General features: G+C 42.7%; 1 protein-coding gene across 1 annotated transcript; it reads right to left on the bottom strand.

The window, feature by feature from the left end:
• Window positions 1–24,390: 24,390 nt before the first annotated feature.
• SH3BGRL2 (SH3 domain binding glutamate rich protein like 2) lies at window positions 24,391–69,294 on the bottom strand. The gene is made up of 4 exons (XM_035559454.2): window positions 69,029–69,294; window positions 48,108–48,293; window positions 29,784–29,864; window positions 24,391–28,655 (listed from the first exon to the last, which is right to left on the bottom strand). Exons 1-4 carry the CDS (start codon window positions 69,071–69,073, stop codon window positions 28,647–28,649), a joined length of 321 nt encoding a protein of 106 aa, XP_035415347.1. The 5' UTR covers window positions 69,074–69,294; the 3' UTR covers window positions 24,391–28,646.
• Window positions 69,295–72,089: the final 2,795 nt, after the last annotated feature.

Below are 72,089 nucleotides of genomic sequence, written 5' to 3'. Positions count from 1 at the left end.
CATGGATTTCAGCAAAGTGCTGCATTTCTACTTATATGGCAAGGATTTGTTACAAAGAAGTACTTGCAACCTCCAACAGCCTTGCCAAAAATCTCTGTCAGAGCCTATCTGTATGCACAGCTATTTTATTAATAAGGACATATGGGACAGGAGTGTTTAGGGACACCGGATTTGTGAGAGTTGCTGTACACATTGGACAAAAGATCCTTGCCCTTAGGATAAACTATGGACACTGGGGAGCTGAAGGTGGCTGCGAGACAGTTTAAAGTGACAAAAAAAGGAGAAGCCATATTTTATGGCTGCAAACGGTGTAAACTCTGGATTTAGAGACATCCTGATACTGTAGTTGTGACCCTGAAATCAAGCTGAGGATTTGGAAGAGAATAACATGTTCGGAGAATGAGAGGATTTTGCAGGGTATGTTTTATTTATTTGAAGTTTCATTGCTCAGAGCTTATCCCCAAAGCAATCTAACATGCCATGGAGTAACAGTCCAAGAATGCTGATCTTTAATTCCATTGAAAACCACAATGTAGAGAACAGAGGTAACATCTTAAAGGGTATTTTGTTACTTTTATTCTAATGGATCCCCCAAAACAACATGAAAGATCTTCAAGAAGTTGCAACTATGATTCTCCAAGTTTACTTCAGCAGCTGTACAAGCCAGGTTAGTGATATCACCTCAAAAGCCAACCAGCTTGACTCAGTGTTAAAATAGTGGCAATATATGTTCAGAAAAGAAGAAAAAAGAAAGAAAGGAAAAAAAGAAAACAAACACTAAAACATTTTCAAGATATTGATTATGCAATGCAAGTTGTTTGTATATAAACTATGTTAAGGGAGAAAATTTGAAACACCTGGAAGGGACAAAGATGTAATTATTGTTGGTGGCAGCTACTGCATATCCTGAGAGAAGACAAGAAGACAAAAAAAATGTGAAATGAGATGCTGTGCTGTTCTATTGCTCTTTCTCCCAGCATAACAAACCCATATATATAAATAAGCAGCTGGTGACCCCCCCTCATATCCCTTCCCCCCAAAAAACAAGTAAACAGATTTTTCCAACTAACAGGAAGATGATGTGAAATAATTATAATGTCTGTAATCTAGGAATGAGCAAAAACACCAATTACCATAGCAAGACACTTCATATGCCATCTTTTGGGAAATACTGCATTTCTAAATAATGCCATCTAATTAGAATCTGACTGTAACTGAGCATCTATACTCATAAAACTAAATATTTTAAAGAAATACAGTGGCTGGAGTCCAAATGTGCAAGGATCCATAAAATGAGGATGTGGGCACAATTCTGGTAAGTGGATCTTTACAGGGCACTGCAGTTTTGCTGATTTCAGGGTTGCTGCTGTCCATTTGCACTGTCCTTCCAGCTGTACCTCATGTGTACTCTGCTGACAGAGCGGTGGAGATCGTCTCTGATGGCTAATAAAACAAGATGCATCTTCTTTAGGATGACGCAGATGTCGTCTCCTGCCACCAGCAATCTAATTCACTGCTCTGATGTTTGTGATGGTTGCGGGTGAGTGCTGCAGGAGCTACGAGGAGGATGGAGATGTCTCCATGGGTTTCGTTACGGTGCTGAGCCCCATGGTACCAAAACCAGTGCTCCCAGTCCAGACTGGAGAACAGCCACCTAGAGCATCTTCCCCAGACTTGCATTAACACAGGATCTTGCCAAAAGAGGTGATCCATAGCCTACATTTGCCTGAGCGAAGTTCACCAGAGCTTCCTCTTCGCTCCTCCTCCTCCCTGCCCTGTGACCGTGCCCAGGGCTGGCCGCTGGTGGGTGCCTGTTTGCCTTGGTCACGCTGGGCCCCAGGAGGGCCAGAAATGAGGGCAGTAGCACCTCTACGCTGCTGCAGGCATGTCGTGGAGATAATTAGTGATTGTGCTGCAGACACATTATGAGATAACGACAGCCATGGGAGAAAAAAAGTATTAGGAAATTAGTATTTTGGCAGAGTGTTTGGTTAGCATGAAGTAAATAAAGCCTGGGGCAACACATTTGATGAGGACGAGGTGCTGGAGGAGTACAGCAAGGTCCAACACTGGGATTTTCTGCATTACCCCGTCACACCAGGGCCATGATACAGTCTATGGAAATGAGAGGGGGAAATTTCAGACCTCTTCCTTTACCTATCGTTTGCTGAACAGGTCGAGGGTAGAAAGTCAGTGTAGAAATTTCAGCGTAGAAATGTATTTCTGTGACAAAGAGAGCTTGTGGTGAGCTACCAGCACACAAACACCTTCACCACCACCTCCAGCTGGACTTAAATGCAACAGATCAATGTGCACAAGGAGTGCTGAGAGTAATAACACAATCCCATCAGTATCCATGCAGCCAGCTCGTGCTATCCATGAAAGAAAATAAATAGCACCTGGGTATAAAAATCACCTCCTTGGCAGAATGGAGGTAAAATTTCCATTTATCACATTTCAAAACAGCCTAATCACACAATATGTACATGATATCCATAAAGGAAAGGCTTTCTTAACATAAAGATGATTAATAATAGGCAGGAATGTGTTAAGTATTTTCCCACTGATGGGAAACAACTATTTAGGTCCAAACATAAATACAGCGGTTGTATAATGAAGTGTTTGCATTAATCTACCAAACAATTTCTTTTTATTCCAGCAGGGATTGGTGCCATTAAGAGCACGTAAAGGAAACACGATTCTGCCTTATCCACCTGATGAATGGAAGAGAGGGGAGGAGCAGTACCTGCAGTGCAGGTGTTAATTCTGTCAGTGTCCATGGCCCGGAGACTACAGGTCGCAGGGAGCCCTGAGCACCCCAAGGCTCTGCCCCAGGGGAGGGGGAAGCCCTCACTCACCCCTGCTTCCCCCTTCCCCAGTCTTGAGGGAGCCTGGCACCGCTAAGCTGCTCAGGGCTTTATCTCCTGACTCATCCGCCGGAGGATTTTCAAACCCGGCATCTCCTGCCTGCCATGCCAGCAAGGTCCAACTGACCCAAGAGTTTTTTTCAGAGCCTGTCTGCTGAGCCAAGCAGAAGGCCCAGATGCTCACCCTAAGTACACAGATATTTTTTTAAAACCCATGTCAATCTGTAAATCTTGTCCTTGAAAAATACCCGGTCCCCTGGGTCACTCACTGGGGTGCAGATCCCCATGCAGGGGTGCTCTGCCATGCACGAGTGACCATGGACACAAGAGGTGTCTGACGGGGGGCCAGCTCCGTGCCCCTGGCACCGTCATTCAGACTATCCCATGAGAGATAAATTCTGTGGTGTACGTCCTCGCAAGTAAGGCAGCTTATGTACTTACCTTATCTCATCCCTCTCACTTATTACTTACGTTCTGCTTTGCAAGCAGCTGTGTTCTGGGACGCTCTTGGGGCTGTTTCCCCCCAAGGAGTCTGTGCACATGATGGGTGCAGCATGCCCCTGAAAGGCAGGGTGCTGGGGGGTGCGTGCCCCAGCTCCAGCACCTCCCCGTGGGCTTAGCCCTTACCCCTGGGAGCTGCCACTGGTCCTGGTCCCGAGGAGGTACCTGGCAGAGGTGGTCCATTGGGTAGTTTGGAGGATAATTTGAAGGTGTCGTTTACATTTTCATATGCACATTTCTGGACAGAAATATTACCCCAAAGTAGGCAGCAGATGACAGGGTCTAAGTGGGACTTTGAAGCTGTAGGTGGGAAAATAAAGTCAGCTAAGTCAGAGGCTCTTTTTTCCCCCATGTTAACTAATGATTCTCATAAGCAGGGGTCAGGGGATGGCAGAGACTGTGAGTATCACACAAGCTCAGATTGCTCACACAAACCACTGGGTATTATTTAAATAATGCTCAGGAACAGTACACCGTTGTTCCAAAATTCATGTCAGAAGTAAACAGCCTTTAATGTTGCTGTGCTGCCCTGGCAGCTGGCTGTGGGAAGCGGCACCATCGACACCATTCGACAGTGAAGCTTAGGGGCGCTGGCTCATAAGAACTGCTGTGACTTGCAATTCTGCCTTTTGCATCACCAAGCCTCCTGCTAATTCAAAGGGCTCAGCAGGACAAACAAGGCAGGTTGGTAAGGATACAAGTAAAAATAGCAGCAAGCGTTGCCTACTCTTATTTCCAGCACTCCCTGTTCTCCTGTTTGGCTCTCAGAAGAGGAAAGACACTGTGACGAAAAACAGCTGCTACCAGGCACCACACCTGCAGCTAAAATATGTAGCACCTCACATTACAACGACAGGGTTGTGTTGAGCCCCAAACCCAGTGCTGCCCTCCAGGAAGATCAAGGATGCACCTCGCTCTGCCACCACAGCCCTGAAGAGAGGATGGGACCATGGAGGCCACTGAGCCTCCCTCTGCTGCATCAGCCCCCACATTGGTGTAGGAACACCAGGGGGCCCTGGAAGGGACAGGACTGTCCTCTAATTCCCAACCCCCCAAATTTTAAAAGTTACCTTATAATGTGGTTCACCGTTATGGAAACAAAAATAGTTCCAGGCCTATTGCTTCTTTCACGCAACCATGTCATCCAACACTTCTAATTTTCCATAAGCAGAAGGATGGATGGGGTTAGTCCTGGTTATTAATTTTACGTTATATTTGTTCTACAAAAAACACACTTAAAGAAGAGCTTCTATAAAATGTCTATATGCAAAGAGCTCCATTTAACCATGTCTGAAAAAACTGCTGAAAGAAAGCAATAAAAATACATTACAGTCTTTCAAGAGGTCAGCACTGTGACTGCCAGTGTTTTTCAGGAGTATAAGGATGTATAGCCAAAGCCTTACTTTTCAAAACCTCTCTGTGATCCAGAAACAGATTGTTCCCTCTAGCCTATTGGGTAGAAAGTGTTGACTATTTTGTTGACGTGACTTGTGGAAGCACTAGAAGGATTGCCCTCCCATGGCCAGGGATTCCTTCAGCATTTTATAGGCGCCTGTGCCTGTGACAGCTACTGTAGATGAGGGGGCTGGAAAAAGAAGATTTTGAGTATCAGAAGGTTCAGGTAAGAATGTTCCTGGATAGGTTTTATTATCAGTATAGTCTGTCAGAATAAACTTCACAAACGAAGGAGAGAAAGGGGTGTGAAGACAGCCCAAGACCCCTATTCGCCATGTCCCTGAAAGCACAGACATACGGGATATGATTTTCAACTCATCATGAATCAGTTTGGTACAAAAAAATACCTTTTGATTTGGCACATAAACTTGTTCCTAACAAGGGCTCACATAAGCATTGCCTAACTACAAGTAGATGGAGCTTATTTATAGATATTGGCCCTTCAGACGATGAGCACACCTCTACCACCTGCTTTTGGGACACACTGATTTCTGTAGCATCATCTTTGCTAATAACACCTAGCACCACTTCGGGTGTTCACCACTTTGATAAAGGGAGAAAATGTTCACTATTTCACCCACCAGGCCTGTCCCAGAGGCATTTCACAACACACCAGATGCTCTGAGCCCCTGAAAAAAACCACTGTAGGAGTGCCCAGTGTCCTGTAGGAAACCACCCCTCCTGAACTCAGTTCCCATTGCTGTCCAAAGAGGACTTGAACCCACAGGGGTGCATTGGCTCCTCGGCAGATGCTCAGACCTGGAGGTTATTCCAAACTGGACTGCCAAAAACTATCATCCTAGCTGAATATTGCACACAAGGTCATAGCTTCCAGTGCTACCTCCAGAAGTATCTCCAACAGTAATTTAAGTGAGATGTGAAGCACGGATCCGCAGTACCTCAGCCACTCAGCTAAGGTATCATGCCTTATGTCTCCTCCTTAGCTAGAACAGATTTGCTAGTCTTCAAGGAAGAAGCAAACAGCTAATGTTTATCATGCAAACAAAATTGCACATGCTATTACACTGCTTTCCAAATCTGCTCTTATATGTATTTTGATTAATTCTGCTTCCCTGTAATTTGAAAATTAGAGCTGATATATGGAACTTATCCAAAAGAAAGAAAAAAATATGGGCTATGCACAGAGGATGTAGTGTTATTACAACTGAAGTGGAAAGAATCTTCACCAATTCATTCACCAATGACAGGACGTGCAGAAATGGCACAAAGCTGCACCAGGGCAGATTCATACTGGGCATTAGGAAAAAAATCTTTACTATGAGGGTAGTCAAACACTGAAAAAAGGCTTCCTACAGAGGTGGGTGATGCCCCATGCCTGTCAGTGTTCGAGAGATGTTCGAATAATGCCCTCACTAATATGTTCTAACTTTTGGTTAGCCCTGAAGTGGTCAGGCAGTTGGACTTGGTGATCTTTGTAGGTCCCTGCCAACTGAGCTATTCTAATTCTAAATTCGTTGGTAAATGCAGCAAGGTTTGGGTGCATGTCTTCCAGGCTAAAGAAGGCTAACTGTTCTCTACAATTCTCTGATCTTAATTTTACTTGCCTGACTAGAAAAGAAAACAGGAGAATTCAAAAGTGCATCTAAAATCATGGTGAAATGTGATACAGATTTCCTTTAGGGTCGATCAGGGGAAATAGCAGAAATAAAAGCATTTGGAATGGGAATGAAGATTGGTGTTGGAATAAGCACTGCAGAGTAAACTTTTTTTTTTTGTACCTGCCTCAGACCTAAGACACTTTACTTGAAATAACATACTTTTACGTTGTCTTTCAAGGAAAAGCAGGATCCAGCGTTGCCATTTCTTTGTGACTGCACTAAGAATCCCTCACAGGAGCAAATCACCCAGAGAAGCAAGGTAACTGTTTTCCAGCAGAGATAACAAGTGCTAATAGAGCAGAGCTTTCAGTGAAACGCTGAGCACAGGTTGTATCCTCTGGTTTTATGAAAGATACCTTTCAATCACGCAGCTTACTTTCATGCTGCTTTGTCTGTGGCAGTCAACTAAAAATCATGCAAAACGGATTAGAAGAATGGCACAGGTTCCATCCGAGAAGTTACTTTTTGAGTTACTTGCCAAGAAATGGAAGATTGAAGAAACTGTAAACGATGATTGGATTTAAGATTTGTAAGCTGCAATTATAAAAGATGAATGCCCTTAGGAAAGTGGGTCACCAGGGGAGTAGGAGGGGTCTGTGCCACAGGCAGGTCTGTAGGTTACTGAGACAAGGGTAGATTAGGCATGCTGGAGGGTGGGTTAAATGGTCTTCCAAGAGCAAATTTTTGTAGCTGTATACTCATAACCTTCCTCAATTACAATAAATCTTAATATGTCACTGGAAATAAAAAGTAACAAAATATAATTTAATTTAGTCACCTAGGATCTGGTACCTGATCATTTAGGTATCTTTGGTACTCAGTTTTGAGAGACGGGACTGAGCCAAAACGTTTTTGCTTTGCAAGAGACTCACAGTAGCAGAAGCAGAGGTCCTGGAGATCAGCCTGTGCTAGGACGTGGCCGTATTCTACCTCCACACAGAGTGTAGGCCAGTCATTTCACCTCTGTGCTTCTCGGATGTAAGGTGGTTAAATATAAATTGTGAATAATATTGAAACGTAATTCTTAAACACAGCTTTCCTGCTACATGCTATGTTAAACATGAAGTATCTTTCCCATGCTGTTAAGGGGCAGAACTCACAATTCTCTTTCCCATCCAGCCATTATCACCTGAAGGAAGGAATTACATGCCTAAACTCCCTCCACAGTATGGTTTTTTGTTTGTTTGTTTGTTTGTTTTAGGTGATATGAAGCAAGATATAAAGATGTCTTGCTTATAGGATAGATATAAGATATAAAGCACAGTATCATTTTTTTAGGTGATATAACAATGGTTATGGAGAACACATGACAGAGAGGAGACAGAGGATTAGAAGAAACGCAAGGGTAGACGTAATAATACGAGCTCTCATTAGATAATATTTCTGTTCTTGTGTGCCCACTGATTTAAATTTCTGCTGCAACTTTCTAAAATACATAATTTGGGCATCTGACTTCATGCATCTCCTACTGCAGTGCATGTTCTTGGCCAATCCCCTCTGGTAAACCATTTCACGATCAACTTTCATCTACCATTCAGCTTTGAGTGACATTTTTATTCAGAAAATGAGATCTTAGGATGTAAAACGTTTTATGGTATTTTCACTATTTTACATTTTGTATTAAATTGCTGTATTTTCTTAGCTAATTGAATAAATTGGGCAAGGCTAAATAAATTTCAACATTCTTTAAAGATGTCCAGATTGATTATCCTGTATCTACTTTGGAGTAATTAGTCTTCCACACTGTGCTATTCGCAGTTAATTCTTATCTTGATACAGAAAATCGATCCAACTCTAAAGTAAAGTTTGTTTAATTTAGAACTTGAAGTGAACAATTGTTTTTTAGAATATATATATAGTACAGAAACTCCTTTATGTTTTGAGAAAAGGTGTCAGACAGACCTGCTTTTCTACAGCATTCTCCATTTTGAAATGCAATCAGTGGGACCCACTTTTGGGATACTTTTGGCTTTAATAAACAATAAAAACAAACAAAACAAAACAAACAAAAAAACATGTTGAATGTCATTTCTTCCTGATGCCAGGGAAGTGAAGTACAAGTATCTGAATCATAGAACCACAGAATGTTTTGGGTTGGAAGCAACCTTAGAGCCCACTTAGTTCCAACCCCCACTGCCATGGGCAGGAACACCTCCCACCAGAGCAGGTTGCCCAAAGCCCCAAGGCCCATGGTCTTGAACACCTCCATGGATGGGGCATCCATAGCTTCTCTAAGCAACCTGTTCCACCACCCTCATAATGGAGAATTTATTCCTAGAATTTGATCTAAACCTATCTTTTGAAGTTTAATACTGTTGCCTCTTATTCTGTCACTACACTCCCTGACAAAGAGTCCCTCCTCAGCTTTCCTGTAAGCCCCCTGTAGGTACTGGAAGGCCGCTGTAAGGTCTCCCTGGAGCCTTCTCTTCTCCAGGCTGAACAACCCCAACCCCCTCAGCCTCTTTCCACAGGAGAGATGCTCCAGCCCTCTGGTCATCTTTTAACAGGCCCCTGTCCCTCTTGTGCTGGTGGCCCTAGAGCTGAACACAGCACTCCATGTGGGGTCTCATGAGAGCAGAGTAGAGGAGGAGAATCACCTCCCTCACCCTGCTGGCCACACTTCTTTTGATGCAGCCCAGGATACAGTTGGCCTTCTGGGCTGCAAGAGCACATTGCCAGCTCACGTCCAATTTTTCATCTACCAATATCCCCAAGTACTTCTCCACATGGCTGTTCTCCATGTATTTATCCCTCAGACTGTATTGACATTTTGGATTGCCCTGACTGAGGTACAGCACTTTGTACTTGGCCTTGTTTAACTTCATGAGGTTTACATGGGCGAAGATTAGTGAAATCAAGCCGGAAATATAAATTTGATAAACAGTCTCATGAATTCTAGAAAAGAAGTGAAAATACAAACATTATTGGAGAAATTATATTAAAAAATAAACATCTATTTACAGCTTTTTGGAGCAAAAAAATATTGAAATGAAGCTGTTAGCAGAATTCAAATGAACCAGACTCATAGACAGACAATGCATTCTTCTCAGTGGATATTTAGGAAGAACATTACTAAACAAGCCAAAACTGTGGGCTGTCTGCAAGCTAAGGCATATTTATCGCATCAGGACTTAGAAACCAGCATACCAGAATACTGGAACCTCTAGAGACAAAAATAAATGACTAAAAAGAACTAATCCATATGCTTCTGTTCAAGTGTGAATCTTAAACTAACTCTGGGTCAGTATACAGCTGGTAAAATCAGAGATTCCCATCATGCTGGGGAAAAGAAAATCTGTGACAAGTCTTAATGAGGACCCTCTGGGGACTGCATGGAGTACATACTTGTGATGCTTGGTCCATCACAGGCCCCTCACCAGAGAAGTACCAAAGGACTATGTGCCATCTCTCAGTGCCCAAAGAATAGTGATGGCACGATTCGTTTGCCCACATGGTAGTGCCTCGTATCACTCAAGATGTTGTAGGCTCTCTGAGATTCTGTGGGGTGCTGTTGGCAGTGGCCCAGGACATAGGCAGGTGGGTGCCTGGGGCATCCTATCACACCAGACACCTCTGTGTGAGCAACCAAGCCAAGGCCAAGCTGTCCCATCAAGCCAGAATACCACAAACTTGAGGAGAAAAATAAAAATCTGTATTTTCAGAGAAGTGAGGATTCCTTAGGAGAAAACCTGGTAGGTGATTTTAAAAAGGGGGTGTCTCAAAGGGCAGCAAGGCAGTCTTCTCTACTTTGCTTCTCAAAAGGTTTCTGTGTTTCTCTTGAGAAGCCACTGAAAGAATAGAGCCCAATGAAAGGAACGCAATTTTGGAATGGCCAGAGGTCTGTTTAAACATCACAAATCATAGCAGATAGCTGTTCCCGTGTACTGAGATGTATTGAACCTCTCTGATGGATGCATGTGTAGTTTTTCCCTGGGGAGATCTGTAAGGAGCCATGCTCTGTGTCAATGTCTGGACAAGTCATCAGAGAGGGAACAGATGAAGTTTGCTACTGGCATAAATAATTCAATCAATTTCCAAAGGTGAATGGATAAGACGCAGGAATGTTTTTAAATTGGGAATGGAGTGTAATTCTTGAAAAACAGTGAATAAATCTTGCCCAAATCTTTACCAAATCCAGCTTAAAAACAAACAGAAATTCAGGCATTCCTGGGTCCCAATATATGGAACTCTATCCTCGTTTTCCACTTCCCACGCATGCTGATTTCTTATTTCTGTGTGAGATGAGAAATGGAGTATGATTTCATTTCACAGGAGCATTATTATTTTTTTTTTAAGATAAACCGAGAGATTTGGTAGGGTAAAGACTTCACAACAATCCTTCAAAATATAGGTTTTGTGGCTACTTCATCACCCTCTGAAGAAGTAGCTGACCTCCAAAGTCATAATTGCATAATAGACTGTCTTTATACAAAGCTGGATTAAGTCATTCTTGCCCAAACCTAAAACCACTTGTCTGTGCCAATATTCCCCTTTTCCAATTCATGTTCTGTCCCCAGTTCTTCCGTTATTCACTGAGGTCCAAATTGTAAATGTGAGATGAGGGAGAGCTAAAAATAAGCCTTATAGCAACACTGCTGAAGTGGCAACAAACTGTAGTGCCTGGGGGCTGGATGATTAAACCAAGAAGGTGAACAAATGGCCTCAGGCAAAGGCATTAGGGTGGGAATTTCTCAAGCTAGCATCACAGCAAAAATAAATGCATCTTGTACAAAACTCTGTGAGACAGCAAAAAACTCTAAAACTCCCTTCAAGAGCTGCAGCAATGTGGAGGTCATCATCACACGGTCAGGGCAACACAGGGACGCAAACATATCTGAGGGTTTTATTCTACTGATCTCCCTCAAGTGTGAAGTTCATGTCTCTGTAACAATGTGTGTCCACATAGAAAATGTATAACAAAGATAACTGCAAGAATATATTTATATTTACATTTTCACAGGGAAAACAAAGCAAACAAACAAAAAGCAACAAAACAAAACATCACTTCAAATCAAAAAAAAAAAAAAAAAGAGTTCAAGTAGGCAAATATTTCTGCTGAGTACTTCCAATCCATTTTGAGCAACTTCACAGAAAAATGAAGGTACACATGAAGGAAGAAATTCCAGTTTTTCTCATCTTCTCTTTCTTTTCCCCTAGGGAGAAAAAAAAAGAAAAAAAAAGTATTAGGCATAAATGATGATAACATGAACTTGGAGCCTTTAAGCTTGCAACAGCTTGCTTCGTCTGCAAGATCTTCTAAATGAGTGAGGAATCATCCCAAACAGTCTCGTACAAGTATCTGCCAACAGTACGGTGCTGACTTAAAATGTAATGTAGAGGATGTCAGTAACAGAAAAATGATTATAGAGAATGATGCAGAACTACTGAAAACAAGTAAAAGATTTTGATACCATTAAACGCAGGTGGTCTCTGTGGGAATACAATCCAGATGGAAAGGGAAGTGGTCAGCTGAACCCTTCCAGATCTGAATCTGGTGAGGGACATAACAAAAGCCATAAATGGCTTTTTAAAGTGTATCAACAGCAAAAGCAATGCTAGGGTAAATGCAGGCCTTCTGATGAGTGGGACAAGAGAGTTGGTGACAAAAGGCATGGAAAAAGCTGAGGTCAATGCCTTCTTTCCGTGGTCTTTATGGGTAAAACCAGCTTTTAGCAGTCCCATGTCCTTGAGACCAGAGGGAAAGTCTGGAGCAGACCTCTGTGGAGGAGAGTCAGGCTAGAGACTGGGCATGCACAGCTCCGTGGGACCTGATGGGATGTACCCACCAGTGTTGAGGACATTGGCCAATGTCATGGCAATGCCACTCTTGATTATCTTTGGAAGGTTATGGCAATCGGAGAGTTTCCTGAGGACTGGAAGAGAACAAATATCACTCCTGTCTTTAAAAATGGCAAGAAAGAGGGTCCAGGGAACTACAGGTCAGTCAGCCTCACCGTGATCCCTGAGAGGGTGATCAAAAAAGACGGGCCACTCAATGTCTTCTCTTCCCTGAATTTTTCTGATAAAACTGGCCTTCAGGAATCCCTGGGATTGAATGTGGCTACCTCCTGGAAAAGGAAGTATGAAAGACCAGGTAAATTGTCCCTATAGCATACATATCTGAGGTATAAATAAATATTTCAAATAAGGAAATGAAAGATTGAATAGTGTCAGATTTCAGTGATAACTTGAACAAGTATACAATAATATCGTATTGCACTCCATTTTCAAGAGACATAAGCCTATACCCCCCACAAGCCAGCCAGTCCCCTTGAATCAGATCATACTCACATTGATATATATTTTTAAAGTCTAAATATAATATAAAGTGCATTTGTGCTTCAACACATTACGGGCTATGAAGATGGTGAAGGGCCTAGAGGGGAAGACATACAAGGAGCGGCTGAGGTCCCTTGGCCTGTTCAGCCTGGAAAAGAGGAGGCTGAGGGGAGACCTCATCATGGTCTACAGCTTCCTCATGAGGGGGAGTGGAGGGGCAGGTGCTGACCTATTCTCTTTAGTGACCAGCAATAGGACCTGAGGGAATGGTGTCAAGCTGCGACAGGGGAGGTTCAGGCTGGACATCAGGAAGAGGTTCTTCACTGAGAGGGTTGTCACGCACTGGAACAGGCTCTCCAGGGACGTAGTCACAGCATCAAGCCTGTTGGAGTTCAAGAAGCATTTGGACTGTGCACTTAGTCATATGGTCTGAATATTTGGGTAGACCCATGTGGTGCCAGGAGTTGGACTCGATGATCCTTGTGGGTCCCTTCCAACTTGGACATTGTATGAGTCTATGATTAAATGAGAACCACGGAAAAGAAACTGAATTCAGTGTTATTAGTACTGCTGGAAAATGCACCTTTTTCCTGAAACAATGATTTGCCTTTAGCTGATTTTGTCAACCTCTTCAAGTTAACAGCAGATTACTATCATCTACTCAGATTTCCTCTCAGCTCTTACACAGGCAAAAGAACACCCGTATCTGGCTAATGCACCAGTAGCAGCTCTGAGCAGGGTCAGCATGCCTCCTTTGCATGGCATGAGACCCTCCAAAAGTTGTGTGAACTGAAATGACCCCTGTGGCAAGGTCAGAAAGAACTCGTCTGCCTGATTCCAGACCAGCTTAACCGGTAAGCAGATTACAGGCATGCTTGGAGAGTTTCTGATTGCTTAACCCAATGAGAGCCTTGCAGTATTTTGGGGTTGATGCACAAGACTGCAGAGACCTTTGCATTGCTGATAAGATGGTGTGGAGTGCCGAATCACTGTCTGCCAGAGCAGAAGGTAAATGGGAAACCATGCAGTGTTATTAGTTTACCAGCCAGCTCATAAATGACGAATGCTACATTGTGACATTGTGAGTTTCTAAAAGCATCCATGTTTCATCATCATTCATCGTAAAGGGGAAAACCCAAGTTAACTATGTACCTCTTGACAAGTATTTCACCTTAACTGAACATGCATTAAGAAGTGCCTGTTGAATGAGAAGATGGCTTTTCAGCAACAAAAAGGACATTCAAAAACCCCATGTATTTTTTTTATTTTTATTTTTAGAATAGGTGATGTTATATTTTTCTAGGATATTTACTTTTTAGACTGGATGATAGCATTATGATTTTCCAGTGACTGACTGCAGTTTTATTTGTCTATTTAGGAGACTGAAAGGTCTAATGTTATCTGGCAGATAACACAGTGGTCATTTCCATTCCAGCTTGCCCAAACACTTGAGACTCTCCTGTTTCCCCTCAGCAGCTCTGGTCTCCCTGTTCTCAGCTTTCTTTCAACTCTATGTCCCAGCCTCGTCTAATAGAAACTGCCTGCCTCTGTCCTGTTGATGCCAAATGGCTCCTGCCCTGAAATAAAGAACTAAATAGCGTGGCTGTACTGCTGATCAGTTTGGTTTTTGTGGGGATGCTTTAACACTGGGCTGTGTGGCCTACCGCTGCCTCAAGGGCCAACTCTCCCCATTAGGTAACTGGCTTGATTAACCATCACCATACTAATAAACCAATTACCTGACCAATAAACTAATTAAATAAGAGCACAGCACTGTTGACAATTTATGGTTCTATCATTCTTCACACTGGTACATATGATTTCCGAGCTAGAGTTTATCCCCTTCATATTTGTTCTCTAAACACAACCACAATTGGATCCCAGCTCTGCCACCCCTCCCTGTGCCCTCCCATGCCATGGGTTCTGCCGTTCAGTCCCGCCTCTCTACCCTCCCACACAAGTCTTTTGGACATAGACCCGATGGAGAGTCCAGCAGACTATCCAAGGGGTTTCCTCCATTGTCCCAATAGGCTTGGGATATGCCCATCAGCTTCAGTGCTACCTGTAGGTGTCCACGATCCTATCATGAAATGTCCAACTATTTGTTGTTCAATGGCTGATTTCATGTCTTTTTCTCCATTTTTTTTCATTCCTTGTCTCTTTTTCACCTTTACTTTCCTTTCTCCACCCAGTCTCCTTCCCAAATATCAACACAGTTACCCCTATTTTGCTGTATCCATTTCTAAGTTCAGTATTTCTGATGTTATTACCCATGCAATCTCAATATTACATGGCATTAATGATCTGGTTTCCTAGTCACAGGTGCTCTTGCAAGGCTCCGCTCCCCAAGAGAACCTTCAAATTCCCCTTGACTTTTCTGGTTTCACACCAATTACCTCGCATGCTTTCTGAGACACAGCGCCCTACTTTAGCCTTGGTGCCTCTGCTTGGCTCCAGTCAAGTTCAAGCACTGTCTTTTCTCATATGCAAACCAGCTGTGTGACAAAGCTCACCCTGCAGCATGTTTTTCTCACTCTTGTGCTCACAGTGCATCCTGCTGTCCTGTAGCTGCTTCATCAAAAACTATTGCCATGGACATATTCTTGAGACACCACCCCGCTTCCTGCAGATGCGCCATCTAGACATGGTCCCCATCCATGGACATCGGCACAGGTGCTGCAGCACAGGTAGGGCAACGGGGTAGGCAGAACCTCCTGTTGATCGGAAACTACACAAAATGTCTCTGGGCCCTAGATCGGTCTGGAGGTAAGGCTGCTGGAGGGCTTTAACCTGCTTGGAGGTTTTCTGTTGTGTGGATGTTGCTTCATTTCAGGGAGCAAATGCAATTTGTGGAGGGTACACCTCTGAGAAGAACTGGCCAAATCTGGGGTTGGCTAAAGGGAGGAGTAAAAGACAAAACATTTTGCCACATTACTTGCCATCTGATGGGGGCAATGCAATTTTGCTTTGTAAGGATCTGAGAAAAGTACTTGCTATTTGCAGTTATTTTCCTCAAAGGTTGTAAATTATTCATTTTAGCAATTTCAGTAGGAGTACAAGCTTTGGGTGCCCTCCCTCGTCCCTGCAGATGAACAGTGGCCTTCTGAGAGGGGTGATGCCACTGACTGTGAATTTGAGACAAGCAGTTACATGAAGATGAAAACAGCATGTTATTGCCAGGATAGCCAATGGAAGAGCAGAGGAAAACGTAGAAGAAACCTGGGCTTCCTTGGAAATAAAAGTGTACTGAGAAAAACAAAAACAAAAACAAAACAAAACAAAACAACAACAAAAAATCAGTGATATTGCATTTCCCGAATGTGGGCAGGCAAAATTTTGTTTGTCAGGTCTTGTGCTTAGGGAGAAGCTTTATTTCCATGATTCCAAAATTGTTTATAAAACATTTTACAAAGGGAGTTGGCCAGTGGGAAAAGAGTCACTTGATCCTTTTACTTGATCTTCCTTCCCAACAGTAAAACCAAGTGAAATGGCAGCTCAATAGTACAGTTTGAGTGAGTAATGAAAGTTTTTTTATTATTATTCATTTATTTATTTATAATTTGGTATCAATAAAGACTTCATTATTTTCTTGCCTGATCTCCATTTCCATATAGGAAAGATTTTTAAAGGTTATCATTGCCAGTATTGATGTTATTTCTGCTTGCCTCTCCTGTTCTTTCCTTCCTGCTGCTGGTCCTGATGAAGAAGCAGCACCATCCCCAGTAATCTCATCAAAAAGAAGCTCATTCTGTATTGTTCCTAGTTCAGTAATTCACTGTGGTAACAAGACATGGACAATGGCAGTATTTGTAGAGATAGTTAGAAAAAGGAGATTAATTAAAGGTCATTTGAAAAGAAGATGGTCCCATTGCTTTGAAAATAAAATAAAGACCATGCAGCTGTAACCGCTCTGGAAGGTTTGCTTCCACTTTTAAAGCAGATGTCTCTGATGTCATTTAATTATGAGTAAACTGGAATAGCTGGATGCTATGGGAAATCTGCTGTAAAGGCAGATGTCAGCCAAATTGTTTCAGTTCATACAAAGCACTTGTAAACTCCAGAGGGTTATGGCCTCTTTTAGTTAAACCACACAGAGTCTGTAACATACACTGCTTGCTGTTCATTAAATGCTCTTTGTTAAAAGCAGCTTCTCAAGGAATGCTGACATCCGTCTGTTCCCTGGCTCTCTTGTCTTTCCCTAGAGAACATTTCAAGGATGTCCTGCTCTTTTTTGGTAGGCGAATTCAGGCGCAACCACATTAGTACTTTATTAGAAACAAGTAGATGTTCAGTCAAATAGAAATTCAGCTGTGCAGAGGGATGCATTCATTATGTATTTTTTTGGTGCTGCATTAGGACTCAAAAGCTGGGAACTTTGCTGCTCACCACTGATGCCACAGCTCCTGTCTTGCTCATGCTCATGCGTCATTTGTTCTGCTGTAAAGATGGTGAAAGTCAAAGTCATTCCCTGCATTATGGGGAAATATTTCTGCATCTGGCAACGGTGGATTTTGCTGCCCAATATGTTTCCTTCAGCCACCTATGTGTTTTACAGATATTTATTTGAAGAAGATGATGCACGGGGCCTATTTATGAATTACCTTTGAGATATAGTTACATCAGTAAAAATAAGTATAAAGTTAAATATTTTCTGAACGTTTTTTAATTTTGAACTTATTTATTTTTATTGATCAATTTTAGTTTGATTACTGTAATGTAAACCTACAGGTTCAGGGAGAATGTTCTGGAGCATACTTGGGACTTTCAGAGTTCCTCTAAGACAAAATTAGGCTTTAGCCTTTTATTTTATGATGAAGTAAGTTCTTTTCTCTAAAATATAACCACTGCTAAACAACCTAAAGCAGACTTTTTCCCATTTACCTCAGTCCTCCAAGATATCCCCTTCACAGTGACTGTATTAAAGTTTGGGTCAACTACAGCAGGATAAGAAGAAAGAAAATACTTCCCTGGAGGTCTGGGAACTGTGATAGCTGGTACATCAGAGATGGACATGGGATAATGTACAGTAATTAGCTATTTTTCCCGTGCAAGACAGGAATTGGGTCCAGGTTTAGGTACCTAGATTCAGGCAGCTGAACTGAGCCTTCCCTAGGACTCTGCTGGCTGTGATGGAACTTTGGTACCTTGCTCACACGTAAGAACATGCATTTAGTTATCTTAATGTGGAGCTAAATTACATTGCTGTCTATCTGTTTTTAAACTGAATTGAGAACATAAATAAATAAATAAATAAATAAATAAAAACAACAACAAACCAAGCCAAAACAAACAAACAAAAAAACACAATAAAGCCAAAGGATGCATTCAGTATATGGACTGTAACTAATATCAATAGAGTGGTGGTGTATTTATTCAGTGAGAAAGCCAACTGAGGAGGTAGAGGGGTTGAGAAGATATTTACAGAATTGCTATGATCTTGATGACACTTAATTTTGAAGGGATGTAACTAATATTTAGATATTTAAATAATTGAAAATGGTGCTGTGGCTATGGTTTGCTTTAAAAGAACTTGTATTTTATGTGGCTTAGGTTGTAAGAAAGCACATTCTTGTGTTTCAGATATGTCCACTAGTTGGCCACTTTGTCCGGCCAAGCAAGTGTGCAAGGATACCACTGCAAGCAAGCTTACGCTGTCTGTGAGTTCTTTGAATCCCTCAATAAGGAGGGATAACCTTACCCTTCACATTCTGGTGAACTCATGTCACCCTGTATAATTTCAGTCTGACTGCTCAGAAACTCATCTAACAGAGGCAACACCTTTTAACGGGCACCTGTCTAATCTCAACCTAATTTGGTGTCTGACAACAGCTACAATGAAATTCTCCAAGGGGTTTTTCCCATTTCTGTGTGCCTGTGCAAGGAGAGGCAGCTCGTGCCTGCTCTTCCTCTTGTCAGGCGAATAAATAGCTGCTTCCCTGGAGAAACCTCTCCTAGGTACGCAGACACCTCTGTGAAGCATTGTCTCTTGTAAAACCTCCAAAAAACTACATTTTTTATTAAAAAAAAAAAAAGTGTGGTAAATATTTTGCTCTGAATATCATTGCTAATCTGCATTTTAGCCTTTCTTTAATCTATTTCTAGGCAAAGTAGGGATGAGAGTAAGGCTTTATATAACCCTCATGAAAGCATCTGTCAAGAAATGGGAAAGAAATAAGTACGAGAGACTTGTTAATAAAACAGTAAAAATATCCAGAGACAGAGCATTACAAGGAGGGAGCCTGGCGTTCTAATTAAACCATCTGCTTTTCAAATTGATTTCCTTTAGCAACCCGCTTAAGCAACAGGGCGTCCTTGCGAGGCACTGAGCTCAGCTTCCCGGACTCGTGTTGCTCAACCTCCTCCTAAGCATGCAGCCTCCTGTCCGCCAGACCTGATCGACCCGATGGTGCAAAACAGCCCCAAAACGGTGGCTCACCCTTCCCTGGGATCTCTCTGGAGAAGTGGCTCCTGTTCCAGCGAGCGTTGTCCCCCTGAGGCGGTGGCGCTCCTGCCTTGTCCCCACGTCCCCCTCAACAGGGCTCGTGAAGCCATACCCAGAAGCCACAAGTCTGGGGGAGTAAGAAGCAGGGCTGAAGCAACCTTCCTCTTTCCATCCACTTCCAACATATCCCTTGGTCTAAGGATAGCACCTGCTCGCTCTTTCGTACAGCAAAGCCACTTAAGATTTGGAGATTTTTGTCCCAGGGCACAAAGGGAAGAATTTTGCAAACTCAAAACCTTACGAGAAAGCGACTCCCTGTGCCATCCAGCTCTACAAAAACATCGTCATGTGTCCACTCCCCAGTTTATTTTCTGCATGTAACAAGCTTTCATTGTAGACAGTTTTATCACTTCTCCACTTGGGCTTGCCTGCAGTTCCCATCACGGTGTGCAGGGTAGGGGGACTGCCGTCATGCACAACACCACAGGTGTGGGGACGGTGCTCACTGCTCCCACGTCTCCATCAATCCAACAAAATGCAATAAGCCCCTGGGCATGTCAGCCATTTGGGGCCTCACTTACAGGTCTTCGGAGGTGCTGCTTGCACAAGCAAGTCTCCAGGAGCCTCCCAGCTGCCAAGGGGGCAGCAGCGGAGGCGGCTGACGGGAGTGTTGTGCAGCCAGCGGCACCCAGCGTGTTACCTGCCCTTGCTGACCTCAGCCCCATAAATCCAGAGGGCACAGCTGAAGGCATGGGAAACGCTAATTAAATGCAGAGTTCAATTACAATCCCTCTAAAAATTTTTATTAGCTCTGTGCGAAACGGGTTACTCATCCTTTTACTATTCTGCTCATGTTCTCCTTATGAGGACACCCTTTTCACGAGTGCTGGAACACAAACGCATGGGATAATCCACTGATCCCAACAAATCACCCCATTAGGTGCCAGTCTGGCATGACCTGAAGAGGGTGATGAGCTGCTGCACTCATATTCACACACACTGAATGAAGAGCAGCTCCTTGGCTTGGCGTGACTTCTGATTTGTGTCCTGGTGCAAAGCAACCCTCCCAGCCCAAAGAACTGCAAATAGTCAAAAACGAGCCACCAAAGCTTTCTGGAAATTTCATGAAGTGCTGTTTCAGCCTCTTCGGTTGTTTCCTAATTCTGCAAAAGCTTGGTGCCGGCATAAAGGCACGGAGAGGTAGTCTGTCTGTAATAACTTTCATCTTCATCTTAGCTGTGCCAGGAAGAGAAACCTACTGTGAAAATATGTCTCTAAAATTAAAATTAATTTCCCAGGAGCCTCCCTACTTATTTTCTGTAATTTAAAAAGCTGATTTGCCTTCCATTAGCGGAGGCTTCAGCAATGTGTTCTCTTAACTGTTACAGACATTGTATAGACAGGCGTAAAACACCCCGATACAAATAGGTGATGGCAGGACCTCGTAACACCCCCAGCCACTGCTTGAACCAGAGGGACCTCTCCAGCCCCAGAGCCACCTGGTGGCACCATGCGCAACATGTGGTGCAAAGCTTTTTACCTGGATGGTCTTGGTGATGAAACTCACCCTTTGTGGCAGCATGGAAGCAGACAGTCCTTAAAATCAAGCTGAGGTGCAAATCTCCGAATTCATTTTTTGGGGAGACTGGTCGCTGATTCTCCTGTGGTTGATCAGTCATTTGTGACCAGTTTCTTGCTATGTGCTGGTACATCAGGTCATTCAAGCTAACAAGGAGTTGCTTTCCCAAAGCTCACTCCTACTCGGAGGTGCTTTCTGCAGCCCCCTACTCAAGATGCCTCTGCTCTGTGGGGTATTGGCTAACGCTTAGTAAGAGGTGTTTTCTCATAGGTGGTGCTTTGAAAGGGCAATTGATTATCCCAGGAAGAAGATAATCAATGTGTTCCTTACATTTCCATCCACCAAATATCCCCAAACTTCTCACCTACCTTTATTACCTCTCATCTGGTGACACCAGGTGGATGTGAAGGGAGGTAAACAGGGTAGACCACCAGCACAGGGGTTGTATCTGAAGACATGACCAAGTGTGAAGCAAGGGGAGGCTGGAAAATCCACTAATAAATGTGCTGGAAGTTCACTTAGGGGATTCAGCCGTGACAAGGGAGGTCAGAACAAGCAGAACCAGAGCAATTTTGCAGCTAGCACAGTGACTTTGGCCTGACATGTGGGAAGACAGGACCGCACCAGAAGCTGGGTGAGAGGCAGCAGTGAGAGCTGGCAAAGGAGTGGGGAGGGGGAGAGCCTGAGCCCCATGCAGCAAGAGCAGACGGGGTTTGGCTGCTGAAGGAAAGGAGACAGATTTTGAGGAAAGAGAAATAACTTTTAAAAAGATTGCTGGCTGCTTAAGATCTTTCCAAGAGCTTTATTTTACTCGTGCAGCTGGTGTAAGTTCAAGGAGCGCGTCCCCGTCTATCGATTTTTCTGACACCTTGAATTAATCAAAGGTTAAAGTGTGTCAAGAGAATGTTTAATTCATGTATTTAGCAAGTGCGGTTCTTTCATCTGCCCACACAATATGCCCAGGAAATATGCTAAATGGAAGCATTAGCTCAGTCAGAGCTAAAATAAGAAACCGTTAAATGACAAGGCTTCTGCCAAGATGCTGAAAGCAAATATCAACATCGTCTCTGTTTTTGTTTTATCTCTAATTTACGAATTCTGCTAGCTGAAGCAATTAAAGCGCTCATTCCGGAGTAGCTTCATGGTGCTACTATTGTATGAAGAAGAAATCCTCATCCCAGTGCTTTCCCCTGGACATCAGTGGTGCCCGCAGCCCTCCTGCAGGGCCTGATGCTGCCCATTTCCAAATGCCCCAGCACCACTCAGCCTCCTCCACTTCCAGGCGATTTCCCACATGCAGGATTCCTATGGGACCACCGATGAGTTTGGGCTGTGCTCATGTGTTTTCTGGCATTGGTGCCAGGGTGCAGGACGTCTGGACCGAGCTGCCCACCAGAGGCAGTGACGGTGGCTTGTCCCCTTCTAAACAAAAGAAGTGAATAGGAGGCAAGTGGGGTGAGCAGGAGGCGCACAGCTCCTTCCTCCTGCGAACAGCAGAACTACCTGCAGGGAACCATACGTACCCATGGCAGGTAACCCCATGGGTACTTGTGCCTGGTAAGGCACGGTACTGGGGTATCAGCTCCCTGCGGGGCAAGCCAGCAGGGGAAGCCGTCCCCAGCCCCCTCACGCAGCCTCGCCGCACCATCTGGGTGCCAAAAATAATCCCAAAGTCTTCTCCCACTGCCACCACCGATATTTAAAACCCTTCGCGAAAAGTGCCCGCCTGCAGATTGCTTTCTGCCAGCTCTGTTTCACGTCTCGGGCTGTGCCAGCCTGGGCATCCCCTCCTGCAGGGGGGTAAAGCCCCAGGGGGGCCTCAAGAGCCAGCGGCGAGGCTCTGCCCTGGCAGCAGGCGATGCCAAAGGGCTCTGCCAAGCCAGCAGGGAGAGCCCGGCAGCGGTTGCACGAGGACAGTTTGGGTACGTTGGCAGAGGTAGCTGAGGTAGAAAGAGCTGGACGCCTCTCCAGGTATAGCTTTAATTAGGGAGTTTATAATTAAATGATGAAAAATGTATACGTGGACACATCAGTATGCTGCTCGTGCCAGGCTTAAAAGTAATTGAGCTTTCTTAGTCCTCACATCTGAAAAGCTGACCGGTGCGTCATCCATCTCTGCCTCTTCACACCTACATTCCTCCCCCCCCCCCGTGAAGCACATAAAAATTACGATTGAGAGAAGCTAAAAGGAAAAGACTCAGACCGTTTTCTCTCTTCAAGGTCCGACCAGATGATCTCAGAGGTCTTTTCCAACCTAAACGATGGTTCTCCAGACACTGTGGCACAGCAGAGCTGTGAGCACCTGGCTGCAGGCCTGGGGTTGTGCAGGGACGGATGCTGCACATGGAGGGACAGGGGCTGGTGTTTGGGTGCTGTGCCATGCAAGTGTGTGGGAAGTGACAGGGCACTGTGCTCCTTGTGGATAAGAAAGTGGCACATGTGTTTACAGGGAGGAAGGAAAATTGGCTGCCCCTGAAGTTATCTTGGAAGCACACACAAAAGCCATCAGCCCTGATAATTACCCTTCTCCCACCAGAAGGGTGTAAGCATGTAATTGAGGGAAGAGGAGATGGCTGGCAGCTGCTAGAGGAGCAGGATGGACCAGAAAAGAGCTTCTACCTCCAGCAGACCCCATCTGCTCCTGCCCCTTGTCCACAGCCTGTTTTTATTCTCCTGCACCTGATCCCCCTCTGTGGGTTTCTCTTCCACCAGCATCACTCTGCACCTTACTCCAGTCAGACAAATGTTGGGTTGGACAGGTGATGGTTGGACCAAATGATCTCGAAGGTCTTTTCCAACCTTAATGACTCCATGAAAGCTTCAGGTAGGCCCAGGCAAATGAGGCCAAACCTGAGCTTCCATCCATTTCTTCTTTTGGTTCCCAGGAGACCAACTTGGCCAAGTTTATTTACTGGAGGTCCAGTAATGTGGAGACATCTGGGCTCAGTCCTTGCTTCAGATTAGTTTTACACATCTCAACGTTCATCGATTGTGGTGGATGTGCAAAGAAAGAGTGAGTGCCATTTGGTGAGCATTTTATCTCTCACCACACTTGCTTGCATTCGTTTTGCATCTGAGTTCCTCTAGAGGGACGAGGAACTATTTCTAAATATAATAAACTAAACTAAACTAACTGCATTATTTCTAAAACACGACTCCTTTTGAATATTGCACAGGGATTTAATGAATCATGACCGGGAGTTCATGGTTTCCCTGGGAGGTAAGTGGCCTCTCTCAGACACGGATGTGTGCAGCTAGAACTGGAGGGGACGACTGGAAAACACTGCCCAAACCACCCCACAGGATCCATCCTTTATTTCCACAGCATTTATCAACTCACCCAAGTACAAACACAGAAGACAGGAAGTCACACTTTTTTTTCTTCTCCCTTCCTGCTGATTCCCTGGGGAGGACCTAGACCATAACTCCGCAGGTGTCCTGCAGGCCACAGCTCCTGCTAAGCCACCACGGACTGAAGCCGCTCAGCACCATACAGAGCCAGGCTCAGCCTCCGAGGTGCCTCGCTCTGAGGTGCTTTCATCTGCCGACGAACCGGGCTGTCACCAGAGGGAGCTGCAGCAAGGAGAAAGACCTGGATTTTGTCACTGTTTCCTGTGGCACAAACAACACCGCCCGAAAGTCTTTTCTGAGTAACATTTTTTATTTGATGAACACGGCTTTAACACATAATTTAAGACTCCACGTGTACACAGTCTGGGATGCAGCGTGCTCCCTCCCCCGCCGAGATACGAAACATTGAGGCTGGGGAGGGGAACACCAGGTCTGCATTTGCTGCGTCACAGGGACGTCAGGAATGGTTGGGAGAAGCTTTGAGCACAGGTCTACGCAGGACGGGACGAAGCATGTTAGGAAGAGGCAAAGAAGGGAGTGCGCTGGATCTGCCCTGGCTGAAGGGGTGCTCCCAGGAAGCTGTTCTCTGTTTCCCCTCCCAAATCCCTTAGGGAGTGAAGGCCAGGCCGTGCTGCGGGGGGAGCGGTGTGATTTCACGTAAGATGCCACAAGCCAAAGGGCCGGTGTGAGAACCGCTGCTGAGGGTGCTGCAAACAAGACATTTGCCCCTGTGTCTGCCACTCCTGCTCGCCTCACAGGGCGGGTACCCGGGGGTCCCTCCTCCACGCGCCATGCACGTGAGGATCCAGTGAAACCGGTGGACAAGTCCCCTAAGTCTGATGGGATTTGACACTAGCTGGTGAAGACCCCGCTCTTACACTGCTGTGAAGCAGTTCTCGTGCCTCACATCTCAGGCTCCTACTTCGGAAGCATGGTAGTCCAAGAATAACTGGACTCCCTGAATAAACGGCCTGACTGGGGGCAGGGGCAGGGAGGGATGACCAAGAAATCTGCTGAGAGCTTGGCAACTCCTCTTCATTTCAGTGATAGCACTTGGGCCGCTCAACACCTGAATAAGATGGCTATTTTAAAGCAGAAAGATGGATTTAGGGGCTTTTTACTCCATGTCCACTTCCTTGGAAGGTTTGATTATAAACAGTCAATAAAATAATAAAAGAGAGAAAGCCATACTAAGAAAAATCAAGAGTTTAGAAGACTCAGCAAAAACTGTTTCTGCCCTACAAAGCACGTGTCTTTTGACTCACCAACATCAGTTTACTGCATTATTAAAAAAAATAGTAATAATAGAAACTACCTCTTTCTGAGTTCAAAGTCAAGCACATCTGAGAAGATCCTGCGCTAATCCTGCGCCAGTCCTCCTTCTGGCAAGGCACTATCCAGTAGTGTGTGGCACCAACAAGAACATCTCTGTCAAAGCCACTGGTACAGTGAGTGTGTGGGTGCACGTAAACCCACGCAGCAACTTTAGCTAGGTACAAAGATTAAAATTTAATTCACACTGCTCTCCCTTCTAAAGAGCGGGGTACGTACAAATCTTAACTAAAAATTGGGATTATTTGGTTCTCAAGCACACCTTTATACCAAGTATTTTACACAACGTTAGGAATCTGCTATTTCTTTCAATAAATGGCTCATTTCCACAGAACTTTTCTGTTACCTGAACATTTCATTATTACAAAACTGGTTAAAAAATTCCAGATCATCTTGTGTAACAAACTAGAACTCTGCTTGCTTTCATTACAAAAATAAGGCTGTTCCACAACAGACACAATTCACACTCAAGCAACACATAGACTCTCTTTTTTATAAGCTAGCCACATACAATTCAAAAGCAAACACTCCGTCGGACTTGCACTGCCGATCCATGTGAGCAAGCAGGATGTGCTTGGAGCTAGTGCCGTCCTCTGCACAGCCAATGTCACCCACATGCATGCTCTGAAACACGCCACTGTTGCCCAACAGCCACAGCAGAACTTGCTCTCCACTGAACTGGAGACTTCAATTTTACGACTATCAAAATTCAAGAGGAGTTTTGTGAAACTAATTTCATCCCTGGAGAAATCAGTGTGATTTTGCCTTCCGCATCAGTAAGCCTGGGATTCCACCCAGGATTACTCCAGCGGATACACTTACCCACTTATGTGAGTTTTTCGAAACTGGGACTTCAGGCAGTTTTCTAAGTTTACAACGTTATCAAGTACATGATAAATCCAGGATGGCTTCTCTGTAATTAACTGCGTAATTATGTAAATTTGTATCTGTATTCTTTTTTCAAAGTTAAATATTTTTCTTTAACTTTTTTATTTTTAGGAATATTATATATAACTTGTTAATGTACAGCTCCGCCTCATGTCACATTCCCTTCTTAGAGTGAGGTTCAAGTCTCATCAAAATATGGGAATGGTGACAAGAATATCACAATAACTTACTACATACAACATACTTCCTAGAAATGCATATACATATACTTGTATATACATACATACACACATATATATGCACATTATCAACTCCATTAAGGAGTCCTCTAGAGAAGGTGCTCTAATGAAGATTTTGACTAGTAAATGCAACCATGGACTTGAAATCTGTGCGTGCTCTTAATCCATCTAGTTCCTTTAACTGAGCTGAGGAGGCACCAGAGGATCTGAAGGGAAATTAACCGGTGGATGGACATCTTTTAAAACTTAACAACTCCTTTTTCAAAGCTTTCTTGCCTTTATACTAAAGGGAAAATTCATATAGGTATTCCCTAAGTGTAAAGCTCTGTCCTTGGGGGTGGTGAGGCATCAGTAAAGGTTGGGAAGTGACTGACAGAGTAAAACCCTTGCTGAAAGGGATTGGGGTTTTGGTGAAAGCCAGGCTGGTCATAAACCAGCAGTGCACTTGCTTCAAAGAGGGGGAAAATGCAGTGGACTATTTCAAGACAAGTGTGGCCTGCAGGCTGAGCAAAGTTGTTATCCCCCTCTACTCAGATGAGGCCACATCCAAAATACTGCGCCCACTTTGGGGACCTTTCTCCAGTTCAAGAGGGATGTGAGGAAACTGGAGAGAGTAGCCCTCTACCACACCAAAGCAGCCAGGTGCCTAAAGCAGAACCTACGAACAGAAGTTAATGAAGCTATTCTTGTTTAGTCTGGCACAAGAAGGCTAAGAGGTGATCTAATAATGCCCTACAACTATCTTGAGGGCACAAAAAGGATGGTGCCAAACTCTTCCCATGAGTAACAGAAAATATAGGAAAGGCAACGGCCACAAATTACAACCAGGGAGTGCATGCTTGACACTAGGAGAGTACTGCAGCATCAGCACAGGTTACAAGATCTCCAGCTCTGGATGTTTCTAACACACTGCTAAACAACCTCACAACTGACCTGAGCTAGTGTTGGTGTCAGCCCTGTTTTTGAGAAGGCTGGACCAGATGATCTCCAGTTGTCCTTTCCAACTAACCTGACTAGGATGCCACGCTTACTCATTTTAATAGAACATGTGATTTGTTACACAGACAGGGCTGCTTTCTGACACTTTTTACAAGAAGCTGGGCTTCCTTCAAGCCACAGTCCGAGGCTTGGCATTGCAAAGAAGCTTTCCCACATAATTGGTTGTCCTTCTGACTTCCTTGTGTCTAATGGTGGAGCTGTGTTTTATTAAAAATTGACTCAAAGTTTTGGCAAAAATTCATTTTAAGACAGTCCAATTATAAAGTTCCAATTTTGGGTGTTAAGTCTTTCTCAGTAAAGAAATACCAATGTAATCTTTAGCTATAAGACCTCTTCTGACCTACCAAGTATAATTCCACCAAGTGTTTTCACCTGCCTTTCACCTTCATTTGGAAAAGGAACCATGTCAAAATATTTCACTTTGGCACCCCCTCCACAATAACAACTGTTTTTAAACAACCAGTTGGAATGTGCATCATGAGGCAAATCAAGGTTTCATGAAAAAGGTTAGCAACCCGTGTTTCTTACAATAAACATGATCTAGCATAAACATAACAATAAATAAATGTATAGCAAAAATACAGCAGTTATTGGCTTGGACTGAGATCTTAAGATCAACAGTTTTTACCCTCTGAATGATAGCTAGCACAAACATTCTAATAACCACCAGTACTTTAACTGTCATGACGAGCTACCTTCAGCTTTTCAGTAGCTGGAAAGATTAAAAAAGGTAAGGAACCTGACTATGAGAGTATACCCATGAATGACAGAGCCCCACACTTCCACTTCTTATCTTTAAACATGTGTCTATTAGAATATCAGTGCCAGCTGCAAAAGCAATCCAAAGACAAAAGTGAAACACCAACAGTGAATATTTTAAAAAGGAAGATCAGTAGCCCAGACTTAATCCTATTCCATATACATGTTATTAACTCCGTATTGTTGGAGAGCACCGTCTCATGGCAAGCAGACTACTACTAAGGATGCTTGTTTGCTCTATCACAGTGATCCATAAGTGAAGCTGTCGTGTGCTGAAGAACAGGGTCATTCATCCAGAAGATGCGGTTGTTGATAGTTCAGATATGTTTTCTAGGGTTATGACTCCTATTTAAAAGAAAAATAAGAATAAATAAAAGATTATTAATGCCATGAATACATTTTCATCTTCTGCATCTGTGACTTTCACACATTCACACAGCAGCTAAGGACACATCCCTCTGCAAGAGTACCAGACTGGTGCAGCAATGTGGCCAAGTTTGTACAGACAACCCTCCAGGACTACATCAGATTCTTTCCAAGGAACACAGATGCACAGAAGTTGCTACTTCTGACTGCAGCAGAACAGCATCTTTTTCTTAGGACTAATTGTTCAAGCACCAAAGCAAGGCAGACTGCAAAAATAACCTGTTTTTGTGGTTCCCTGCTGACTTTCCTTCCTACTCCTCTTCCCCAGGGGATCCAGAAATCAATGAATTGCTGGCAGAAGTAACTCTCTAGATAGCCAAGAACTACCATCTAGGCCTGAAACAGCACTGCTACCCAACATAGCTATACCTACAGTAGCAAAGGGAAAAAAATAATCTCCTACGTGTCTGATCTACTGCCCAAAGGGGCACCATACAGCCTCTTGAACAAGTGTCCAGGATCATTCAGGCTTCCATATGGCAATAAAAGCTCATCTATTTCACTGTCCTCGCAGAAGGATGTTAACTGGCTTAATTTCAAATTCTTTTCTGATTTGCATATATGTATTCTTTAAAATTTAATTCTTATCCAAAAAGTTGCTACAACTCCTGTCTGCTCCATCATTTCAGCATTTAAAAAAATAATACTGCATAATGAACAAATGCTGTCCTGGCTGGGCCACTAAACCAGGCTGGTCCAGCATGATCATATTTTGGTGACACAAACTCTGGATATTCCAGTGATCGAGACCCTAGCTCTGTCCTGTTAAGTATGTCAGTTGCTTGCAATTTACTATAATGTGGAGCAAAATGTACTCATTAAACATTATTTACCTGCAGTCTCAACTTACCTCATGTATATGCTTAGTGTCACTTTGCTTTACAAAATGCTTTACATTGCAATTGTTTCAGTTACCTCATTAGCATGATGTTGATATGTACGGACAGCTATAGTGCATAGCTGGTCACAGTGAGTTCATTCAGTTCAAGGACAGCCCAGTCTCAATATTTCAAGAATCCCATGAAAAGCCTGCCATATGACACTGACCTTTGATGCTAAATTAGGTTTCAGTCCAAGAAAGGAGAATACAGTGTTGCTCTCCTTTGATTCAAAAAAGCCATCATAATCCTAGAGGGGAAAAAAAAAAGATGAGAACATTTGTATTCATGTTTTCCTGCTTGATCTTCCCACACCATGTGTTAGAGTAAAGGGTGATATGCAATAACGCTCAGGAAAATACTGGTACTTACCTGCATTGTCCTATGCAAACCTAACAGCTATTCTAAAAGGTAGTGATATCAGCAACTCTGATGGCAAAGTAAAACACATAGATGCTTTAATTAAAACACCTTTCACTGCTTTATTTGACAGAAAAATATAAACATGGATTTGCATGAACAAGAAATCTATTGTGGGAATATTTTAAAGGTAGTTAAGTGCCAAACAATGCAAGTAAGTTTCCAATGAGGTTTTCAACTTGCATTTTAGCAAACAAAATACTTACTAACATGGAAACCTCTAAGGAGAAATTCTAAGGCCACTGAACTCCATAGTTCTCCTTTGGTGGAACAGAAGACTTCATTACTACTCTATCCTTTGAAATCAGCAAGCATATCTCAACCTTGGACAACCACATACTTAAATATAAAATATTACCATAAGGAATCTTATTTTATAGAAAGATTTTTTTTAAAAAAAAGCTTTATTATCACAATTATGTCCCCTTTGTGTTTTAACTGCTTAAGAACAGGTTTTGATCTCAAAGTGTTACTACTACTTTTATCAATTTGTTTATTGCACTGGACACCTGCTACTCTTCTATCACCAGATGAGCTGACAGTTTTCAGTTTTGAAGGGGAATAGATGAAAACAGAGCACTGTTTAGTGAATGGATTTGGCACACAGTGAGAAGCCAGGAAGTTTTGGATTCTCTTAGAGGTTTGGTAAATATTTCCTCTATGACCACCAGCAAACAATAAAGCACCCAGTTCAGATTCCTTTTCTCCTCCACATAACCATAAAGTGGAAATATTAATCCCTATTTAACCACTTCTGACACGTAAAATACTCTGTAAATGTTGGGAGATTTCAGGTGTGTTCACCATTACATAGCAATTATCCCTAAACATCTAAGATTAGTAGTTATGCTTAACTTAAAAGCATTCAACAAGAGATAATTCTTTAAATACGGACTATGCACATACATGCTTTCAATACAGAACAGTAACAGGTAGTCCCTGTGCCTCCACATACCTTCCACTTGCGTAACAGTTGTTCACAATGCCCCTGACCCCTAACGTCAGCACTTCTTTGGCTCCTATCCTCTGATCTTGTTGCTTTTTGAGAGCTCATTTCTCATTGTTAAAGTTTAAGGTGCCTTCCCTGAAATTGGATCTCAATTTTCCCCTAGTAGTAACTACTTTGCCCACTTGTCTCCTTCCACTTTTGCTTTTGAAAGGAAAGTGTGTGCTTGCAGATAGAGACTTTACCTCCCTCCGTTCTCTATTTTTCCTTCCACCAACCTAAAATAAAAGATCATTCAGACAGAAAATATGCAGTCACCATTGCAACTCCCACAAGATCCATTATCATCCCGCAGATGCACAGAATTTCTCTCAAAACCTTTATGGTGCACTAGCCAAAGCCACTTTCCTAGCACTTCCACACTGGCATACTGCTGCACCGATGTGAACACCACTGTCCCAGCAAAGTGTCACTTTGCAGCTGCAGTCAGTCAAGTACCTTGAGCCTAGAAAAAGCCATACTTCGTGCTACGTGCTTTCCCAGTCCAACGTCTATATGAAAGCCATCTGCTCTCAAAGATGTAAAGAGGTCAGCAGAAGCCCGTGATGTTCATAAGGCCTCAGATGTATTAGCTGACATAAGTAGAAGAAGCAAACCTTCTTCTTAAGGTGACTTTTTGCCATTGCCTTCTTAAAAGATGGCATATTGCTTTGCTATACCCAGGTGGCAGGCCAGTATTCCAAGACTTCATGTCTACTGCTCCCTTCAATATTCGTACATTAATAGGTTGAGAGAGAGCGCATGCACTTCTTCCGTCTGTTTTTCACTTCCATGTTTTTTTCCAAGCGTGATGCCTAATTTCCAGTGAACGCCACCTACTCACTTTGCTTTACAGGAAGAGTTAAGCTTATTTGCTTTCACTGCCAAGGGAATGAAGCATTTGTAGGAATAAAGCCGCTCTGGAGCAAAGGAAGGTAGAATCTCCTGCAATGATCAGCAGCATGGACAGGAAAACAGGCTTTGCAGACAGATGCTGCTTATCATTATGAGCACAGAACTATTACTATTACATTTTAAAATGCCAACATGTGAAGATATTAGACACAGTTTTAAGCTCCCTCTTTGTTAATTTTAGGTGTGGTCCATTCTGCCTAGCTTTGAAATTAAACATACAATTAAACAGAGGAAACAGACATATCAATTAAAATCATTAAAGGTGATGAACTGATGCTAATTTCTAATTTAACATAAATTCACATATAAACTGAACATAATTAACATAAATTAATTGCCACAAAGTAAATCCAAATAAAACAGCCAGGCCATAGCAAAAACTGAACCAGTACTGGAAGCAACCCAAACAATGCCATGGCTGAAAAGAGAACCACGTGCTCATTAAACACCTAGATGAGTAATAAATTCAGCAATGATGTAGTAGTAAATGAGTAGTAAATTCAGCAATACTGAAGCTCTGCCATGGGGTGTTCAATTAAGCCCTTGATCTCTAAGAACAAGACCTGAAAAATGCATGGCTGCTGTTAAATCTGAGGAAGATGCAGCCTGGCTTTGCTACAACAGATGAAAAGCCATGAGGGACATGAGCTAGATAAGCAACCACATGTGAAGACAGCACCTGATCTGAGAAATAACCTTGTTTTTCTCCACTGGGTTCATCTACAGGTGTGTCACACTATTGTGCAGCTGAAGCTAGGGCAGCACTGGACAAGTACAACCCACAGAAGAGAGAGAAGAACCCTTTTAGTATCAGGGCAGGTTCAAATTGGTTTAAGCTGTTCATTACAACCCGGCAAACTATAAGCAGCCATCCAGGCAGCTATTGCAAGCATTTCTGCAGCAGCATGGCTCAAGACAGACATCATTTTCACTGCCCACCAAGAGCACCCTTTCCTCTGAAGAACACACGCAATTCTCCTGAATCCCCTGTGACCTGTTTGTCTCAGCAGTGTCCGAGAGAAGACTCTGCTTGGGTGAGTCATCACCTCACAGCACCGTTCTCGAGCTCTGTTTTGTTTCTTAATTAAGAAAAACAGGGTAGGGATTCACAGCTGGAAAATGGCATGCTAAGAAGCAGGGCTGCATTCCGTGCTCTGACTACGGCTTTGTGACTCCGCGAATCCACCAGTATCTGTGAACATGTGCCTACCTCAGCCTCCATGAAGTAATCATTAAAAGCTTTCTGCAAGTGCTAGTTATCAATTTTTACTTCCAGAAGTGCCCATAGGTTTTTTCCACATTTTTGCAGACTGGATCAAAGCTGGATTAACTTACTGAAAGAAACCTGAAGATTAAACAATGAGCTTAACTAAGAGCATGATGGAAAGAGCGCAAACCCCAACCTATTCAGTCATTCTGAAATTCTAACAACCAGAAGAGATGATCAGCTAGAAGGAACTTCCCCCATGGTTTGAAATATCTGCATTACAAAACATACTAAAATGTTATTGACACTGTCATGCTTTAATGGGGGGGGGGGGGGGGAGAGAAGCATCTTACTTTTAAATAAAGCAGCAGTAAAATTGCAAATTGAGTTTTCCTGTTAATCGCTGCAATGAAAACATATGATCCCAAAATATTCAAATATGAAAAAAAAAAATTAAAATGTATAATAGTCCTATAAAATTTGAGGAAAATATACTGTAGTATGGTAGTTTCTTAAGAGACTTTTGAGAAACATGGATCTCTGGTACCACAACCACAAGGACTCATCAATCTTTGGTGTGTGGTAGGAGTTGGGCACCACTGGCTTTCTGGGAAACACATGCAAGGTGCCCGATGTCCCAAACACATCCCACCTTTGGCCTTACCTTTATAAGCAGAAAAGGTCTGCACAGATCTGGGCCACGTGCGAAGACACTAACTCAGTGAGTGGGGACGTGAAAATCCTTACCTCGCGTAACAAACATCCTGCTGCTGATAGCAGAGGCTGAGGAAGGCACATGGTGCCGTGCTCAGAGGAAGCTGGGAGCTTCATACACAGGCAGGACCCGAGCCCACTTGCAAGCCAAGAGCTTCCCCTTGAAAAATCTCCACGGGGCACTGCCTCGCACAGAGGAAGGCCACCACCAACCCCTGCTTTTGGCATGGCAGCGGTCCCCTGGTTCTGCACCAGGTTTCGCTGCCAGTAGCGAGTTACTGCAGTCCCCTTGCCACGGCACCAAGCAGCTCTACCAAGCCCGCAGGCACTGGGGATTCGCTGGGCCCAGCAAAGCAGCGCTGTCTCGCCCCTGGAGGCATTGAGAAAGCAGCTGTTAGCCTAAAAATACACAAGTGTGGCAAATTGCCACCCACTGCACCACTTCAAAGGGCAACCCTGCGCACAAACATCATTTCGACCGTGTTGCTTTAAATTATGATCCCTGGTGCCTTCCAGAGCTGCTAATTACACATTATTAACATATAAAATCCTGGCAAACTCGGTAGCTGATTAAGGCTAATAAAACAAAGGGGACAGTGGACATGAATCATCAGTGACGCAGTGATGCTCAATCCCTCTGGAGAAGTTGAAAAGCCACAAAAAAAAAAATACAGGTGATAAATCACAAAGATGAAGGTATAAAAGGTTACAGAGAATGATAAATGCCAGTTAGGATAAAAAATACATCTTAGGATGGTTTGAGGGGACAGAGAAGCGGCAGGACTATAAATAAGGTGAGTAAAAAGCTATTTCAAGTTAGAAAATACTTCTTAACAGGATACCAACCACCTGACTGCTTTAAACCTGGCTCCTCACCCTTAAAGGCAGCGGCAGCTTGATCACCATGCTGTCTGAGCAAGACACAGCCCCTGTTTTACCAGCAGAATGGTTACAGCATGAAAGGTGCTGTGAGAGCTGCTGGGGAACAGCTTAGCTGACCTAAGGAGCTCTCATTTTATGGAAAATAAACACAGCTAACTGTACTGAAATTTCAACAGCTCACCTTCGGAGCCAAGCAAAATCTTGCTGGCCTTGCATAAAGCAACATAAAGCTCGTCTTTGCTTTCCCTGCTCCTGCTGAGTGATTCTTAACCAGATCAGAGGCAGACCGTGGCTGAAAAGGTTTTCAGAAGCAAAGTCACCCCAGGTGGTAATGGGAGGAAGGCTGTAAAGCTCGCTGTGGCAGCAGGACGGTCGGAGATAGATGCAGAGCTCAGTGGGCTCATTGCAAAAGCGCGCTAGGCATGCTACATGTTGATGTGGCTTTACCAGAAGGCTGCGGTTCAAGAGGAATGTAATAAGAATTATTAAATAAGCTGAAGTGATATACTTGCTTCAGAAAAATAGCTAGAGTCAGAGAGAATACTCAATGGAAGTATTTTATATGCCTGACTTCTTTGTAGTCTGTTCTAGGCTCACGCTTATGGCCACTACCAGGACAGATCTGGGCTAGGTGGACCTTCAGCCTCACACAGTTACAGCTATGGGTGTTATCTTAAGTTGTATGTTAAACAAAGTTTTCTAACAATCAGCAAAGTCAAGTGTTACTGTTCATTTCATTTTCTGGTAAAAGAAAAATACATAGCAAGCCTCACACTTACATAGCTTTGTTTTCAAAATCTGAATCCTTGCAGCTTATCCTGAAAATAAAAGATGTGGTTGCTTTGCTCCTCTTTACAACCAGATTAATCAAAAGCAGGAGAACTCTCTTAATATCTAGATTATGCAGAAATCCCAACAGCCATCCACTGCCCAAATGCTATAGTGAGGTAAGAGCAGCTGAATCTTTGAGATGGTGGACATACATTCTGGGAATCTGGATTTAATGCCTTATTATGACACAAATGCCTTATGCCATCCTGGCATTTACGTGGGTTTTATGCCAATTTATCCAGTAGGAAGCTGCTGGTCCTTGGGAATCCTCCCTTCCTTGGAAATGCCACTTCCAAGGTAGCTCTCCTCCAGCAGCAAGTGCCAAGTTGTTCACAAAGATTAACTTGGCTCCAGTGGTAGCAGGAGCTCGACTGTGATGTGGAGTCTTTAAGTGTGCTGTATGCCTAGTGCTGGCAGACCAGATCGCTGTAGTGATGTGGTTGCAGGCACTGCCATAAATAATTTGGCCCACCGTTTTGTTAAGCAGGTACACTGAGCCTTTAGTAAATAAACACTGGCAGTGCTGGGAGAAACTATTTGCTGCACACCAAAGTTAAAACTGCCAGTACTGCAGACCAGTGTAAATAATTGTGCTTCAAGGATAATAACAACAGAGTGATGACACTGGGTCAAAGTAAACCATTAACACAAAGCAGATTTCATTTACCAGTTAGCAATTATACAGATACTGCCTGCACATTGCTGCAACTCAGAGTAGGAGCACATTTTACCTGATGACATTTCAGACAGTGACTGTGAGTAAAATTCCTCCCAGGAAGTTTCTTTAAAAGAGCAGGCTGGCTTTGTTGGTGTTTGCTTTTAAATCACAAGAAGAGAAAGAGTGAGCTTGTTAAACATCTCAGACAAATCCTCATTGTTTATCAGGTGCTTGCCACACAAAGAAGCAGAAAAACAAGCAACCTGCCCAAATGTAGCTCGATTGCTTTTTATATAGATTTTTTTAAAAAATGTACTAATTATCGTACAGCACTTAAAGAGAAATCTATTGCCATGCTTTTTTAATTTGTTTCTCTTCAGCCATCATTTTTAATGTATGATTACGATCTCTCCATTATTTTAAAAGGGGCAAGGTAATTGCTCTTACAAGAAATAATGGCGAACTCGTAATTTAAATGCACTGAACGAGCACTCTGCTGCTGCCTGAGTTAATGCTGGATGCCAATGAGAACGAGCTGTTAGCATCCTTCCTGAAAAGGGCAGTTGAGTTCGCTGGGACAGATGACATTCATTCACTGATCTGATTAGGATTACAATGGAAAGCCTTACTCAGCACAGCTCTCCTTGAAGAACGAGTGCGTGTGCATGGGTGCGAGCCTGTTTTCAATATTACAGATACACAAAAATAAGAAGATCTCGTCTACACGACACAGGATGGTCAAAACATAACACAGCTTTCCACTAGCTAACCTTCTGATAAGATCTCTGGACAGGATTTTTAAAGAGCTTATGTAATTGATTCCACAAAGCAACCTGCTACTCTTCTCCTAAGGGCTAGATGGTTATTTCCGTAATCTCCCTAGTTGTAGGCTTGCAAAAATAAATGCTTTAATAAAAAGGAGTCCCATGCCAGCTACAGCTCTACTGTTTGGACAGTGCATGCCAAAAGCAGGCTGCCATGATGTCTGCCATTCATTCAGCAACCGTGACTGGGTACACAGACATCAGCTGTCCAAGAGCTGACACCCCGCACCTCTGCACAGGGCGTCCGAGTGCCGAAGGGCTTCTCACAATCGAGACATTCAACTGGCAGCGTGCCCACCTGGGCAGGGGGAAATCAGGGGGAAACAGTGGCAGAATAAGTGCTATGGATGACAACAGGTGCCCCGCTTCTGTGCACCTTCTAGCTCATTATTTTATGTGTCCAGCTGTTTAGATAAGAATATTATCAAATCTGGCAATGACAGGAGTTGGAGAAGGGGGAGGGACTGAAACCTCAGGGAGCGAGCAATGGTAGTCATCCTCTTACAAGAAATCATGGCTAAAAGACATAAATTAACCAACCTGCACAGAACTTTGCGTGGACCTCTCTCAACTTTGACATGTTTTAAGGCAGCTGTAACTTTACAATGGACATGACAACCACTTTAGTCGCTTTTCCTCTTAGAACATTTTACTCTTCCTGAGATCAGGTGACACCTCTGAGCGCTCAATGAAACACAAAGGATTTCCCTTTCCATCTGTTTATTTGGGGAATGAGACACCGGTGGGACCATCTTTTAACCTTTTCTTTGCTTTCTGTGGTTCCTTCACAGAAGAACAGAAATGGAAAGGCATTAAAGAAAGAAGAAAGCCACACCAACTGTACTGGTGATGCGATGTATTAACACCATGTTTATTTATAAATGAACTATAACTGCTGCATCTTCAAAGCGTTTCTTAGAACATAACCATATAACCATGATTACAAGTGGTGCAATGGTGCACTTAATTATTTATTTCATCCTTCTTGTTCTCTGACAACAACCACAACCCTCACTAGATATTGCTCCAATATACTGCTACATCTATTTCCTGTACAATATACGTATCCTCAAAGTATTACAGCCATTTAACACACTTTCTTATCCCTTCCTCGGTATATTTTACTAGCCCAGGCCTTTTCTAAAAGCCAATAACCAAAGTCATCATGACCCATTCAAGAATAAACCCCTTCTCCCCAAGAAATTATGGCACAATATAAAGTTTCGATTTCATGCAAAGGAGAATTGGGATCCCAAATAAAATTGCTAGTAACGTATGTCACACTGATTATCCATGAGTTCTGCAGAACATCAATGCAACTAAAAAAAAATAAAGACAAAAATTGTGGTATTTTCTACTATGTTCTGTTAAGGTGATGGTTCTAATTTTACACTGGTCTTCTTTAACTGTTTTAAAATACATAAACACCCTATACTATTATGCTTTGGAAATAGTGTCTGAAAACAGACTAAGGTGTCCCTAAAGTTGTATCAAATCTCTGACAGCTATCATCTTCACGTGGTGGGATGGTTTACAGGAAAATACCTGCAACTTTACCTTGAAACAGCTCTTTGTGAAGTTTAGAAAGCAGAGAAAAAAAGTTCAGATGAAAACTGCAGTTCTCAACAGGAGTTTACTCTCTCCGCTACAGGATAAACAGCAGCACTGATTCATTACTGGTACTAACTCTAACTGCTCTGGGGATGACAAAATTCTTGGATTACTTTATTGTTGCTGAGTTTCTACCTTCTTAATCTCTAACGCTGGGCAGGCTGGATACATTTTGCCTCTGGCACTGTGCTCCTTGTATACATACCACACACAGAGCTAGAGCTCTTTGTCTTGCAACATGGAAGAGCAGTGGAGAAGTGGATGGCGAAAGCACTGATACAGCCTGTAAGCTACAGCTGTATGGACGTTGCAAATGGCCTGAGCAGTCAGGATGGAGACAACCAAATGTGGACTTGCTGGGTACTGTCAGCATGGAGAAGACGTCTGGGCAGGGGCTGCTTTCCAACACCAGCTCTGTCTTCTACGTTCCTTGCTTGAGAAACGGCTTCATCAAGAAGACAAACAGCTCTATGCCACTGTCCCCAGGTCACTCACATTCAGCCTAGGGTCTGTGGATGCACAACTGCAAAAGGTGGCTAAGAACGATTTCAACAAACAACTTAAACTGACCATATGAGGAAATTCTAGCTCTAATTGAAAAATTAATTTATCAAAAAAGTTTCAGCATAATCAATCATTAATCTAAATAGACAGTATATGATCCTTGAGGAATTCACACTAACTTGTATCTAGTGAGATTATCCCTCTTCTAAAGGCAGAGTGGGACCACCAAAATGCTGAGTGAGTTGGGTAAGACATCTGCACAAGTGCAGGGAACCAAATGTAGGCTTGCTGGATACCAGGTTAGTCTCACAACTGCCCTGGCACCTAAAGACACTACAGCCGGCATGCTATAGGTGAATTATGCCATATTGCTTGACGACCTAAAGAGACAGAGTTCAAGCTCTGTGTACCTGTACAAGAAGTAAAACAAACTCCCCAACAACAGTCCAGGACAGAAATTCTGGGATGGTTTCTAACCAAGTTTTCTTAGATCCTCCCTTTTCTTTTTTCCTCTAAATGAGTGGTTACTCCTAATGAGTGGTTACTGAATTGCTATTTTACACCCATAAAAAAGGAAGAAAAAATGTATAGGATTTTTTTTCCAGGATCTTAAAAAAAATAGCAGAAGAGACTGATACTTAACAGTGTAGAGAAATCAGTGCCACAGTAATTCCCTGTGCACTGAATAGTTTGTCAAGAACACTGCACCCCCTTCAGCAGAGTATTTGATTTCTTTCTTGTCTATAGACCTTCACTGATTTGATGGAGTTGATACCCATGTATTACATTTCAGGGAAGGACAATAAATATCATGTGTCCCTGTCTCTGCTGCTGTGCCCACCAGGCACTCTATCAGTGCTTACTTACCCTAACACTCTAAACCATCTGAGCAGCTTCCAAGAACACAAAAATAAAGAAAGAAGAGTTAGCCTGCTATGTAAATATTTTCCCTTCAGCTCAAACTCCCACCTTAATTTTGGTTGGCCTAAATTACAGGCAATCTCATACCAGTGGCAGATTTTGTGCATATAAAACTGTCACTGTTTCAGTGTGCTAACTTGAGCTTCGTAAGGTTAAAATTAGAGTGCAGCTTCACGGGGAAGTGGAGATTTTCTATCTTCTGAAAAGATCCACGATTCACTTCTAGCCTAAGAAGGCTGTGTGTTCACTTGTGGGGATATCAGAGAGAACAGAAGGGGGAGGTGTGAGGTACAGGCCTAATTTCAGACACCACTTTTCCAGCATTTCTTGCTTGCTGCTTTAAGAACTCTCCATGCCCAATGTTGGGGCTATTTCACATCCTGTTTGGATACATGCATCTGTGGCTCCTCACCAACCAGATGAGGAAGCTAGAGCTCTACCAAGGGGCTGCAATTTCTACTCTCATTTCTACTCCAAAGCCACATACCCAAAATTTAGGCATGTCAGTGCTTGGCATCATGCTACACTCCCTCTGTGAACCTAGCCCTAATGCGCAAGTCCACAGTGACCCCTCCATCTGTCTGGACTTTCCGGAGTCTATATAAAAAAGCACTTTTATCTTGCACTAAGCAAGATAATTACTTATCTTTTTTTAAATAGTGTTTTTAACTTGCAGGATACTGACTAGTTAGTGTTATGGTGTATCCTATCACTGATTCTTTAGAAAAAAATCTGAGCAACTCACAAGCTAACTAACTGATCTGATTGTGTAAGATAAATATGCAATGGAAGGTAGAACATTTAGATTTTTTTTTCCTGTAACCTTGAAAGCAAAGGATTTAATAGCGTAAACTTAGAAAATGAACGACAGTCTTCATCTTCTCATTTTTATTGGATCTGGCCAGGACTCAGTTCATTTTTTTCACAGAAACCCCTATGGTGCTGTGTTTTGGATGTGTGACTAAAACAGCCTTGATAACACACCAGTGTTTTGGCTATTGCCCAACAGTGCTTGCACAGCATCAAGGCCTTGTCTGTTTTTTACTCTGCTCCCCAGCATCACCTGCAGTAAGGCTGGGAGGAATTCAGCTGGCCAGAGGGATATTCCACACCATATAACATCATGCTCAGCAATAAATATGTGGGAGGCAGGGGGTTGTCTTCCAAGGTAGCCATTGCTCAGAGACATGCTGGAGATGTCTGCTTTTGGGATGTGGTAAGGGACCACCTCGCATCACTTGGTCATTTTTCCCCCCCTTACCTTCACTTACTAAAATGTTTCTCCTGACGCACCTGTTGTTCTCACTTCTGCTCTTCCTATTCTCCTCCCTGTCCTGCTTGGAGGTGTGGTGTGAACAATGAGCTGTGTGGTTCCTTAGGCACCGACAGCAATCTGTTTTGGCTCCTGAACAGGGACTTCAGAGGTTTCAAGACAGTGAAAGATTTGATAAGTGTGTGCCAGACTGAACTTACAGCTGTTTACCTGTTACTTGCTGCTGGTGGTCACAATGTTGACTTCTCTGTTCTGGATGTTGATTTATTTGTTCCCTCACTTGCTCCATTGCTTGCTCCCTTTCTTTCTGTACATCAAACACCAGGGGTTGTTAATGTTGCTGTGTGCTGTGTTATCATTTTGCTTTGCCTGGAAGAGCTATAATAAAAGCACTGGCCTTGAGCCTAATCTGGTATTTGGCCCCTGCACTGCTGCCATTCCAGTATTCTGCGAACCATTTTGTGGAGAAAATCAGCAGTTAGTCCTTTCTCCTCTTCTCCAGGAGCCACTTTGTGGAGGAATGATGAAAGTCATCTTCTGCTTCCTCCCTTGTTGCAATGGCCCTCCAATTTCTTGAATAACCCTGTGTAACCATACTGCTTGTGTTTGTGCTGATTATGGCTCTTCATAAGGTTAACCAGCCAGCTGGGGATGTCACACAGGAATGTGCCGAGGCAACCAATTCCAGGGCAGCAAGGCGCGTGGGAGAATTTGAGCAGGTACTTAGAGCAGCTTTCAACTCTGATGGTCTGGGACTTCATGCCCAGACAGACATGGAATCCTGCTGAACAGGCAGACCATGTGAAGGAAGGATGCCCTGATGCTACCAAAGAGACACATCTTCTAGCACTGTGTGCTTCTAGCCTGACCTCTGCTTACCAAGCCACTGTCCAGACCCCTCAAAGAAGCAAGGTGATCTGTGGGTCTGAGGACACGCAAACAGACAAAGTGAGGGCCTGTGGATCTGCAGACACACGGACACTGTAGCTAAATCAGAGATCTAATTCTCAACTTTAACAGTCACTCCTGTAGTCAAGAAGAAACAATGGAAGGATAGGTCAGCTCATTTAGCAAAGGACAAAACAGCTGCCAGGGAACAGGAAGAAGAGATCACGGACTGGCCAGAAGGCAGCGTTTTCAAAGCATCTACCCAGGGAGGCCAAAGGCCCCACTGTATGATAAATTAACAAAAAACTAAAAACAGTATGTTCTGTTTACTGAAGGGTCCTGTCATACTGTGGGAAAGCATCAGAGGTGGAAAGCTGCTGTGTGGAGTCCCACACAATACATTACCAAAACCGTGAAAAGAAAAGGTGAATTGAGTAAGTTTGCAGAAGTAAAAGCTATCCAGAGATTGCTGAAAGGGAAAAGTGACCAGCACTCTATCTCCATACTGACTGTTGGCTAGTGGTAAAAGCCCTGAGGGGCTGCCTGTGCATTGGAAACAGACTAACTGGCAGTGCAGAGGCAGATCCATCTGGGATGCTGCACTGTGGCAAGATACTGGGTGCAGAACCTTGTTGTAAAAGTACGTCATGTAGACAATGGCATGCCCGAGAGCCGTGCCACCAAAGTACACTGAAACAATCAGCAGGAAGACCAGGCTGCCAGATTTGGAATGGCTCAGATGGACCTCAAGTGGGAACATAAGGGTGAACTATTTATTCACAGCTCAGTGGGCCCATGACACATCTAGGAGGACACGCAATGTACAGATGGGCTTGCGATTGAGGAGTGGACCTGACCACTGAAGCCATTACGCAGGTCATCCATAAATGCAAAATGTGCCACAATCGAGCAAGTGGGTAAAGCTTCTCTGCTGTGGAGAGCAGTGGCTGAGAAAGACAGCATGGGTTATTTCTCCCTTAGGAAAAGGCAAACCTTTCCCTTTCACTCAAGAACCAACGCACTTGGTTGGTAACGCAGGAGGAAAGGGAAATGCGGAGTGCATCTCAAGGAGATTTAACCTCAGGAGAAAATTCAACCCAACCCAACACACCATGTCTCCTGAATGACCACTGTACCAGATGGATCCCAAGTTGCTGACCAAATGAACTGGATGGACATGTGAATGGACGACTGATGGGGATGGCCCAGACTGTATCTGCATATATCAAATGACTGTCAGGGAGGGGAGTTAATGAGGATATATTGGATAGGTGGGGCAAAAGGTATGAAATAAGCAGTGGAGATTTTACTGGCTCTGGCTGGCACAGAGTTAACTTTCCTTTACAGCACACACACGGTGCTGTGTTTTGGATCTGTGACTAAGTCTTGATAACACACCAGTGTTTTGGCTGTTGCCCAACAGTGCTTGCAGAGCATCAAAGTCTTGCCTGTTTCTCATTGTGCCCTGTTCTCACCCCCCACAATGAGTAGGGCTGGAGGGGGGCAAAGAGTTTGGAAGGGGGCACAGCTGAGAAAGCTGATCCAAACTGCCCAAAGAGATATTACATACCATATAACACCATGCTCAGCAATAAAAGCTGGGAGGGAATGTTCTTCTTTCAAGGTAGCTGTTGCTCAGAGACTGGGTTGGCACTGGTCTGCTTTTGGACACTGTGAGCGATTGCCTTTGCATCACCTGTTCTTTCTCCCCCCACCTTTCCTTCACCTACTAAACTCTCTTTATCTCAACTCACAAGTTCTCTTGCTTTTTGCTCTTCCTATTCTCCCCCCCACTTCTGCTGGGTGAGGTAGGGGGGAAGGGGAGATGAGTGAGCAAGAAACTGTGTGGGTGCTTAGCTGCTGGCAGGGGTCAATGCTCTGCCCTCCATTATTGTACACAAGGACTCCCGTGAAATTCATTTGAAAAATGATAGAGATGGACATTTAATGTAAGATTAAAATGTCAATCTACACTTTAGTAAGGGAGAGAATTAGAATCCTGCTGTCAAAAGGTCACATGGTACCTCCTGGTGGAAGAAAAAACAAAGACAAAAAAGGAAAGAAAAGATTTTTAAAGCAATCATCATAGGCTTCTGGATAGACACAGGCTGAGAAATCTATAGTAAATGAGTGGCAGCAAGCCAACAGAACAATGCAACTCTTCAGGTCAGTGTCTCAGTACTATAAATAGTGGTGAAAATAGACTAGCCTTCCTAATAAGCACTTTTTTCTCCAAATTAGAATAATGCCAATGTCTTAAAGAAAGGGGTTAAAGCTTGGCACATAGCAGAATCGCCAAATGTCATCCTAAAATGACTAAAATTTGATGAATGCCTTCTTCAATTCCAAGATTCGTGATTATCTGTGATTTCATTACATGATGAAACTGCTTTAGAAAGAGCTACCCAAAGAAGTATAAACTATTACATGAAACAAAATGTTAACTGAAGGTCTCATATACAGCACATCATTCGATCCCTACATCACCCCTGATTCAGGATTCCTGAATCAAAAACCTTTAGATTGCTAGTCAAACAAAAATTTATTCAGAGATCAAAATATTATCTAGCTCCTACTGAGAAAAATGGTTCTACTTGTCCAGTTTTTGTAGCCCTTTCCAATGTATCTCAATTTTACTTTTTCTTAAGCAAAATGTGTGAGTTCCCTCTGTGAACACACAATAGGCACTGACATTTTCTAACTATTGCATAGCACTAGCTAAAGCAAGAAGTAACTGCAGCAATCTCAGATTTACACTACTGTAAATTAAATGAGGTTCGTGTGTCCCATTTGACTGAAATGTAGACTCTTCTCAAAGACTTACAAGGTTGCAGTAATGCCACTAAGATGAAACAACAGACTGTAAAGTCACAAAAGTATGTAAATTATCAGAGTGACATTGCTATGACATAACACTGGGTTATCAGTAGAGTGATTTGTGTTCTGTGTGCTCACAGCTCTTATCTAGTTTGTTCACATGAAATAAAAAATGGTTCTTGCTGAAAAACAATCCTTACTTTTTTCAAAATCCTATTAGCTAAGCTTGTTACCAAAAAAACTGGGGAGTAGATGTCAGAAGACAGAGAAAAGGAAAAGAAAGATTAATGATCGTATCTGCAATTATATCAACTCAGAAAAATTTCAAGGTCTCGCTCACACTTCAAAACATGGAGTTTGTCTGTTAGTACCAGAAGGATCCCTCCTACTGTGGTACAAGAAACATTATTTTGTGAAATAAAAGGTCATCTTTTTGTGCCTTTTTTCCCCTTATAACTGCTTATACATATTCAAATAGCTGACACCAAGCCTTTTTGGATAGTTACTGAAAACACTGAATACAAACTTCCTCTACAGTGCAGTTACATTATGAAAATTGATTGTTTCAAATGGTAAATGTCCTACCCAGAAAAATGAAGACAGAAGGAACTAAAAAAACCACACCCCAAACATTAATGCTTTTACTAACACAGAAGAAACAGTACGGCTGCAAGCATGACATGGAGCCAGGGCTCTTACATCACAATCTCAAGCATCTTTCTTGAAAGAGCATAAACAATATAAAGAGTATACTTTGCTTTTGCTTGTCTAGCCCTCATACATTTAGGGAAACAGCAATGGATCTGACCAGTCTGTATTGTCAGTAATAACATGTAAGCCAAAATGAGTACCCAGGTAGTTTCCTGGTAGCGTGCTGAGACTGTAGAACTGGCAGGCAAAGAAACAGACAGTGTTTGTTAATAGAGCAAATTAGATTAGAAATTGCCTGGACACAAATCAGGAATGATAAGCTACAATTTTCACTAACTCAATGAACAGAAATCTTGGTGGCTATTTTTTAGTTTATTTAATAGTGATTTTTTTTAAATGTAGCCAAGATAAACATATGAAAACCTTCACTGTGGAAATCAAAATGGAGACATGATGTGCAATGTCTGCTGACTTCATCTAACTTCTGTGTGATATTCCAACCTCCTTTCCAGTACTTACCTCCTTTGTCTCCTGCCTAATGTTCTGCCTCCAATTTATTACCTGAGAACTTCATTAACTAATGCCGGCAGGTTGAATGGTGAATGTTGGAGATCTGGCACATACTTTTTCCTTCATCCTAGAAAATACACAGTTTCTTTCAAAGCATGTTTGCTCATTAAAGGTGTTCATGCAGCCAGTGAGGTCTAGTAATAGGATTAACTCCGCTGAAAACAGCTATCAGCTGAGCAGACAGATTAACAAGATCATCTCACATGTTGCATGACATCTTCGGCCGTGCTAATGCCAAACAGCAATTTCTAAGACTAAGTTAAAACATACCATAAAGAAAAGCTGCAGAGATGCAGAAAGGATAAGAAACAACTGCTTAAAAAAACATATTTCTCCGACAAATTAACATCACACTGAACAATGCGAATATTGTTATTTGCAAGTGAGGAAGCTGCTCCATAAGCGAGTGTTAAAATTCCTTCCATGTCCCAGATACTTTTCTTTAATGGATATTTCTTACCCTGAAGTAGGAAGATATGAGTTAAATAACTGAGGTAGAAAGTAAACAAGAAAGGCCAATACAAAATATATAGAGGGATGTTAAATATCTTGTTTCAGAAAGCCAATTAGCTGCTGCATCATATTCAGTCTGTTTGTTGCAGAGGATCCTGGATCACTCTTTGTGCACTTCCTGCCTTAAGCTACCCACCGCAGTGCAGCTGACAGGTTCTCAGCTGATCTGAATCACCCAGCAGCCACAAGCAGCTTAGCTGCACTGCGGTGGAGTCAGGCAGGGGTAAGTTAGAACCTGCTCGGATTTCTCTCCATCACGTTGCAGTCAGACACCTACACAGTGCCCACATTTACTCTGGTCCAGCTATTGTGACCACAGACCCCGACTTCCCTGTTTCAACCTCCTACCAAATTCACATACAAACCTTACAAAATTGCTTCCTGATGCATCCACCGTGGCAAATCTGTCAACCTCACCAACTAGTCTAGCAGGCACCTCAAACCTGCCTCCTAAAGGATATGCAAGTGACACAGCTGGAGCATGAAAGAATGTAGCAAGGCAGAGAGGACCCAGCTCTGGTCTTCTGACAGCATTTTGTTATGAGTCTAACTTCTGGGAAGATTCTCCCAGACTATAAGAGCGCCCAAAAATCAGGGCTGCTGGCTAAGTAGGGAAATAAAACATTCATATGGCACCGTTCTTAATGTATCAGTCAAAGACTACCACTGCAGCTTGCACTAGCAGATGGAGAAGTTATTGCAGCTTACACCATCAGACAAATCAGTCCACCCATCGATCTGCTGTCACATTCGCAAGCTCTCAAGCTTACCAGTCTTTCAGCAGAAAAAGAGAAGTCTCAAGCTGCTTTTCTTTAGGGAAAAATAAAACTATTCCAAAGTTCAAATAGCAAATAGGTTTTGTTTATCCTAGAGACTCTGACTGCATAAAGGCTTTCTGAGCATAAATTAAATTTATGCTATAACAGGGAGGGAGCTTAATTACAATGACAATGTAACTCAATCTAGCCAGTGTTCTCATTTACTGTACCAAAAATTTCCTTCTGAATTTTTTACGCTTGGCCTAGACCCAAGTAGCAGCAAAACCAGAAATCCCCAGATTCTAGTGGCCTTACAAGGGACTTCACCATCAACAGGCTGTACACGAAGCACGTAATATTATGAATTCTTACATCCACAGAGGGAATCCACTAGCTGAAGACAACATACGCATTTACAGACGATTTGAATTTTCACTGCAAGATCCTCCTCCCCCAAACTGTCACCATTAACTCAGGTACTGCTAAAGAAGCTCAACAGCAGGTTCTGCCTATTTAAGTGGCCAAGAGGGTACACCATGACAGCTACTTACTCCACAGTACCGATCATCGCTGAATATTTGTGGTGGCAGTGGATTGCCTTGTGCAGGCTGTCTGTCCTCAGGAATGTTTTTGTACATCCACTGTCTTTTCTCCTCTGACATTGTGATATCCACTTCTTCAAACTCTATGCGATTGGCTTCCAGAAACCTCACCACATCTTGTTGCCTCTTCTTTATCTAGATGAAGGAAAGAAAAAAGCAAAACAATACATCAGAAAAAGTCCACCATAACCAAGACACATTTACAAATCTGAGTGCATTCTTTCTTCCCTGTCCCACATCCACATGAGAGAAAGTCACAAGCTCAGGAAGACAGAGGAGAAAATATTTTTTTCAGTTTTAAATTCACAGCAGTCAAACACTGCTGTTTCTCTACAAGTTGGCAAAGGTTATGCTTCCTCGCTTCATTTTTAGAAGGCTGTCTCTCTAGTTCTACTGTGGGAATATCAGCCTTTACTCTCTAGAAGCAGCTTTTTAAAAATAATCTGTATAGGGCTGTAACAAGTAGGAGGTAAAAGATGTAGCTGGTTTTCAAAATCATTAGGGGCTATATTTTTGAAGTATATAGGCAGCTAGAAATGCAAGGTGAGCAATCTGGCATGTCCCAGAAGAGTCTATGGGTGTCTATAGGAGTCTATAGGTGTCCATTGAGATGAACATGTTGGTACATCTGGGAGGGAAAAAAAAAAGAAACACACACCACCCCAGCTGCACATATTTTTGTTTTCCTAGACATCTCTTAAAAATGCAGCTCCATGGTTTCCTAAAGAAGGCTCGTTGAATCTTTAATTAAGAGTGTCTGTCTGCATAATACACATGCCTAAAAATAAGCACGATCTCATCTCCTGAAAACTAACTTCGCTGCATAAACAGGCATTAGGTATATACTAAACGTATGGGGTTTCTGCCCCTCAAAGAGATTATCATCTTCATGCAAAAGCCCAATAGAAGCAGAAGGCTGGCAGTTTTTAGCTCATTGCAGCTAACTAATGTCAGCTCTTAACAGCTAGCTGGGCACCAAGCAGATGCAGTCAGGTGAAGACTACATCTGCCTCAAAGAGGATTTCATACCAAGACAGCCACCTTGAAAAAAGAAGTATGTGGGGCTGAGGAAAGCTGTACTCATTTGTCTCAATCCACTCTGCATTCACTTCAACCCATGCTGTATTTTTTGTATCTACTTAATGAAACAAATTCCTTCAGAAAGAAGCTACAAATTACATGCTATATTTTTACAGCTATCATCAACAGCGTTATTTGAAGAAAAAAATACAGCTTTAATATTTTTACAGTATTCCTGGAGTGTTGGATCCACACAGTTGCTGACTGGCATAAAGCCCAGGTGAATGAATCATGCCTGTGGGTATCATATGACCTAGATGCTGTTTGGAAATCAGAGGATTTTTAAAGTGCATGTTAGCTGTTCTTGTCGCACAGCTCGTTTTGTCTACCTAAATGCACCATGAAAATACACAACTTTTGGAGGTAATGGCGATGGAATCATTTTTTCCTTGAAAATAAGAGAGTAGCCATCTCAAGAAACTAGAAAGACAAAGGTCTTGACAGATTACTGCCTTTCTGAAGAAATGGGCTGCATAATCAGTTTGTCTCTCAGAGGCTTTTTTTTTTCTTTTTTTTTTTTTTTGAACATATGCTGTATTGGATTTTAGGCATATTGTGAAAGGATCACTTTTTCATGCAGAAGGCTGCTCCTAAAGTTGTTTGCAAATGATACATTATCAACAACAGCAAAATGACTGCATCATCATCATCACTCCTGGTACCAAAACCAACATGACTTTTGCAGCTTCCTTACAAATTACAAACAGGAATTCTGTTGTCAGTGTAGAAATAAAGGACGAAAATATCTTCCTCTCTTCTTTTCCAAACTCCTGCTACTACTGATAGTAATAATAATAATAATAAAGCTGCAAGAGAGGTCCAAAAGAGACAGTTTTTCTTTCAGTACTCTGTACTGTGGGCACAAGTTTAAGTGCCACTCGGCTTTAACCAGATCCCTAATATCTTACCCTTCACACATGAGAATTCTCCCACAAACACACGTTTCTCAATCTCTCCTTTTATTTTTATAAAACTAATTAAGATGTTGAAGGGAAATAAATTGTTCAGGATTTTTTTTGCCCCCCCTTTTTTTTTTTAGCCAGAAGCTTTGCAATTCTCCACATGACATCTGCATGAGTTATCAGCTGTGGGTGTGCCAGCTGCATAAATTCAAACAAAATGCCCTGAAAATTTTTAGCCAAAAAAGTAACATCTCCTCCTCCTCCCCCTAGTGATTTGATTGAAGTCTATAAAATGAAGCGAGAGAATCATTTACATTAAAAAATCCTATTAAATTATGCCTTGTTGTTGAAGACTGATGCTCAGAGCATCTGCCACAACAGACGCCAGCTGATTTCTCCCCAAGAAAACCACAGGACCTTTGTCTTTCCATACAACTGGATCTGTGCCGCAGGAGTGCGTCAGCCTCACAATACTGCCTGCAGCTCGCATTTGTGGTTACTCCGAGCTACAAAACTCCACCGCTCAGCCCAAGGAAACCCACAGCAAAGACGAGAGGCTCCAAAGAGCAGTGTCACTTCTTCCTTCCTCACCACACTACACAGAGGACCTGAGCTCCTGTCAAGAGCCCAGTGAAGATCAGTGCATCCTCCTTTGGCAAACTACCAAGGGGGTTACTTTAGCCCTCTCTGTGAAACTTAGGTTTTTACCTTGCTGCTTCCTGGCTTTCCAGAGCTTGATGTAACTAAAAGGAACCTGAGAAGGGTATTCCTACAATCAGAAATACCACGTTTAGAAAAACTCATTTCGTGGCTATTCACACATCAATTTGTGACAGCATTTGTATTCTTATATGATAGCCTGCTTTAGCATCAAATTATTTTGCTTATCTCAGCATACCAGAAGATGCTGTAAGATAAACCATCAAAATATACATCCATTGTGAAGTCTGAGAGGAAAAAACACTCCCACTTCATTTTGTATGCCATAACGAGACTGCAGCTTCCATATGCATCCTATTTATCTCATATTAAGCAGGCCATTCAATGTTGATTTTTTTTTGAAATTTCCTTGTAGTCACGAAAGAATATTAGCCATAAATACAAATAGGAATCGGAAATGTCATCTCTTTTTATTAAGCAGCCACACTGCCTACAAAACAAAATCAGTATCTGCTTACCTGATAGGATCCTAATCCATCTCTAACATGGTGAAGAAACCTGAGCTAACAGTCTACTGTTCTGATCCAATGTTTGTCTTCCACATTTTGAGCAGGCTGACTGTTTTCTGAACATGTTTTCATGGGTTTGGTTTTACTGTTAGTCTGTATTTCTATCCAGAAAAATATGACAAGAAAAACATCCCCAGAGACATCTCCCTTTCATCCCAGTACTTGGAGCTGGTTTCTTTATTAGGGTTAAAACCAGCAATAATTTTGATATACAGAACTGCTTAAATGAGTTAATCGCTTATTCAGCTCAGTTGATAAAGAAAGTCCACCTCAGCTAAAGCATCCAGGCTTTCTCCCCTAGTTTTCATTTCTTTATCCTGATTGGCAACAGGTAACAGGAGAACACGCTCTCACTGACCACTTCGCAGAAATACCTCAAAGACATCCTCAGGCCAGGCCAGGTGGGACCACCGGGATTATCTGTTCTGACCTTCAGCATCCCTGAATCAATTTCTCTTAGGAGTAAGGAGTTTCCTTCAAATTGTTTTCCCCTAAGCTCCATTCTTTAACTGTTAATGATGGGGAACCTACCTGTCTTGGTAAATTGTTCCCATAGTCAATTAAGTGCCCTCACTTACAATCCTTTCCTGCTTCTACTCAGAATTCACCTCTCCTGCAGTTTTCAGCCACTTAGACTTCAATATCTTTGTCTGTTAGACTGGAAACTCTTCTGCTACAATTCTGTTTCCTACACAACTAATATGGGTCAAGTCACTCCTTAACCATCTCCCAGCTAACCTCAACAGTGATCCCTAGTAAAAAGACAACAGTCTTGTCAAAAGACAAAGAGATCTGCAGCTCCTTTAGCAGCACGATAACAAAATGGGGATGTTACCATCACAGATCATGACTACAATGGACCAGAAATTCAGCAAAATTAGATCATGTCTAAAAATTCCTTGAAAGCTTCTCATCACTTCCAACAGGTTACTTTGCTTTCTTCTCTCTTTCCTACCTATGATTCCTGAATGTTTTCAGACCTTATGTGCCAGAACTTGCCTAGTGACAGTCTTTGGTGAACCAGAGGAGCATATCGCATCATCTCTTCACTACTAAATGGCAGCTGCATTTCATTATTCTAACCTATTTATACCAAGGTATTCAAGACACTGTACAAATCTCACTAGTCCAGGATCTAATCCAGATGAGATAAATGAATTACTTCTACCATACTACAGGCAAGGTGATTCAAGTAGCAGTATTAAGAGGAATTGTGCAATGGGCATGATTAAAGAGAACTTCTCTGCCTTGGCTGGTTAGCCCAGTTAGTATGAAGGGGACACAGCAGACATGTCCTCAGTTTCACATCTCTTCATGGTGTCAGCAGGCATGTTGCTGAGTGCCTGGTACCCACAAAGTGGATGTAGGAGGTTGGGCTTCTGCTCCGGGCTCTAAATCCTCACTTTCTGGAGGTGAGGCATCCCCTGGGCTTCAGCTCTCCTCTCTGAGAGGTGGGGAATGGCAGCAGGTACCGTTCAGAGCAGGGGCTGCTGGGCGAGATGTGTGGCACTGGCTGTCCTATGGCCTCTCCAGCCTGGAGCTGGAGGGACTGAAAGCCTAACCTGTTCGTTACAGACAGACCCCAAGAACGACTAACTTTCCTTGTAATACAAAATCCCACCCCAAATAAATTCAGACCACACGCATGCTGAGAACAAGGTCTTACAACGAATGGCTAAGCTGGCTTGTGAGACCTTGAACACACTTTAGAAGTCTGATGTTTTAAAAAATGGGTCCATCTAGATCTGTGCCTCTAAAGACAAAGGCAGAGCTGCTGGTTCCCCTCCTGCTCTTCGATTCCAGTTACTCTTTCCTGACCCATGCCCTTTCTCCAGAACCACAGCACTGCCCTTGCTGACTCAGTTGAAAACTGAACGCGTTGCATTTGGCAGGGGCACCTTTAGGGCAGCGTGACGATGCAGCTACGCAGATCTCGCTGCTGGCTGCCACCGAGGTGGTCCGGCGCTGCTCCCTCCTGCCGAGCAGCTCCTGCAGCTTCCCTTGCACAAGCACAACGCGGGAACCAGGGGAATGAGGGGGAGCATCAGTAATGTCAGCACCCCTACCCGAGCAGTCTGTACCGACAGCAAAACCACACCCCAAGCAAATGGCTCGAAGCACGACCAGCTACAGGTATCTGAAACATGAACTGCATAAACAGCATTTGTGTTAGACAAACACAGGCTCCAGCTCACTGCCGCAGCTGATAGCATCAGTTGTGGAGCCTTTGCCTTTTTAAGTCATGAAAATAAAACCAAAGGGATTGCTGCACTGTAAAATCAGATGAAATATAGTTACTGCAGAGGATTACTAATCTTAATTGCTCATATAGATGAGGCTTAACATTGCTCCCAGATACTGAACAGATACTACACTGATGAAGAGATGCAAGCCTTCACCACATCAAACGAATACTTCTCTAAACAGTGTTAACTGCAAACCTACACCTACCTGCCTTAGAAAAACGAGGAAGCAACACCTCTTTCCAACACACTAAGCAACACCTCCATTCTTTTGCTTGTTTCCACTGTGGTTTTGGTGCTTCTGTACGAAAGCAGAAAACAGTCTCACACACTCACCAGGACTGACACACAAATCCTCCTGGTCCGGTGATGTTTGCAACCTGTGGTAACACAGATGTTCTGCTGAATTTTCTTTCTTTACTTAGCTTGGGGAAGGAAAGCACAACTGAACCTTGGCAGTTTTGACTGCAGAGAGGTGGCGGGGCTATGACAGACCTTTACAAAGCTTCAGATGATTAATTCATTGTTCTGGGCACAGCAAAATACAACTCCGCTATGTACACGGGGGGAAGGGAGATGAGAGGCTGTGACGAGGTGGAGAAAGGAAGAAGAGAAGAAAGAGGAAAAAAAATCTGCATTACATAACTATTCCCAACAGCAAAGTAAGTGGCTAGCTGCTGTAGCAAGTACTGCATTACACGTGATAGAAGAGGAATAGTCTGCTCGGAACAGACCTCCCCAGAGCTCACAACACATTCAAGCACTTCATCCTGAAGAAAACCTATACATTCGAATTTCAAAATCTTAAAACTTGACCACAGATCCTTTCAGTCTGAACAGAAATAAAACAGTCCCTGACCAGCAGCCACATGCAGCTTGCTCTGCCCTGGGCTGCAGCTAGCAGCAATCTGCCGCTTGCATACAGAGACATAATTAAGGACACGCCACATGAAATACTCCATCGAACTGGGAGGGCAATCTGTTCAGCTTGATGTAAAGTAAGTCTGCAGATCCCTGGGAACTGCTGAGACACTGCTTTGCCAGGCAATTTTTACCTCTACCTCTGTGTGGGATACGTATGCTAACTTTGAAAGAGCTTCATATTTACAAAATGCAATTAGAGTTTGAGCCAGGTTTGTTTTTTTTTTAAAGACTCCTCATCACAAGCAGTCAAAGAAAAACATGATTTAGTTTTTCCGTAAAGCCACAGAAGACAGTGAACTTTGTTCCATGCCCAAGGCCTGCTAGCCTCATATTTTCATTGCTAGATGTTGCACTGCGATAAAACACACTTAAATCTACTTTTGTGTATGTTTTTATTGCAAGTTGAAGCAGAAAGTTTGTTATTTGAGACAGTTCGTAAGAAACCTCTGTTCTCTGTGCAAGTAACAAGGTAATGCTCAGAAACACGAAGGAGGCTTTAGCAAGTACAACTACACCTATCCCTGCTCAAAACCAGAGCAGGTGGAAGTTTGCTCAGGTGGTCTACTTACTTCAGTAAGCCTGTAATGGAAAACAGACAGACACAGACTGAACAGAAAAATGGGGAAGACCAGGACAAGAAGAGAAAACTCTAAAGAAATATCAACTACCGGCAGTGCCATGCAGGCTACCTTTGAGCTGCATGCAGCTGAGAAAGCCTCTCAAGCCAACTTCTTTTGATTTCTTCTGTGTTTCAGGAAACAAGACTTGCCAGTGATGCATGCAAATAAAGTAACTGATTCTATCATTTTCTTCTTGTAGTTGGAACCACGTCTTCCTGTAGCACTGAAAATCCACTTCACATGTGAGTCTCTGATGGACTGGATGAAGTTAGATGCCGTGAGGTCCAAATCTTGGCTTGTTACTTCTCATCAAAAGAGTAAGAAGCTGGATCTGTCTTCTAATTAATGACATGATTCTGTGTTCCATTGCATCAATATGAAACCAAACAACACTGACTGTGGAAATCAAAAATGACTAAAACAAAACATTTTGTTTGCTTGTTTTCGAATAACTTTGGGGATCCTAGTGGCTAGCACAAAACAAAAGACACCTTGAGCAGCCCACAAGGTTTTAAGGATTCATAAAGCTTATTCTCAGCAATCAAGAATTTCTCCTCCTGATGGAACCATCCTGCAGGACTAGAATAATTCATTTCAAAAGACTAACAATTCAAACACGAGCTGGCAGCTAAAATTTTTCAATAGATAGATGTTTTTGTTTGTAGTTTACCATATGTTTCAGCAATTCCAGAGACTGGTTAAAAAGAAAGTGTTATTTTCATGCATTTTTCCAACAGACATCTCTCAAAGTTGCCAGAGAATAATTTAAATCTCCTGTTTAGCATTCTACACTTAACTCCTCCTTGTTCTATTCTCTTTTGTCAAATTGGCATATTTATAGCAAGTACTCTGCATCATGAAAACACCCTTCCAAAAAGCAATATCTATCTTCCTTTTCAAAGTGTGTACATAAATACAAGTATGATAATGGCAACCTTTATTCATTCACCTGCTCTTTATTGGTAGGAGAGTTTGACTCCTAACAAAATGCAAGTTTTTCCTCTTATCTCCATGCTATATTTTATTGATTCATATGCTTATTTCCCTTTATTTATGCAAGTTGTTTGATTCTGAAGAATATCCTTTCTTCCCAGTCAAGTCCCAGTTCAGCAAGGTAGTTAAACTATTGGAAACTCAGTCCTTAGTCTTGCAGTGATGAACCAAAAATCGGTCTTTGAATGTCGCAGCACCTCCTCCAGAGGCTGGAGAGCAGGGAGCAGTTTGGTGTCTTGCACACAAGTCCAGTACCACTGTGACTGAAACTCTGCAGGGATTTAGAGGTGTCACTTTATTGATGCGAATCAAGCTTGCTTGGTAGAATCATGATTGTGTAGTGGGAAGAAAAACACAGTAACTATGTTCTGTTTTTTTTCTTAAAATACATTAAATATTTGGTAGCCATTTAAAGTTCACTGAAATAGCACTAAAGAGATCAGCTTTATAAGCAGGCTTGAGACAGTAAACAAGTGTTATAATATTCAAATTCTGCAAAGAAAACTAAAAGTTTTGACTTAAAAAAAAAAAAAGTCCCCTAACAAGAAATTCACATACTTCCTATTATGTAATATGTTTATCACCTACGCTTTTAAGATGAAAACACACAATTGTCTTTTTTTTTGGTGACATGGTGAGTCAGCAGAGCACTGAAAGCGTTGAACTCGTTCTGTGTATTTATCACTCCCATTGTTTTGTAACAATGAAGAAAGCATTCCCAGCTGTATTTTCAGTACGTACTGCAGAGGAGAGATAAAAGCAAACCTATTACCACTAAAAAAAATAGGTCATGTTTCTTCCTTCTCATTAGCTTTAAGCACCAAAACCCAGTGGCGCAGGAATATTTATCTATTAGAGCAGCTAAAACCACCCAGCAGCTCACAAGATGTAAGAAGTAATTAGTGTTTTGCCCAGGCAGGGTTCTCAGCTCTGTGTACTCCTGGTGCAAGCCCTGCTGAACTCCTCCTGCCCTAGCCATGAGGCTTCTCCCCCTGCACCTTGCAGAGGACTCTCTGCAGCACCCAGCTGGCTGTTTGCAACGGGGAGCCACAAGAAGCCACCACCAGAAGAGTGTCCTGACTGCCTGGTAGAGTTTCAGAGACCTTAAGGCAAACTCCAAGACTATACAGACTTGCTCAGGCTAAAGAACTGCCTAGCCCAGCAGCGACATGCTGGGTTCATCCAGAACCCTGTCCCCACATAAATGTTAAGTCACATCCATTCTTCTTCCACACTGCCACCAACCCTCTTCTGTGAATCTGAGGGAATGATAAGAGCCCTTGGACACAGAAAAAACAGCCAGCCTTTCCCTACGGAGGATTACGCTTGCATTTATTTGCTTTCCAATCCTGATGGATGAAGGATCAGAGATATTAGGATCCCAAAGTGCTCTAAAGAATTTGAAAAACAAGTTTGTGCACTAAAGCTGTCAATACTTTCGCTCTTCTCTTCTGACAGCTACTATCCATGCAGCACAGATGTGTCATCCTGCCAGCTACAGACATGCACACCCCTGATAATGCACTTTACAGTGACAGCAGTACGAGTCACTGACAATTTGTTGTGCTAAGTTTTAAGGATGTTTACAGGTTTTTCCCAACAGTATATGAAATAGCAACAGAAAAATGCATTTGTAGCTTCAGATAAATGTCAGATTTCAGATAAAATTGGACTGTATTACTGCACAGTTCTATCCATATGTTTTTGTAAGACTAGGATGATGGATTTTGTTGATACCAGTCTCTAAACTAGGGCTGACTGCCACCGCTATTATTCAGATCAATAACAAAATTACCTTCGGTCCAACTGAGAGCAGAATGAGGCTTCTAACTTTATCAACAAATGTCAATGTTATTTCTCTTTCAACAAATACAGCTCCATCCTTGTAGCTTATGTCTTCTCACAGCTCCTGGATGTGCACATTACCTTTGCTTCTATACTTCTGCAGACCCATTTTTGGACAGCCACCTGTATCCCCAAACACAGCTGCCACGTGATTATCATCCCATAAACTGCAGATACACCTCCTGTGAGGCCGACAGGAGTCACCTGCACACAGCTCAAGGTGTCGCTGAACACAACCACGGATTTTCAGGCTCCCCCAGGGCCCCATGCAGGGAACCTTTGCTACAGCACAGTCCTTGCCTCGGGCAAGGCAGCCTCACCGAGTAGGAGGGGACTGCTGGCACACCAGGGCCTCCGAGACAGCTGCCTTCCCTGAGCAGAGACTGTTAGCTTCCTAGCAGGTTCCTACTGAACGATTTGATCCCATCTAAATCCTTCCAGTGCCACTCCTGTCTCTGCTTCTACATAAACAGATCACTCCAATGGAGATGTTTCGGGAAGATTGTTTGACCTTAGGAGATGCAGATCCAGATCAAAGGTTTATTATATACTTGTTTTTTCTTTAGGCTAGACAGGGATGATAACTTCACTAGCCCCGCAGCCACATAATGACAGGTTTGAGTTGATGATGCTCTATTGTTCACCGGATCAAAGAAAGCTTTCCTTCAAATAAAAACACAAAAAATCTTTTGCTGTTGTCTGAAAAACATAAACCCAATTCCATGATTAACAAAGCAGTCTTTAATTGATTTGTAACGTTACTATTAAAGTGTTCCAAATAATCACTCAGATTTTAAAAGCACAGATAACACCCAACATCATATTCTGCAACATGTGAAAATATCAGGAAACAAAACAAACTAATTTGTGAACATTGTGATGGAATTTCCACCATTATATCAGGATGGAATTTTTTTGTCACATTCTCTTGCTCCAAGTGGGACCTATCCAGTGAATTCAGAGGACCAACATTACATAGCAGACTGATGAACAGGATTACAGCCTGCTGTACCTCCTAGAATGTGAAGGTAAACAAAGCTCTGTCTTTGTTAAAGCAGGAAAACCAAAAGCCAACAGGAAAAACTTACCCCTGTGTGTGAAGGACACATAATCACAGGCTTTGGTTTGTATTTAACGTGTAACATAACCTAGAGTGGTTTCAGGGCTCTGCCTACAAACATGAAGTCTGACAGTAACTCTGCTGGCAAAGTTTGCAGCAGAAGAATCCCATAAAATAGGATGTTCAGAAAGCCAGACACTGCGGCTGTTTAAGGTTTTACTGCAAGCAGCAGCTTGCCACTCCCTTCTTGCCAGAAGTTATCATTTACCCTGCAGCAGCGGCAAAACTGGACATGTCCTCCTGCTTCAGATGCTCGGTTTCACAGGCTGAAGTGTTGCTGGCCCACTTTCAACAGCCACAAAGGCAAACACACAAGGCTGCAACCAAGAGGTTAAAACGCAGGTACCTCTTCTTGAGAGAAGCTCTGCAACAGGAAAGCAGCTTCAGAGTTATAAGCAGTAAGGTTTTAAAGTGCCACTGCTAGCCCTGTTGGAGCTCTTAGGTAAAATTCTTCCCAAGACTGATTACACTGATTACACCTTTTCCCTAGGTAGGAACAGGGATAGCTATACCACTGCATGTCCCCGTTAGTCACTACAGTTACATTGGTGGATCGCTTATACAGGTGTGACTGTTTTGATATTTTGGAAACACCTCATAACCTGAAATAGTTTACCTAAACAAAGCCCTTAGGTGTAGACCAGGAGTAACAGAGGGCTGAGCAACCATCACAGTCTTTGCATTCTAGTTTACATGGAAGCCAGACACCCCTGGTTACTGTGCCATAAGGTCCGGCCATTCGAATAAAGCAGCAGTCATTTTTGACAGGGTTCAGCCAGATGTTGATGTATCTTGAGCTACCAACATGAGGCACCAGGATGTTATTGTTTTTTCTCTCCTGTGGATGCAAAAATTAGCATTTAGCTTTTACTGAGTGATAAGTAGCATCATCAGCGACTCCGTGGTTAAAAACCATACACACACACAAACTTATATGCAGACATACGGACATACATGCTATATATATATATATATATATATATATATATATACACACACACACCACTACATATGTGTGCATGCAAAAATACACATCCACATGTGTGTACTTGAATATGAGGCAGATTGATGTATCTGCAAAGGTCCCTCCTAGGCATTGACTTGTACAAGTTTGTTCCTTGCAGTAAACCAAGCAACATCTTACAGTTTTCCAAGTTCTCTTAGCAGGAGTGGTGGGGATTACTTATCCTGAGGTAAAAACAGAACTGCCAACAAAAATCCTGGAACTCTTAACCGCCAAGACAAGCTCTGTCCTACTCAGGGGAGATGGGCGACAACCAAAGGGCATGTCATTGTTGATGATTAACATGAGTCACTGAACAACCTGCGTCTCCAAGAGCTCCTCTTCGTAAATTAACTAGCAAGACAGTTAATCCCCTTTCTCTGCGTACTTTACAGTGGTGTACAATATTAAATGTAGGTTAAACATGCTCGTTTACTAATCTAAAATCCAGTTGTGTTCCTCTTCCACCACTAAAAACAAGTTATTTCTTTCTTCTTGTAAGAAGGTTGCTCATCACTTAGCACCCCAAAAGTACAATACCTGCATGCTTTAGACTCAGCCCATTCTGACTGGTGATAAATAGCTCTTACAGCAGCACACCCGAATAGAAGAACTGCCACAGACTTGGAAGAGAAGAATTAAAAGATTTCATCTCAAGATACTTCAGAGATGGAGGTCTAAAGCCCACAAAAGACAAGGTAATAGGCTTTGTATTCATGGTATCTCACTGTGAGACATACAGCATTGCGTTGCCTGCGCTATGCCTGTATCCCAGTCACACCTTCCGCCAGTCACAGCACCTGAAGTTCACCAGCAACTTTGAGTCATTCCTAGAAACATCAGCCCACACTCTGCTCACCTACATGAGTCCCACCAAAATTAATGTTTGTTGTCAGACATGAGAGCCAACAGTAACTTACGTTCCCGAGTCAACTCCATCTGCCCATCTGATGGGCACTGACAAAACGACATACAAACCCCAGGAGAAAAGATAGTTTCCTCAATCCCATGGCTACTGAGAAACTCAGCACTTCCAGGCTCTTGCAGTTAATTCCAAGCTGTTTCCACTGACAGCCACAGGTAGGAAACACTACCACTGCCTCTACATCTCCCCTCACCCCATCAAGAAGGAAATCCACCAACTTCAGGGACTTGCTAAACATTAATCATCTTCTGTAAAACACATCTAAACATTAAGCTGGTAAAAAATGCTGCCATACTGGAACATGACCATGGTTTTAGAGATACACAGTGGATTTCAAGTAAGAATAACGTCCAAGGATTACAGCATTTTCTGTGTTCGTTACTCCTCTTACCAAGCTTTCAAACTGCATGCAACATAGAGATCGCAGTACTTCATCCTAGATTCCCTTCGGAGGCCGGCACTTGAGGCTGCAGCTGAGGAAACCGTTGCCCTTAGTGTATTTGCTAGCAAAATGACACAGCCTGGGTTAGCAGCTTAGTGACAATTCTGCACCTCCAACTCGCACTCAGATTGCTAAAGACAAAAGACATCCTGACTTTCTACAATAAAGAACTTCCTTAAACAAGTATTTTTTCCACAAACCCTAATTTATTTATATTCCCCTCTTTGGGTAAATGAAAGTCTAAACTGTCTGAAATAATTAAATTGGAAGACACATTGTATAGAAGAGCATCAGCAAGAACCTAACAGACAGCAAGTGAACAATGTTGCATTCTAAACTTAATTTTTGCTTTGATTTTGACTAAAATCAAAAGTATTCATATAACAAGTGAAACAGACTTACTCAGCAGTATACTTCATCTTTGACAAGACCACTAGAAACAGAATATTCAATACACCAATTAAATTCCAGGGGATTTTTTTTAAGCTTTTACAAGTACAAAGAAAGATAATTTACTTTGAATAAATATTGTGCCCTTACAATGGCAAGCTTTGTTTTCTGAGCTTTAGTAACATCAGGTAACTTCAGCTAGAACCCTTTCACATTTACTGGTACATCCCCGTTGTTTCTTGAATTTTACCTTCAGGTCTTGAAATTTTAAAAGTGGGAAAGGATTTGAGAACACAAAAGAGACGTGACTCCACAAGAGCCACAGCTAGTTGTTTCTGACCTCCCTGTCCTCCAGGACATGTGTTTCCCAGGAAATTAAGTTCTTATGTGGAGGGTGGCCTGTAAATCATGCGACCAGCGCTTAGTGGCTGTGGTTTGCACATGGACAGAGGCTCAGTGGCCCAGCACAGCCCTTCCATCAACAACCTAGTTCTTTCAGCTTAACTAGAAGCTTATTTCCCGAGGTTCATTTCTCCTTACTGCTAAGGAGGACACTACGCTGTTTGCAGGCGGTATTAGAGCAAGTCAAAGCTGGAGCTAACGGCAGCATACAGTTTACACCATTTAGAACATTACACACCACTGAAGTCCTGAACTTTTCCACGCACAAGATACCATTTAGGTTTAATGGTAAGTATGGAAGCCACCTGGCTCAGACAAAAGCTCAGTTGGTCAATGAAAACATTGTCATTAATCTCAACGAGCTTTGGATCATGTCTTACACAAATTTTATGCGCTAGACACCACAACCCAGTAAGTGACTGCAGACCACATGCTTCACATCAGTCCAGCAGTATTTTCCCCATGTAGGCTGTCTTGAAATAAAAGTCTAGACAAGAAGGAAGTATCTGACCTAGGTTTACAGAATAGCTGAAAAAGAAATAATGGGAAAGCAGTTCTGCAATGCCCAAAAGTAAGAGATTTCAGTTCATTGTCCCTTGGCTGAGTGGCCTTTGTAGTGACAAGAAGGCAGACACCCTGCCCGCGGTAAGCTGTGTATGGAAAGCCTGCAGCCTTCAATCTGAAGGTTTCTGGTACCTTTCTGGTACCAAGAGCCTCAGTTCAGCCTCACATAAGCAAGCAGCTGCAGCGATCCAATGTGTTAACAGCACGAGAGCTGCCTGCCTTGTTCCTCTGCTGGGACGGGACTCTGCAGGAGCAGTGTTGGCAGAGAATAATGTGACGATGACAACTGTAAATGTGGCAGTTTATATGTCGGCGTACTAGCGCCAGACAACAAAACTATGACGACTGAAGTATGGCATATGCTTCAGTCCCTGCCTTTCCTCCTTGGTTGTGTCTCCAGAAAACAGGTGAGTTAGGTGCACAAATTGATTTACAGTTCACAAAACAACTTGGAAAATAGAAATAATCTGAAAGCCATTTGTATCAGTAAATTACATGTAAGTTAGTTGTACTTTTTTTTTGTTTGTCTTTCAATTAATGTCATCAAATTCACTTATATGTGATCTCCTTTGATCCCTGGCACTATGACCAGGGTTAGGAAAATGTATTTCCAGGCTTTGATGATATGGCTGGAAGATTAACGAGAGCAGGTCCCCATCAGTGAAGTATGTCCATTCAGGGACTTGCACCCTGACAGTGACATTCTACAGGAAAAAAAATATATATATAAAAAAAGGGGCGGGGGCATTAAAATTACCAAGTTGCCTTTTATTACTCATTTTAGTCTTTCCTGTCCACTTAAGTATATTCAAAACAGAGGAATAAGTCTCCAATGAGAAAGTCGTTATAGTCATTATATAGCTGTCAGAGACATTGGATCAGCTGCCTGTACAACACGGATCAGTACACAGAGAGTCAAAACCACACGCTTCAAACAGTCCTCAGGAACCCACTCAGAACAATACTTCCTTTGAAGTTTTATTACAGCTACAATTGCAAACAAAGATCAGTAACAGTCCTACTGCTGGTAACACTATGTATTCTAAAGGGTGTTCTACAAGGTAGCATTGTTTCTGACATAATTTATCTGCCAAGAAGAAATGTAAATATTTGAGAAGCACTCGAGCACACAGGAGTGGCGCAACAGTTAGGTACTGAATACCATATACAGATGTTTGAATTCCACCTGTATTCTTGTGCCCAGGTTCTTGCCGGGCTACCTGCTGAACACACACATTCCTTAAGCTCTCCGAGCCATTGTTTGGAGGCTCCCAGTTCTCAGGAGGGTGTACCTAGAATTCAGACTTTTCTGGAACACAGATTTGAGCTAGATCCACAGGGGGTCCTTAGGGAGAAAAACAGCCAAAGCCTTCAGTGCTGACCTCCCTGTTGCAGAATTCAGCCATGACCGAGGCTCTCAGGCTCCCTTTGCTACATGAACCCTGCTGTCAGGACAGACAGAAGCCAGCAAAGCTGAACATGAGCCACTCAACAAGAGGAAAACCGAGGAACGATGCAGGAACTCATTCTGTCACTCAAGGGGACTAGACCCAGAAAGTTCCCCGCCCTCTGCTATGGGCAGGATATAACTGCTAAGGTCAAACCCACAGATCCCCAAAATCCCTGATGTATCCTGTAACCAAGCAAGAATGTGAAGGTGTCCATTTTTTCTTCTAGTATCACTGCTTTTGCTACAGCACTACTCTGCAGGTGCATAATCAAAAACACCATCATTTTGATCAAGTGAAGTGACACAGTACAACGGTCACGATCCATAAATCCGACCTTAGGATCCAATCCAACAGGTGTATTCAGAGCATGCTGACAGATGTGAGAAAACACTGTGATTATACATTTAAAATATTGCTATTTCCCACATAAATATTGCAGGTTTGCTTCTAATTGTAAGGATTATGTTTCATTTCTGAAAAGCTAACTTACCTGCTGCTGTCATCTAGTTTTTACAAACTTCTAATATTAAAAATTCGTGATACGGTTTATAACTCGCAAAGTTTAATGTTTTATGTCATAGGTAGCTGAATTTCTGTAAGTCACATGCAACAAGGTGAAGAACCCTTCAAATGACTGCCAGAACCAATACAATTTTCACAAGAGGCATTTGTACAACTCAACCTAACCACTTCCAGTTTTGACTGTTCTTTTGGGGTGCAGAGAGGCAAAAAAATCTGTTAGCTGGTGGATACTCTAGAATCAACATATTCTAAGTTAATTCTTCCACACCTCTCAACAAGAAGCACATTCTTCCTGAGCAGTGCTGAGGAACACTGAGTTTCTCAAGACTGTACAAACAAAGGTGGGGATGAAAGTTGTCCTTATCGCTAGGAGACAAGGTTAGCCATAAGAACATCAGCATTTTATTTGTCTTCAATTACATTATCCAACCAAATAAACATGATTGTGATTGCTTTGGCATTCTGATGTTTTATACCATGGTTTAAAGTAATTCCAGGAAGCAAAAATTCCAACGTGGTTGCACTTATACATTGACCTGCATAATCTGCTTTAAAAAAAGCAGAACTTTAGTCTCATAAAACCAATATTTGCTATAGAAACAACCTCGCTATAGCTACACCCATCTTATCAAGCTTCCTAGAAAAAAAAATAAAAATCCATTATTGTCTTCATTAGCAAGAGTCAATTCTCAACTTCTGATCTTTCAAAAGAAGTCTATTCTTTTCAAATTGATACTGTTCCTTCCCAAACACATTCTCAAGAAGTCTATGTCTGAGCAATGCTTGCTCTTGTACATTAAATTGAATTATGTTTTATGTTATGTTTTTCACATCTTATGAACACACAAAAATTTCCACGGGAAAGTTCTGCATCTATCACAAGTCAGAGCAGATTCTACCCTCTGTTCCATCACTACAGTAACTTCCCTATATACCTGTTCAGCTTAACAGAGGAAGCTCCAAGGCAATAAATTAATACTAGACAGGAAGAAAGTACAAGCGAAGCAGTTGTTTAAAGCTTCTTCATTATCTGAAAGCTCTTCAACGACATTTCCTTTACCTGATCTTCAGTCCTCTGAGTGCAAGAGGTCAGAAGTCCCTCTGGTTAGGCATTTTCAGATAGCTGTAGGAATTCCAGCAAAAAGTTACTTAGCTAATACTACCAGCTTCCTGTCAAAGGTAAATCTAGCTTGAAAACAATGAAAACCATTTGAGTCAATACATATTACAGCAGCACAAGGACAAGAACGGATTTTTATTGATAGATTGGAAAACATGAAGTGGATTGAATTACAGTCACCTTGGAATGATTTGGTGAAAAACAAAGACATAAACTATTTCCTGAAAACAGTGAAGCACTGTTGAGGGAGAAAAGTAAAGGCTAATTTTAAAGCAGCCTTTCTCCTGAGCACAAAAGAACACCGTTTGTCTTTATTAAGGAGGAGTAGCAAAGCCTGCCTCCCCAGCCTACAAAGTGCTTGGAATTTGAGACACAGCTTACCAGCAACAAATAGAAATTCAGGTCAGAAAAAGTAGATGGTAAGGCTTGTAAAAACATGCCTGCCTGCCTATTCAGAGGCTTCCCATTGTGATTCAATTGGATCTGTCTAATGCATGCTTAAAACAACATGATGTTATTTAGACATGTACACATAAACACAATGCCTCTCCTGACTCAGGAACTTGCCTACAGCATCCCTACAGCATAAACCCACAGGCCAGCTTCAGTAAGCACCGAAGAGGAATGTTTCCACTCGAGCAATAACTAGGTTTCATTGCCATGGGCTCTTTTAATCTCATGAGGCATTTATATTTACAAGTTTTATTAAAAATAAAGAATACTACTATTAACCTCTCAGTGGTCTACAAACCTTCAGAGGCGTGGAAGATGTTGCAAGGAAAAGTCTTACCCCAAATGGAAAGAAAGTTCACGTTGTTCTTGGCTACTCCTCATTCACTATGTTAACTTCTTTTTCTCATTCTCCAGAATCACTCCCCAAACACTTTATGTGCTGAACACTTTGAATTTTGTACGACTATCACATACTTTGATATTTTTTAGCATAAAACAAATTGTACCAAGACACAGGAACAATAAGTATCTTAGAAGTTGCCAGGAACAGTTATACAGAAACTGAGGTCTTTGCTGACTACACAATCAGTGTATTTCTCAGGAATGTTACAGCTAGACAGAAGACAGAGTAGTATCTATGAGGGCTACTTATTTCTCTAGACAGGGAAATCATCCTGTCTCATGAACTGCATCCCAAAAAGTGTCTGATAATCTGATATTGTTGTACTGAAGCCTGGAGTAGAAGACAAGTAATTACACAACTCAATCACTTTTATTTTCCTTCACTTCGTTATTCAGCTTAGTTATTGTTCTTATGCTCAGAAGGATGAAAATAAATTTTCAATTTTCCTGTTTAGAGATGTGCAAATACATAACTGCCCTTTTCTCCAGACAAGGATCCACACATAACCCGCTGATAATAGTTTGTCATTTTCCTCAATCACTTAGCCATGATCTGTAGACACCCCCACAAAGCCCACAGAAAAAAAGCCCCTGTGATGCAACACTGAGCACAGCAGGAACTGATGAAGGTTCCTAAATGCTAAGATAACACAGATGAAGAAAAGCAGACAGAGAAGAGATGTCACAGCTCAGGTACTGGGTAGCAGTACCTTCAGTCATTCAATTAACTGTTCTTCCCTGGCTAGATCGTCCTCAGATGTACTGCTGACTATACAAAAAAATGTCAATTATCGCCAGTATGCAAATTGTTATTCCTGTTATATATCATCTTCTTGTCAGACTCAGAAAAAAAAAGGCAGCAGATGAACCAGCATGCAAACTAAATTGCTTTTCAACCTCAGATTTGGTTTGTTGGGTTAACAGAGAGTGAAGAAGGTTACAGTGCTGCTGCTAACAGGGTACATACCTTGCAGGCAGAGACAGGGGAAGGAAAGGGCAGAATCAAAAACTCCAATCAATAACCTATTTGCAGGCTGGTCAGAACAGGAGATATGGTAAGCTAATTATGTGGCCCTTCTCCACCTCCAAGAAAAACAAAATATAAAACTAAACAGTATTGTTTGAAACAGAAGCACACCAAGCATGAAACAGAAACTAAACCTCACAATACCAGAGTGCCACAACAAAACCAACTGCCAGTGCAGGGAAAGAGACGTTTCTGTGTCGGCTGCTTGATGCACATGGATTGCAGAGTTCTGAGGATGCTCGGTATTTACTCAGTTGGCTACTGAAATGGGTAATTAATTTTTATTGGCTGTAACGCAGCTACTAAGCATCTTGAACACTTCATGCCAAAACATATCAGAGCACATACCTGTCACCATGCTGCTGAACTGAAAACAAATACCACACAGTAAAGGACTAAAGGAAGCGAACACACATTAAACCTTCAGATGAGAAAAGTGCCACATCCTTCCACAATACAAAGTGCTGCCGCCTTCGCTGCTGAACCATAAAGAACAGCAATTATATCTAAACCCTTCTGACGTTTCCCATTAGAGAACAAATTTAGTTGAACGCTCACGCTCGGACTGCCTTCACGGAAACGAGAGCTGTCTATTTATATGAAAAATATGGAAACTCACAGGTCACATGCGGAATTAACGCACCAACAGGAAGCTTGAGGAGGTTCAATTAAGCAGAGGGACACGGTGATGCTTTTCCAAACTGAGTTTGACGGGAGCTGTACCTTTTCCGGAGCTAGTAGGAACTCCGGGAGGTGAAGCTCGTCTTCAGGTTCTTATTTATTTCATTTGCCTCTGCCCGCACCGGGGTCCCCCAGATGCGGGGGAGCTCAGCCCAATTTTAAGGACTTAAAAACCCTTCAGACAGCCCCACGCTTGTCCCCAGGACGAGCCCTCCGCGGGGCTTGCCCCACGCCGATTTACGAGCAACTTCGGCAGCCCCTCGGGGATGGGGGTGAGCCTGTTTTTCCCCCTAAAACGCACTTTTTCCCCCAAGTGCCCCCTCAACCTGGGGGCATCCAGCCCGGGTTCACAGCCGCCTGTTGAGCCCCGGAGACGTTTTGGGGAGCCCGAGGAGCTGCGGGCAACCGCGGGGCAGCGACCCCGGACAGCCATGGGGCGGCTTCACCTCAGCCCCCAGCCCCAGAGGCTGAGCCCTCGTCGGGGCAGCCCCGCTCCCCTTTTCTCCTCTCCTCCCTTCTCGCCCCCACTCACCGCCACCGAGCCCGAGGAGGAGGCGACGAAGACGCGGATCACCATCTTCACCTCATGAGCGGCCACCGCGGGGACGGGACGAGGCTGCGGGGACGCCGCACCGGCCGGGTGGGGACGGGACGGGACGGGACAGCGGCTCCGCAGCCGCCTTGCCTCGTCAGGCTGCCGCGGCTCGCAGCCCCCCTGAGGCGAGCCGGCTCCGGCTCCTCGCTGCCTGGCGGCGGGCGGGAACGGCGAGAGGCGGGCAGGTGGGGGCGGCGCGCAGGGGCCGCCGGGTGCTGTAGTTCTGCCGCCCGGCGATGTGTGGTGTTAGGAAAACGGGGCCGTGTCTGCCCTTTAGGCGGGTTTGATGAATGTCCCCGACACCCCAAGTGCCAAATGCCGCCATCCGTGTGTGACAGTCTGCCAAAGAGCTTGCATCGTGCCCCTGATGTGCTGCCTGCTTGTCTGCAGCACCACAGGTGCAAGGTGCATGGTGCACAAGATGCTTAAATTCACCCCTATGCCAGACAGCCACACCATAATGGCCACCTCTCCATGCCAGGCCATCCCACCTAGCTGCTCCTGGTCCTCCTGCCCCACGTAGGGCTGTCCTCACTGCTCCGCCAGGCCCCACAGACCGCCATTTTCAGGATGAAGGGGCACAAAATGGCGGCTGGGCAAAGAGGTGGCATGGCTGCCCTCCTGTCAGGGCAGGTGGCAGGAACAGGGCAAGGGGGGCAGGCCTGCTGGGCACTGCGGGCTCTCCTACACATTTCAGAAGTATTAAACACCATCATGTATTTTCACTCACTGGTATAGGCATACAGCTATCAAGTATTGGCAGGGATTAGAACAGATGTTGTTAATCAACAGAATAACCCCAAATTGCCCTTTATCTGTCAGTTCTTCAGTAAGTGACAGAGAGGAATCCCTGCAGCCTTCGTTAGCTTTTGGGTCTGTAAGGGCACAGTTTCTATTTAAGTGCTCAAACCCCTATAACTGGTAGACTTCCACAAACTACAGTTGTAACCTTCATCCTCTTAATTCTTTACATATGGCCAGGTGGTTACTCATTTCCTGTGATTAAGCTCTCTCCTCCCACGATTTTACCCCAATGGTGAAACTCTTCTAGACCTTTGCATTGTCACTGCATTCAGTAAATTTCCATTTTCCAAGCTAAGCATAGACCATGACTCTTGGCTTTTTGTTTCCTGATCAAACAACCTTGACTGCCAACTATGTTCTTAAAGCTTTATTTACATTTTAATATTTATCATTTATTTCAGAATATGACATGTTTGTGGGAGTCATGGAATACACCTAACAAGAGCAATAAAGAATAATCAGGATGCTCAGTGTTCATTTTGAGCTTAATTTATATCTTGTAGAAGTCATTGGCAGGTTTTCCCCTGGCTTCACTGTCCTCTGGAACAGAGCTTGATATTGGCATTTAAAGTACAGTCCTGTAATGAGAATTCAGGGACCAATTTTGGAAAGGTTTATAACTATGCATTATTTGCTTTCATGGGAATACTTGCTGAAAACTGAATAAACTGAATCTGAGTAAACTTTGATACAAAGGGTAAGGTTTTCTGTATTGCAGTGTAAGTCTTTCGCATTCTTTCTTGCACCATCTTAAGGCATTTAGATTAAATCTTTTCTTACTGTTTTGGTACCATTTTTCTGCTTGTATATTAATCCTACCATTAATTTTATATTTGAGGATTCTATTATTTGACTTCAGTGCCACTGTCTTAATTTGAGTCCAGCTCTCACACTGGCAACAACAAAACAGTGACAGTTAATTGGCAACAACAAAACAATTTACTGCTTAATTGCTGCTGAACAACCAGCAAAATTCTGCAATAGGTGAATCATTATAGGAATTTGCTGGAAAATCACCATTACTTTACTTAGCGGGTTTTTTGCCCACTGAAAGATTATTTCTGACAACACATTTTCCTGTCTTTCTTTAAGCATTCTTAAGAAGAGGAAGTTGTTTACTTTCCACTTACTGCCCTATTTATTTCCTTACTAGAAAATATTATGTTTAATATTATAGTTGGTCATAGTGTTATGTGAAATAAATAGAATCAGAGCAACTCAGTACAGCAGGTTGTATTTGATTCTATTACAGCTTTAATATATAGCATCAATTTGTAATATTAGTAACTGCATCCTTCTAATATATTTCTTACACATAGCAAAATGGGAATAAAAAAGATAGGGAAGTCTGATTCTGAATGGTGCTGAACATCTTTCACTCTGACTAAGCAGAAGAGGATGCTGCACATCTCTCACAGACAACCTTGACACAGTAATATAAACAAACCATGTGGCAAAGTCTGAAATAGAGTGCAATGGCACTAACTGGGAAAAGTACGACATGTAAACAAGAAAATTAAGAAATTCTACTGGGACTGTAAACACTGCAACTAAAGTACTTTTAAGGTTGTTTTCTCTTCCTCTAAGAGTTCTTTACTTTGGCAGCTCCAAAAGCTACAAATACAGTTTCCTTTCCCACCTGGAAAAAAAATACCTTTCATTTCATTCTTCTTGAATGTATTACTGAGCTGCATAAGTTCTCAAAAGCTACGGGGAAAGAAAAGGTGGTAGGAAAGGTAAAAACCAACACCTGTTAGAAAAATCCAAACCCACTACTCCATTTCAAATGCCCTAAACTGATCCCCAGCTGGCCAAGCCAATACAAGTTTTCTAGAGTCTCCCTTTTGTTCCTGCAGCTCTCAGGTAGATCGGAGATTTACAAGTTGTATTCCAATGAATTCCCTTGTAATTCTTAATTTTTGTAGGTCAATTTCTAAAATATTGGGCTAAAAGTCTTGCAGATGTAATTTCTCAGGATCAAATTTAATGTGGCATGGGCTGGAAAGCACTGGGAATCCAGATAACTTTCCCATTTCTCTTTTGTTAGTGTTTCTGTATAGACCATACATGCTAAGAAACTAATTCTGCCATGGAACTAATGCAGAAATGCAGACAGTTAGGAAAAAAAAAAAGTCTTACACTGAGAAGTTAAAAATTTCACAGCTTGTAGAGTGGCCTCTTAATTTACATGGGT

The sequence above is a fragment of the Cygnus atratus genome, chromosome 3, assembly GCF_013377495.2.
Source record: "Cygnus atratus isolate AKBS03 ecotype Queensland, Australia chromosome 3, CAtr_DNAZoo_HiC_assembly, whole genome shotgun sequence".
Taxonomy (NCBI): Eukaryota; Metazoa; Chordata; class Aves; order Anseriformes; family Anatidae; genus Cygnus; species Cygnus atratus.
The sequence above is the reverse complement of the archived record's forward strand: the minus strand, read 5'-3'. Positions and strand labels throughout refer to the sequence as shown.

What these genes read in the sequence shown, in the direction of transcription:
- SH3BGRL2 (XM_035559454.2), bottom strand. Translation starts at nt 69,073, where the DNA reads ATGGTGATCCGCGTCTTCGTCGCCTCCTCCTCGGGCTCGGTGGCG. An exon ending in CCTCCTCGGGCTCGGTGGCG is followed by an intron (nt 48,294 to 69,028) that starts GTGAGTGGGGGC and finishes TCCTTCATCTAG; the next exon opens with ATAAAGAAGAGGCAACAAGA. An exon ending in GCGATGATCGGTACTGTGGA is followed by an intron (nt 29,865 to 48,107) that starts GTAAGTAGCTGT and finishes TTTCCCCTCTAG; the next exon opens with GATTATGATGGCTTTTTTGA.